At 44.7% G+C, this 72,089-nt stretch overlaps 2 protein-coding genes across 3 annotated transcripts; one reads left to right on the forward strand and one right to left on the reverse strand.

The window, feature by feature from the left end:
- The first annotated feature begins 34,478 nt into the window (after positions 1-34,478).
- Positions 34,479-37,220, forward strand: LOC133147116 (uncharacterized). The gene is made up of 2 exons (XM_061271202.1): positions 34,479-34,614; positions 35,136-37,220. The coding sequence occupies exons 1-2, from the start codon at positions 34,486-34,488 to the stop codon at positions 36,897-36,899; spliced, it is 1,893 nt and encodes a 630-aa protein (XP_061127186.1). The 5' UTR covers positions 34,479-34,485; the 3' UTR covers positions 36,900-37,220.
- On the reverse strand, positions 34,534-39,774 carry LOC133147117 (uncharacterized). 2 transcript variants are annotated; one of them, XM_061271203.1, is made up of 3 exons: positions 39,493-39,767; positions 38,055-38,930; positions 34,534-37,947 (listed from the first exon to the last, which is right to left on the reverse strand). In XM_061271203.1, the coding sequence occupies exons 2-3, from the start codon at positions 38,916-38,918 to the stop codon at positions 37,621-37,623; spliced, it is 1,191 nt and encodes a 396-aa protein (XP_061127187.1). In that variant the 5' UTR covers positions 38,919-38,930; positions 39,493-39,767; the 3' UTR covers positions 34,534-37,620. The 2 variants fall into 2 exon arrangements, with proteins under 2 accessions (XP_061127187.1, XP_061127188.1); XM_061271204.1 differs by having other exon boundaries at positions 38,055-39,774.
- Positions 39,775-72,089: the final 32,315 nt, after the last annotated feature.

Consider the following 72,089-nt stretch of genomic DNA (forward strand, 5'->3'; position numbering starts at 1 on the left):
GCAGAGGGCTGCCGAAGGAGCCCTCAATTGTCCTGGCAGTGTGTTCGAGGAGGTTGAGCTGCAGTTCCCCCATCCTGAATTGGCCCACGAGAATCCAGAAAGCCGCTGTCAGCATGGGTGCCACCTAACCACCTCCCCGGCCGGGGAGGGGGGAGGGAGGGGCTGGAGAGGGAGAGAAAAAAAAACTCCAGCCGAATCGGCCACTACAGGTTAGTTAAAGGCCATGTCATAGAAATGTGTCTTTAAACGTGTCTTAAATGTTGCTACTGAGGTAGCAGTCCTAATATCCATTGATAGGGCATTCCAAAGCTCTGGAGCCCGAATAGAAAATGCTCTAGAGCCTGCAGACATTTTCTTGGCCCTCGGTGTCGCTAAAAGGGTAGCGTTTTGCGAACGAAGGTTACGAGACGGAACATAAGGAACAACTAGGTCGACGAGATATGAAGGCGCTAAGCCATGCAGCGATTTATAGGTTAGTAGAAGAACCTTGAAGTCACATCTTAAATGGACCGGGAGCCAATGTAAGTTGGCTAGTATTATCACCATGACAATTGCGAACACACAGAAAGAAAATAAATAACTGGAACATCACTCAAACACCGGTGATCCCATCGTGAGTCCCACATATGGGATGGTTAACTGAAAGTCCAATTGAGCTGCAATTAGTCACGAGGAGGATTTTCCTTGGGGTGTGGCCCCAGCAGCAAAGCAATTGTGTCAGCACTAATATCCACTATCCATTTTGTTGTTGGCATATTTTTGATAAAATGGCCGGGCGGGCCTCACCTTGCTTCCAGCTCGTCAAAATCAATCTTCAGCTTGGACAACTTCACCTGCAGACGTTCACGCTCTGTGGCCTCTGAGTCCAGAGCCGCACGGGCTTTCGCCAGATCGGATTCTTTCTTCGTGTCCCTGAGATGACAGATATACACATAAACTGAGAATATGGAAAATTTCGGGCAGTCGGAGAAATCAGCGTGAACAAACAAATACATACAGCCGAGTTAAAAAAACACCAGAACAATCACCATGACAATTGCGAACACACAGAAAGAAAATAAATAACTGGAACATCACTCAAACACGGTGATCCCAACATCACCACAACAAATTCAATGTCGGTCACACCCTGAACGTATTTCTTTTCCTGGGCCGCGATGTGACTTTTGACACAAATACCTACGCCGCCACCACGTTTTGTAGCCAAGTCAGGACAGTTTGTGTAAGAATCACTTCGGTTCCTGCAAAACATCGTGTAGCCTTCCAAGCAAGCACGTCCATCGGCCACTGATCCTTGGAGGTGTGTCTCTGTGAAGCACAAAACATCAGCGAAAAGCAGTTCGTGATGAGACACGATATCTTGCACGTGACAAGACAGCCCTTCGGTGTTATGATGGACGACAACCAGGTGATTTGCCCAATCTACCGACGGCATCACGTGAAGGAGGGGCATGACGCTCTCCAAAGAATCCTCTGCCATCTCAGCAAGAGCAGCAGTGATTTGTGGATTTGCATGAAGCCTTCTCTCATCCATATGCAGAATATGCAGACCACTGAGCGAAGTCACTCTACTCAGAGCTACGTACCCCATGCCGTGTTCGAAAACACCTTTCAGCGAAACTGCAGCCTGTGACGTTGTCATGCCTTGTACCTTGTGGATCGTGCAGGCAAAAGCAAGCTTGATGGGAAACTGTCGGCGCGTCACTCCAGCCTTGTTCAGCTTCTCCTCCAGTCTGTCAATGTACACGGGGTTAGCAGCACGCGCTGTGTTACTCACATGATCGAGTTCCAACCCAAGTTTCTGGACACGGGCTTCATTTGGATAGTTCACCAATTTGACAACTTTTGCAAACATCCCGTTGCACAGACCTGATTGAACATCAACGTTCCGTGTGATCATAACACGAGCACCCAAGGCAACTTTGATTGAGTCCGGGAGCTCATTCTTAGCGCCTTGCACAGGGGAAGCTTGCCTTGCCATTCTGCCAGTTCCTTTGTCTTTCTTGTAGTCATCCGCGTCAATCTGCACAATGTCCTTATGAAACAGTTCCAGCATCGCAGAGTTATGGCCATCCACCTGTTTATTGGTGGCAAAAACATGCAGAATATGCTTTGGACACATTTCTGGGGAAGTGTACCTCGTGGCAAGGAGAGCTCTGTCCATTTCCGACAGTTCATCTGACTTTTCTTTGACGCGGAGTCGGTTCAGCAGTTCGGCAAAGGCGACATCGTCTTTCTGCCTCATGATGGCGGTGAGCGTGATCTTTTTGAAGTCGTCACGCCAGTGGTCCAGCCGCGTAGGATCGTACACGCACAGAGGTTTGGACTGTCTCACGGGAGGGAGCTGAAAGAAATCTCCAACAGCAAGAACAGACATGCCACCGAAAGGTAAATTAATTCCTTTGATTTGTTTCAACCTGGCATTCACGTAGGCAAAGAGGTCTTTCGACACCATGGAAATCTCATCGATGATGAGTATTTCGGCGATGGACAGTTTATTGCCCAGCCCGTGGTACGGGGGTTTGAGACTTCTCGGCAGTTTGAGTAGACAATGCAACGTTGCCCCGGAAATGTTGAACGCCGCCGTGCCAGTGAAAGCTGCGAGAACAACCGTTTGCTTGGAAATGTCGGCCTCCTCAGCCAGTCGTGGTAGTCTCTGCAGTATTTTGGTAGCCTCTGCGTGGATACACTTGATTAGATGCGATTTGCCGGTCCCGGCGCCACCGTTGATGTGGTAGAAGAACTGCTCAATGGGCTTTGAGCTACACGCACGTTTTATGCACCAATCTTTGACCTTGTAGAAGACGGACGCTTGCTTTTGGTTCAAGTTACGATACATGTCGCGTAACACTGCGGGATCGATGGCTGCAGCCTCTGTCACGATGGACATTTGCGTTGTTTTGGACCTGACGTTATAGTCCGGGACATTTTCCTCCACGTTGTCGTTCGGTTCATCTCTCGCGTTCATTTCCTCAACGCATTCGAGTCTTTGCAACTCACTCTCGGGAGCCAGGTGGCACCATTCGTTTATGACGAGCCCACTCTCCTCCACCTCTTGGATGGCGTTGTCAATGTCTCGACTGTATTTCTCATACCTTTCTCTGTTCCTTCTGACAATTTGGCACACGCGCTCCACAGAGTCGTTATACGGTAACTGTACACAGGCGTTATCATGAAACAACTGATAGGAAGGACAGCGTTCAGATTTTAATTGGCAATCAGCACGATGAGGCAGGTACAGCTTGAGCAAGGAGCAGTAATATTCCTCCGGATTCTTTTGTTCAGAGTATTTGCAGTATTTGATGACCGCATGTTTTTCTGTTCTTTTCTGGACAAAGCCCATGTCGTTCAGCAGAGGCAAAACATTCTTACCTTTGGCTTGTTTGCCATAAACAATTCTGCACATTGATGCAAAATCAGCCAAGCACATGACTTCAAATTCCTCTGTTTGAGGTCTGGATTTGTATTTTTCCGGCAGGCCAGTCATCCACACTTCATGAGATTCCTGCGTTTTGCCCTCAAGGAGCGAGAGAGGATAACTCATTTTCAGCGCATTGTCACTCGTTTGTACAAATACCACCACCATGCGGGAGGACTGTTTCATATGCAAGCCGCACGCACGTGCGACGCATTCCTGAGCACTCACTTCTCTTTTCTTGGAGTACGCTTGCATAATTTGCTTCATTTCATCGCTCTCGTTGACATTTGCGCAGCGGGAGTTTTCAATGACCGATTTCAGGTATTGGCTCAGACCGTGTTCAGCCTTGCTGATGTAGCTGCAGATGTATGCGATGCAAGAGTAGGCATTCAGGATGTATTGGATGTCCAGGTTTCCATCTCAGGCAAGAAGCAAATGGCGGTTGTAGTTGTTGACCCAGCAGTCTTTCGGTTCTCGCTTAAGCACGACAGAACTCGACGAGGCCGTCATGCGCAAACAGTTCATGTACTCGTCACCCGTGAGCTTACATTTAGCCAGTAGCTGAGGCAAAGTCAGGGATGCCGTTTCAGGCTCATTCAGCAGATTTAGCACGGGAACAAGCTTGGCATTCGACGCCAACCGATCGTCATTGCGTTGATCTCGATTGTCGTCGTCGACGGGCGCAGGTCTGACGATCATTGTTTCATCGCACGGTTGTTTGGGGAATCCAAAGCGGCAATTTGCACCTTGGTGTTTGACGCACGATTTGGAGTGACTTTTGCTGTGCATCTGAACCTCTGTGACCTTTTTGTACAATTCCGGTTCCTTCTGCGGGTCCGGCAGCTCGGCCGAGATGTAGCGAGTCACAAAATGACAGATGGCTCCATCCGTGGCTTCCTCAAATACAGGGGCACCTTGAACCCATATGAGGCAATGAATGTGAGGACTTCCTCTGTGTTGAAACTCCAGTCGGTAAAAGTAGTCGACGACCTCACCAATCGGTTGCGCCGGAGAGAGGATCAAATCTCTGAACAGAGCTTCCACACGCTTGTCAAACATGCGCATCGTCGTCACAGGATTGCTGCGTAGGATGTCACACTTGTTGGTAGCCCAGTCAAGTTGGGCGAAATTCACCACTTCACCTTGTTGCGCTTTGATGGCGGTGATGACCTCTTCCCAACGCATTTCGGCAGGAGAAAATGTGCAAAAGAACGTGGGTGTGCCCAGCTGCCGGATCATAGCAAAAAGATCTTTGGTGGTTTTCTCCCAATAGGCCGGCGTACCTCTCAGCGGTGTCATGAATCGGACAGCATCTTTGCTGCGCACCAGTTTCTCAACTTCACGTTTGTCCTGAAGCATGGCATTGTTTATCCTTCGACCATCCCTGGTAAAAGGCTTACCTTTGCGCAGCTGTATTGTCATGCTGGTAAATTTCAGTCACAAACTGGGCAAAGAACAAGTAGTTGGTATCTCGAGCAAAGCGTTCATCCACGCAACACAGACGGGTTTTGAAATATTTGCTTGGTGTGAGTTTTATTGCTCTCTCTTCATCGAGGGTGTTCTGACCAGTGGGAAACTGCACCGGAAAAGCCATGGCCTCAAGCTTGGGAGTCTTGAAAAAACTTACTGGGTTGTTTCTTTCTGCAGGAGCAACACAATAAATGCCCTCTGTAAAACTCATAATTTCCTCTGCCACATCATTGGGTTGGAGACATGATTCAAGTATCACTCCACCATTTGGTTGATCACCGTCTTCCGAATTTCCTTGTTGCTGTTTGTTACCACTGTTGTCATGTTGAGAGTCACTGTTCATCCCACACAGAGCATCACTTTCAAATCTGTACATCTCCTCAAGAGCTTCCTCATTGTACTCACTGTCGCTCATTTGCGCTTCATCGGAGCTGCTCTCATCGTCAGTGAGGGTTGGGTCGCAAAGGTCCGCATCGTCGCGAATGGTTATGTCTCTGTACTGTGGATGGACTTGTTTCAGTTTCATCAGAGCGCTCATTAGCTTAGACCAAGTGACAGTTTGAAAAAACTGATGGCCTTTGTAGCAAAGCCGTCTCTTCAGTTTCACTCTCAACATCTGTGACTTACTTCTTAGTCTGGGCAAGACATTGACCGTCTCTTGTACTTCCGATGGCACGCACACCACATTTCCACGAATGGCTCGTTGTTGACCTTTGGGAAGAGGTACAATTTTGGCAAATGATATGCATTTGGAAATGAGGTGTCTCTCCAGTATGTTCAATCCACACAGTTCCTTTGGAATATCAGAGAGTGTGAGATTGTTCGCAACAGCAAGAGCAGGCATTTTACCATCTTTGAGGTGACTATAGCAAGTGTGACATATCCACTCCAGTTTTCTTTCAGCTGGTACGCTGCACGAGGCCTGACATTCATCATCACAGATATGGACAAATTGTCCCGTGAGACAACTTGCAACAACATGTCTGTTTTTCTTATAAAATCTACGTTGACAAGCGCGTACTTGGTTCGGAAACAATGCTCTGTGGCAAACAGTGCAGACAAATGTGGGGCCATTCTTAATTTGGGCTTTGAATACCTCAACAGCTTTCATGAGCACACAGTCATTTCGCTCCCTACATAGTCGGTTTATGACTTGGTATTTTTTCAAAAGCGTACTTACTCTGCGCATTGTTTTGGTCTTCAGTGAATCAGATTTTTTTGCCATTATGCGCCTCATGATTTCCTGATGTTTTAATCGGAATTCAGGGTTGTTTAAATAACGGCGTGTCATGTAAGAGCGCTGCCTGTTTCGAAACCCAACATCGTCACGGTAACGTTCTGTGATGTAAGCGCGTCGTCTCATCGTAAAACACTCATCTGTCCTATAACGACGTGAGAAACGGGAAAGGTTTTTCTTCTTAAACTCATGATCCGTCTGACAACGTTGTGTAAAATAGGACTTTTGTTTGGCACAAAAACGCTTGTCCTGTTGATAACGGGTTCTAATATAACCCAATTTCCTTTGTCTTACCTCTGCAATTTGACTGTACTGTTCCCTCTCTTTAGAGTTTTTCATCATTCTCTTTAGTTCCTGTTTTTTACGTCTCACTTCCAATTTTTCTTTTAACTTTTCTTGTGCTTTTATTTGTCGTAGGAACTTTTCTCTACGAGATTTTGGAATTTTTGTCACATTTGCCAGCTGTTTACCTGTAGTGAAAACCACTCCACTGTCGTTATCGGTAAATTCTTGGTGGTGACGTTCACCTGAACACCGTCTAGTGTCGCTCGTCTCAACACATGAGACAATCTCAGCAACAGGTCTGCTTGCGGCAACACTGATTTGCGTCATCCACTGCTTCTGTGTCAGCGTTTTCTCTCGTGTGTCTGTCTGTGCATTAAAACTGAGAGATGAATAGAATTCAAGTCGACGTTGCAATGTGATCAACTGCAATTTTCAAAACCGCAAAGGCTGCAATTTGAAAAAGAAAATGTGCGTATATTTATTTATTGAATGACTACCATTTCAGTCAAACTGTTTTCTAAGTTGTATTTGAGGTAGTGCCCTTTTTTTGTATTGCAGTTAATGTATCGCTTGTGTTTGGTAAATATGTAGAAAGAGAACCTTAAAAAAATGGCAGATTAAGTCAAAAACAACAATGACATATGTATCGTTGGCTGTTTTTGCTTCGTTTCAGTTTACTTTGGGGTTGAAGAAGGATGACGTGCACCTGCATCAACAACCTCCACCCGAAGACCACGACGAGTTGGCCACCCGAAAGTCAATTTGGTCTGAGATATTTATTTGTTATTGTTACTACATTGTCTTGAAGTCTGTTCCATGTTTTTGTCAATAAATGTCTGACAGTAAAGCCCATAAGTGGCCTTACAATATTTCAGTTTTGCAAATATATATATATATATATATATATACGATGTCTTTGAATCTCAGAAAAAGAGATTTCTGTAGTTCAATCTAATAAGTGAAATTCTCAAAAGACACCTGCCAAAGTGTTATAAATCAAGTAGTTCAATTCACAAGTAAGCAAATAGTTTTATTCATGTTTTAAAAATACATTCCGTTTAAAAAATAAATATAATTATCATGCCTTCAAGTATAAAAACAATAATATGTAATAAATATCTTCTTTAAATAATTCATACGACTGTTTGCAATAAATAAGGTCTTAGATTCACAATGGCTTTTTTGAATGAGCAATAAATAGGTTATCTACAGAATAAAAAAATTAAAAAACTCAGTGCGTCATGCAAAAACAAATACATCATCAATCCGTCAGTGGGTTACGACACGTCAGTGCAGATCCAACAACTTAATTCACTTCATGTTTTGCCCAACATTTCCGACGGGCTTCAGTGGCGGACGTGACTACCGCAATAAACTAAACATGGCGAAGACCTTGGCATGTTTTCCCCTTCGCCGTTCTTTGCGCCTCAGCGCCCTCTCGCCGTCAACAATGAAGATGTAGAGCTTCCGCAGGATGTTGTGCGCCGTCATCTTTCTGTGGAAAGCATCGGGGTGGTACAGTGACCTCAATAGGCTCTCTTCCTCATTGCTACTCAGGCCTGTGACCTCTTCTGGTTTTTTCATCTGCCGGACAAGAGTAAGCAACACAATGTCAAAATAGGTATTATAGTAACAGCAAAATTCATTTCCTATCCCTAAATTGTCACACTGGCCAACCTTTTGTTTGATATTGTAGAGCAGGAGTTCAGAGTAGTGTTTGGCCTCAGACAGAATTTTACTGCCGGGATATTCCTTCTCCACGTGCTTGAGAAGAATTATGTAAGTGGACAGACCTTGGGCCAGCCTGTGCAGGCAAGCCTCCTGGAAAAAAGAATATTTAGGTCAGTTAAAAAACAAATATCTATTCAACCTACGCATAAAAGTCAAGCCGATGCTAGCAAACAATTATGGAAAGTGTCAGTGTCTGTATTTTCTCCCACCTCTGGTGGTTTTCCATTTCTGGTTCTTACCTTGCTAAAGTTGGAGCTGGGGCAGTTTGCTGGAAACTGAGGTGCTTTGTAGTGCTCCAGTAAATGAAAGTTGACATTGTTTTGGAATTCATCATCAAACTGATATTGAAATTAGTCACAAGTCAGATATGTTTTACAGCCAGGAGAAGACAATGAAGGTGCTTTCTGAATTTCCACTTACAGCTTTCTGGTGTTCTTTAGCGGTACCCAGAACCGAGTCCCAAACAGGAGCAGAGGTCAGCAGGTCAGAGGGCGCCGTTTCCTCCTCACTTGAGGTGTCGCTTGATGGCAAGACGGTGGTCGCTTCTGTCAACGGAGCGCCATTGGCTCGCAGTACTAGAAAAGCCACCAAGCCCACCGCGAGAATTTGCGTGTCTAATGCGGAAGCAGAAGAAAATCATGAATGAATGGCAAAAGAGGAAGAAAATTCAGGAAACATTCATCACTGACTTACACATGTTGGGCATGTTGCGTCGAGATTACTCTTGCCTTGACCGCCTGCTCTCGTGGAACATGTCTTGACTTCTCATTGCACAGCCGTTATATATTCTACTGACCGCAGGGATTTCCGAATACCTTCCGGTTTCAATTATATACTGATGAAACCGATATTACACTCTTTTCTTTTTTGGTGCATACAGCAGAATGTAATTACACAGAATGAAAAAAGACGAATTCAATCATTTTTAAAGAACAACAATTTTATTTCAATTATTTCAATTAAATTTCACAACAGGTCGGAGCAGATTTTATTTAAAAAAAGCCCATTTAATTGTATTGTTATACAATATTTTTATAATGTGACCATGTCAAAAGTCAAAGTCTGCTTTATTGTCAATCCCTTCATATGTCAAGACACACAAGAAACCGAAATTCCATTTCCTCTATCCCACAGTGGAAGTGGAATTTCCATCATCATCTTCCAAACGTGCGCCAGTGGCTTTGCTCATCCTTATTTCCTGGAAGAAAAACGGACGTCAAAAGAGAAATATTGCTTCTTGTCGCTTGAAAGATGTGTCACCTCTCCGTTGGCGTTGATCAAGGTAAAGTGGACCTGGCCTACGGGTCCCCAGTTGGACTGTGTCTCCCAGACTAGATCAGAGGGAGGATTGTGGTTTCGGCCAGCGTCAGCCGCCCAGATCTGATGCATGTAAAGGTCATTGAAATATTGAGAACCATGTATCTGAGATCTTCCAGATAAGATTGATTACCGTGACACTCTCGTGGGCCTTCAGGATGAATTCTGCGGCAAACTTGAATTGGCCCACGAGAATCCAGATAGCCGCTGTCAGCATGGGTGCCACCTAACCACCTCCCCGGCCGGGGAGGGGGGAGGGAGGGGGTGGAGAGGGAGAGAAAACAAACTCCAGCCGAATCGGCCACTACAGGTTAGTCAAAGGCCATGTCATAGAAATGTGTCTTTAAACGTGTCTTAAATGTTTCTACTGAGGTAGCAGTCCTAATATCCATTGGTAGGGCATTCCAAAGCTCTGGAGCCCGAATAGAAAATGCTCTAGAGCCTGCAGACATTTTCTTGGCCCTCGGTGTCGCTAAAAGGGTAGCGTTTTGCGAACGAAGGTTACGAGACGGAACATAAGGAACAACTAGGTCGACGAGATATGAAGGCGCTAAGCCATGCAGCGATTCATAGGTTAGTAGAAGAACCTTGAAGTCACATCTTAAATGGACCGGGAGCCAATGTAAGTTGGCTAGTATTATCACCATGGCAATTGCGAACACACAGAAAGAAAATAAATAACTGGAACATCACTCAAACACCGGTGATCCCATCGTGAGTCCCACATATGGGATGGTTAACTGAAAGTCCAATTGAGCTGCAATTAGTCACGAGGAGGATTTTCCTTGGGGTGTGGCCCCAGCAGCAAAGCAATTGTGTCAGCACTAATATCCACTATCCATTTTGTTGTTGGCATATTTTTGATAAAATGGCCGGGCGGGCCTCACCTTGCTTCCAGCTCGTCAAAATCAATCTTCAGCTTGGACAACTTCACCTGCAGACGTTCACGCTCTGTGGCCTCTGAGTCCAGAGCCGCACGGGCTTTCGCCAGATCGGATTCTTTCTTCGTGTCCCTGAGATGACAGATATACACATAAACTGAGAATATGGAAAATTTCGGGCAGTCGGAGAAATCAGCGTGAACAAACAAATACATACAGCCGAGTTAAAAAAACACCAGAACAATCACCATGACAATTGCGAACACACAGAAAGAAAATAAATAACTGGAACATCACTCAAACACCGGTGATCCCAACATCACCACAACAAATTCAATGTCGGTCACACCCTGAACGTATTTCTTTTCCTGGGCCGCGATGTGACTTTTGACACAAATACCTACGCCGCCACCACGTTTTGTAACCAAGTCAGGACAGTTTGTGTAAGAATCACTTCGGTTCCTGCAAAACATCGTGTAGCCTTCCAAGCAAGCACGTCCATCGGCCACTGATCCTTGGAGGTGTGTCTCTGTGAAGCACAAAACATCAGCGAAAAGCAGTTCGTGATGAGACACGATATCTTGCACGTGACAAGACAGCCCTTCGGTGTTATGATGGACGACAACCAGGTGATTTGCCCGATCTACCGACGGCATCACGTGAAGGAGGGGCATGACGCTCGTCAAAGAATCCTCTGCCATCTCAGCAAGAGCAGCAGTGATTTGTGGATTTGCATTAAGCCTTCTCTCATCCATATGCAGAATATGCAGACCACTGAGCGAAGTCACTCTACTCAGAGCTACGTACCCAATGCCGTGTTCGAAAACACCTTTCAGCAAAACTGCAGCCTGTGACGTTGTCATGCCTTGTACCTTGTGGATCGTGCAGGCAAAAGCAAGCTTGATGGGAAACTGTCGGCGCGTCACTCCAGCCTTGTTCAGCTTCTCCTCCAGTCTGTCAATGTACACAGGGTTAGCAGCACGCGCTGTGTTACTCACATGATCGAGTTCCAACCCAAGTGTCTGGACACGGGCTTCATTTGGATAGTTCACCAATTTGACAACTTTTGCAAACATCCCGTTGCACAGTCCACCTCATCCAGAGTGACCTGCTGCTCATCCACAGTGACCTGCTGCTCATCCACAGTGACCTGCTGGGCGATTTTAGGACGAGGCACATTGCATCCGCCCGAGCTCAAACCCTCGCTGTCCTTCGGACGTTTCCTCTTTTTGCTGGCCGACATGGTTTGGCGTACCCTGGGGACAAACGTGGAGACATTAATTGCTATGAGAGGAAACGTTGTGGTATGTTCTAAAGCTGTAAAAAGACCTCTCCTCCTTGTTCTGGGTCCGCTCCGTCTCTGTAGACAGAGCCTCCTCCAGATCTTTCACTTTTTGGCCGGCTTCCAACTCCACCATGCGAGACTCGTGCTGGCTTTGGACCATGCGCAAGTCCTACGTGAGACGTGAGAATGACTCAGCTTTATTTTCATTAATTAAATAAGCGATAGTGATGGTAATTACCGACCGCGGAATGCAGCTTCTTTTCAAACTCCAGCTCATCTTTAAGGATTTGAATGTGATGCGACTTCCTGAGCAAAAACAGTATTAAACCCTCGACGCAGTCAAATGCGCTATTTATATTGATGTGCGACTATGGGATGGTTAACTGAAAGTCCAATTGAGCTGCAATTAGTCACGAGGAGGATTTTCCTTGGGGTGTGGCCCCAGCAGCAAAGCAATTATGTCAGCACTAATATCCACTATCCATTTTGTTGTTGGCATATTTTTGATAAAATGGCCGGGCGGGCCTCACCTTGCTTCCATCTCGTCAAAATCAATCTTCAGCTTGGACAACTTCACCTGCAGACGTTCACGCTCTGTGGCCTCTGAGTCCAGAGCCGCACGGGCTTTCGCCAGATTGGATTCTTTCTTCGTGTCCCTGTGATGACAGATATACACATAAACTGAGAATATGGAAAATTTCGGGCAGTCGGAGAAATCAGCGTGAACAAACAAATACATACAGCCGAGTTAAAAAAACACCAGAACAATCAAGTCAAGTCAAGTTTATTTGTATAGCCCTAAATCACAAGCAGTCTCAAAGGGCTTCACATAGACAGAAATTGACAATTATTCTCAAAGCATCCCGTGATCTTAAGCTCCCAAAAGGGCAAGGAAAAACTTAAAAACCCCTACCAGGGGAAAATGAGAAACCTTGAGAAGGGACCACAGATGGAAGGATCCCCCTTTCAGGATCACCAGGTTGAAATGGATGCAGAGAGGGCACAAATGGTACAACATGAAAATCAATTAAATAAAAAGTGGATGTCCATGTCATAGCAGAGGGCTGCCGAAGGAGCCCTCAATTGTCCTGGCAGTGTCTTCGAGGAGGTTGAGCTGCAGTTCCCCCATCCTGAATTGGCCCACGAGAATCCAGATAGCCGCTGTCAGCATGGGTGCCACCTAACCACCTCCCCGGCCGGGGAGGGGGGAGGGAGGGGGTGGAGAGGGAGAGAAAACAAACTCCAGCCGAATCGGCCACTACAGGTTAGTTAAAGGCCATGTCATAGAAATGTGTCTTTAAACGTGTCTTAAATGTTTCTACTGAGGTAGCAGTCCTAATATCCATTGGTAGGGCATTCCAAAGCTCTGGAGCCCGAATAGAAAATGCTCTAGAGCCTGCAGACATTTTCTTGGCCCTCGGTGTCGCTAAAAGGGTAGCGTTTTGCGAACGAAGGTTACGAGACGGAACATAAGGAACAACTAGGTCGACGAGATATGAAGGCGCTAAGCCATGCAGCGATTTATAGGTTAGTAGAAGAACCTTGAAGTCACATCTTAAATGGACCGGGAGCCAATGTAAGTTGGCTAGTATTATCACCATGACAATTGCGAACACACAGAAAGAAAATAAATAACTGGAACATCACTCAAACACCGGTGATCCCATCGTGAGTCCCACATATGGGATGGTTAACTGAAAGTCCAATTGAGCTGCAATTAGTCACGAGGAGGATTTTCCTTGGGGTGTGGCCCCAGCAGCAAAGCAATTGTGTCAGCACTAATATCCACTATCCATTTTGTTGTTGGCATATTTTTGATAAAATGGCCGGGCGGGCCTCACCTTGCTTCCAGCTCGTCAAAATCAATCTTCAGCTTGGACAACTTCACCTGCAGACGTTCACGCTCTGTGGCCTCTGAGTCCAGAGCCGCACGGGCTTTCGCCAGATCGGATTCTTTCTTCGTGTCCCTGAGATGACAGATATACACATAAACTGAGAATATGGAAAATTTCGGGCAGTCGGAGAAATCAGCGTGAACAAACAAATACATACAGCCGAGTTAAAAAAACACCAGAACAATCACCATGACAATTGCGAACACACAGAAAGAAAATAAATAACTGGAACATCACTCAAACACCGGTGATCCCAACATCACCACAACAAATTCAATGTCGGTCACACCCTGAACGTATTTCTTTTCCTGGGCCGCGATGTGACTTTTGACACAAATACCTACGCCGCCACCACGTTTTGTAGCCAAGTCAGGACAGTTTGTGTAAGAATCACTTCGGTTCCTGCAAAACATCGTGTAGCCTTCCAAGCAAGCACGTCCATCGGCCACTGATCCTTGGAGGTGTGTCTCTGTGAAGCACAAAACATCAGCGAAAAGCAGTTCGTGATGAGACACGATATCTTGCACGTGACAAGACAGCCCTTCGGTGTTATGATGGACGACAACCAGGTGATTTGCCCGATCTACCGACGGCATCACGTGAAGGAGGGGCATGACGCTCGTCAAAGAATCCTCTGCCATCTCAGCAAGAGCAGCAGTGATTTGTGGATTTGCATGAAGCCTTCTCTCATCCATATGCAGAATATGCAGACCACTGAACGAAGTCACTCTACTCAGAGCTACGTACCCCATGCCGTGTTCGAAAACACCTTTCAGCGAAACTGCAGCCTGTGACGTTGTCATGCCTTGTACCTTGTGGATCGTGCAGGCAAAAGCAAGCTTGATGGGAAACTGTCGGCGCGTCACTCCAGCCTTGTTCAGCTTCTCCTCCAGTCTGTCAATGTACACGGGGTTAGCAGCACGCGCTGTGTTACTCACATGATCGAGTTCCAAGCCAAGTTTCTGGACACGGGCTTCATTTGGATAGTTCACCAATTTGACAACTTTTGCAAACATCCCGTTGCACAGACCTGATTGAACATCAACGTTCCGTGTGATCATAACACGAGCACCCAAGGCAACTTTGATTGAGTCCGGGAGCTCATTCTTAGCGCCTTGCACAGGGGAAGCTTGCCTTGCCATTCTGCCAGTTCCTTTGTCTTTCTTGTAGTCATCCGCGTCAATCTGCACAATGTCCTTATGAAACAGTTCCAGCATCGCAGAGTTATGGCCATCCACCTGTTTATTGGTGGCAAAAACATGCAGAATATGCTTTGGACACATTTCTGGGGAAGTGTACCTCGTGGCAAGGAGAGCTCTGTCCATTTCCGACAGTTCATCTGACTTTTCTTTGACGCGGAGTCGGTTCAGCAGTTCGGCAAAGGCGACATCGTCTTTCTGCCTCATGATGGCGGTGAGCGTGATCTTTTTGAAGTCGTCACGCCAGTGGTCCAGCCGCGTAGGATCGTACACGCACAGAGGTTTGGACTGTCTCACGGGAGGGAGCTGAAAGAAATCTCCAACAGCAAGAACAGACATGCCACCGAAAGGTAAATTAATTCCTTTGATTTGTTTCAACCTGGCATTCACGTAGGCAAAGAGGTCTTTCGACACCATGGAAATCTCATTGATGATGAGTATTTCGGCGATGGACAGCTCGGCTCTGACTTCGTCCAGTTTATTGCCCAGCCCGTGGTACGGGGGTTTGAGACTTCTCGGCAGTTTGAGTAGACAATGCAACGTTGCCCCGGAAATGTTGAACACCGCCGTGCCAGTGAAAGCTGCGAGAACAACCGTTTGCTTGGAAATGTCGGCCTCCTCAGCCAGTCGTGGTAGTCTCTGCAGTATTTTGGTAGCCTCTGCGTGGATACACTTGATTAGATGCGATTTGCCGGTCCCGGCGCCACCGTTGATGTGGTAGAAGAACTGCTCAATGGGCTTTGAGCTACACACACGTTTTATGCACCAATCTCTGACCTTGTAGAAGACGGACGCTTGCTTTTGGTTCAGGTTACGATACATGTCGCGTAACACTGCGGGATCGATGGCTGCAGCCTCTGTCACGATGGACATTTGCGTTGTTTTGGACCTGACGTTATAGTCCGGGACATTTTCCTCCACGTTGTCGTTCGGTTCATCTCTCGCGTTCATTTCCTCAACGCATTCGAGTCTTTGCAACTCACTCTCGGGAGCCAGGTGGCACCATTCGTTTATGACGAGCCCACTCTCCTCCACCTCTTGGATGGCGTTGTCAATGTCTCGACTGTATTTCTCATACCTTTCTCTGTTCCTTCTGACAATTTGGCACACGCGCTCCACAGAGTCGTTATACGGTAACTGTACACAGGCGTTATCATGAAACAACTGATAGGAAGGACAGCGTTCAGATTTTAATTGGCAATCAGCACGATGAGGCAGGTACAGCTTGAGCAAGGAGCAGTAATATTAGTAATATTAGTACTAGTACCACGGCCCCACGTCAGATTCGGATCCAAAGTATGCAACTCGCAAAGAAGATTTCAAGCTTGCCTCCTGAATTACCGTTTTTTTCCGTGTATAGTGCGCCCCCATGTATAATACGCACCCTAAAAATGGCATGCTGATGCTGAAAAAAAGCCTGTACCCATGTATAATACGCACCCAATTTTTATGATTTTTTTTTATGATTTTTTTTTTTTTTTTAAGTCCCAATGATCGTCACACACGCAGGGAGGCAATGGGTCCCATTTTTATAGTCTTTGGTATGGTCTTAACTAGGCTGGATGTAATCTTTTTTGTTGGCGTTGATTTCTCCGACTGCCCATAAACGCACCACCGCGCTCCGTGCGCGCACGGGAAAGAGGCGTGCGGACGTGAAAAAGGCGGCTCTGTATGGGAGAGACGTTGAAGAGGAATAAAAACACCCTTGGAAACCAAAACTTGGTGATTTCAAGTTTCATTTCGAGGGACATTTGTCACGTCTCCTCCCCAGTTTTGCTATGTGTCTAGGTTGCCATAGTTTCTGTTCGCGTCGCCCCTCTCTTCCTGTGTCACCTCAATCGATGTAACGTGTTTTGTATTTAAGTCCTGTCTGCCCCTCGCTCACCGTCGGATCATTGCATGTGTTACTGTCATGATGTCTGTTTGCTTTCTGTTCCTGTCTTTGGTAATGTCACCCTGTCTTTTTGTTCCACGACTTTGTCGGTCAGTCCTGTTGTTGGTTTGGTTTTCTAAAAAAAAAAAAAAAAAAAAAAAAAAAAAATCAAAAATTTTTTGTACCCATGTATAATGCGCACCCCAGATTTTAGGACAATAAATTCGTTAAATTTTGTGCACTATACACGGGAAAAAACGGTAATATTCAGGAGACAAGGTTCAAATCAGGCAATATATGATCAATAACATTATTGGAATTGTTCTTTTTTTTTTTTTTTTTTTTGCAGATTAAAAAGAATGGCAACATTTTTTATTTTTTCACAAGTGGATTTAAATGGCCAATGAGGGGCATTGAACTCCAACATGTCAAGTGCTGCAATGTTCCAACTGCAGACAGAATAATAGAAAATATGAACTGTTTTTGTCTTTCAGACATTAACCCGCTCAATTATTCTCCAAAGAATAACGTAAAGCTCGAAACTAGCATCAAATAAAGTTGATCAGAGCTTGTCGCGGGTGAGAGGCGCCGCCGTGTGGTCACATAAGCAAACTACATGTTAAGATAAAAATAAAGTACAGTGCCGCACTGCACTATAGTGCAATAAAATTAAGTAAAATAAAACAAATGTAACTTAAAATGTAAAACCTGAACACATGATAAAAGCTAACTAAACCCAAACGTTGAGATTGAGTCTTAAGTTCGAACTGGTACGTCTTCTTGAAATGACCTTAATACCTTTGTTTTGACGTCTTGCAGTAGCCGCAATGTTACACAGTTGCTAAATTCGAAAAATAGGACAAAAATGAATTCAATGATCGCTTGGGTGTAGAAATGAAACATTGCCGAAGCAGGAGTAAAACAACTCTGATAGAAAGCAAGTAAAAGTGTCAAACAGCTTAAAGATATAAAGAAAAGCGTTTGCAAATAGTCTAAACCATATGTGTGTCAAACTCAAGGCCCGCAAGATCATTTTATATTATTGTTACTAATGGCCCGACGATATGAAGCGATGATAACACAATAAACTACAGATCCCGTAATGCAGTGCTTTCGCTGCCTTGCTGAGCGTTTTTCCGCGGCAATCAGGACAAGTGCTTGTTGCTGCAAGTTATTGCGGAGCTAGCCCCTCATGATGCCGAAGAGAAAAGTTGATTCTGAAAACAAAGCCTTTAAAAAGGTTGAGTATATGTTTACTGACATTGCCGGTAAGCCCGTTTGTCTCATGTGTGGCGCTAATGTGGCTGTATTGAAAGATTTTAATCTAAGACGGCACTATGAAACAAAACATCTGGATAACCTGAAAGACCTGAATGCAGAGCAGAATGACAGAAGGTAGAAGAGTTAAAGAAAAGGTAAAGAAGAAGCTGATATTCCAGCAGACGTTTTTCACCCGTTCAAAATCACAAAGTGAAGCTGCTGTGAAAGCGAATTTTATCGTGGCAGAGGAGATCGCCAAAGCAGGTTGTTATTGCTGAAAAGCACAAATTGGTGGAGAAGAAAGATCTCAGCAACCTCGACGATAGGGGTGTAAATCGCGGGTTTTGTCACGATACGATATAATATCGATATAAAGAACTACGATACGATATTTGCCAATATCTTAAAGCCTGCTGCGATTCATTCACGATATATCGCGATATAGTCCTCTACGATCGATGTATACATTTTTTTTAATAAAAACTATAGAACAATATCCTGATTTATAACAATTCATACGCAAAATCAACAAGGTACTGCAAACTCTTTATTTAGGAAATTACAAGAGTATTGTAGTATACAAATTGCTTACTTTAACACTGAACTTTGATGTCGTGTTTTTTCTTTAAATGTGCGGCGAGATTTGTGCTCCCTGAATATTTGATCACCGCATGGCAGGATTTACAAACTGCACGTGTCTTGTTCGTTGAGCCATCTTTTCTTTGGAATCCAAAGTGCTTCCAAACGAATGACTTGAAGCCTAAAGGGGAGCCAATTTCCTCGTCTTTTTGGACACTAGCCATAGCACCAGCCCAGGAGCCGCGTACTAGTTGTCGACTCCCCTTTCACGTGCAGCAACGCCGCGCACTGCTCCAGGGCTCGAAACTAACGATTGCCCGATTGCCCGGGGCAAGTAGCGATGGCAGACGGGCAAGTAGAATTTTTTCCTCACTTGCCCGAACTTGCCCTGCCATAATACCATGTTTTCAAGCTGTAAAAAGACGATTTTGTGCATAATTTCTCGCAACTTCTGCCGCTTCTGGTCCGACATTTTGTTTTCTAGGGAGCGGTTAGTTTCTCGTGTAAGTCTGCAATACATTGATAACGGCAAAGCGCTTCGTAATTAAATGCATGCTCTCTCACCCGTCCCTGGCTCTTCTGCGCCTGCGCACCAGCAGAGCTTGTTTCCGGTTGGCGGATACGAAGGCATATGAAGGCAAAACTTATAGTGTTGTCTTTTTTATTGCAAAAATGTGTCGGGCAAGTAAAAATCCACTCCAAAAAAATTCGGGCAAGTAAAATTTTGTTTCGGGCAAGTAAAATTTTCTCCAACTTGCCCGAGGGCAACTTGGGCAAAAAATAAGCTTCGAGCCCTGTGCTCTCTGCTCCCGGAAAGAGGAAGCAAGCAACAATGAACTGGATTTCAAAATAAAGTCGCGTCTAATGTCCGAGGTCAAACACGGCGATATAAATCGATGTTTACCTTTAGCATCGATGCCAATAAATCGTAGAGCATTATATGGATTAATCGATGTGCATCGATGTATCGTTACACCCCTACTCAACGACCGTCTGCAGCTAGAGGTGAGCAAGCTGAGGGAGGAAACTCCACACAGGTAGGGCCAGAGGTGGAATCGAACCAGCACCCACCTAACTGTGAGGCGGACGTGCTACCCAGTGCCCCACCGAGCCGCCCTTAGGATCCATCCGTTGCATAGTTTCTTTGAACCATTGCAAAGAGTGAGTTGTTTTTTTTTTATGTGTGTTTACAAAGGAACCTTTGTTTGACTTTGAAGAAACCTCTATGCAGTTTCTTTGATAAGTGCAATCAGGCATTGGTGTAATGCATGACACTGAGTCTTTCCTGGATCAGCAGAAGCAAGCTCGAGACGGCGACCCCAGAAAACATTCCTCAAGGTGCAAACAACGCCCTCTCCCAGGAGGTGGAAGATCTCCGCAAGCTCAACGACCTTCTGGGCATTTACGTCGACAACGCCCGTTCCCGGGAAGTGGGGAACGCCGGCTTGCTTTTGCGCATCACTGAATCCAAAACAGAGGTGTCCCGGCAGCTGACGGGCCTGAAGGCCGTTTTCGAGACGGAGCTGGCGGATGCCCGTGCGACTCTGGACTCTGAGGCCAAAGAGCGTGCACGTCTGGAGCTGGAGGTGAGCAAGCTGAGGGAGGAAATCAAGGAGCTGAAAGCAAGGTGAGGCCCGGCCATTTTATCAAAAATATGCCAACAACAAAATGGATGCTGGATATTAGTGCTGACATAATTGCTTTGCTGCTGGGGCCACGCCCCAAGGAAAATCCTCCTCGTGACTAATTGCAGCTCAACATTGGACTTCCAGTTAACCATCCCATAGTCCAGGGGCGGGCAAACTTTTTGACTTGCGGGCCGAATTGGGTTCTAAATTTTGACCGGGGGGCCGAACCAGGAGCAGATGGATGTAGTGTTTGTGTGTAAAGGTCATATAAATGACATGTAAAGGTCATTGCATAAAAGCTTTTTACTTTTAGCATGGATTTTTTGAAAACAAATGCATTTATTAACAGCATTAAAAAAATATTTCACCAAAAAACTACTATCAGTGATTCTTATTAAATACGACATTGTTATGATGTATAACATTTTCCATCACTTCAGCGCCTGCAGGTCAGATTTATGAAATATGTTTATCTAATGAGGCAACATCACATCCAACGGCAAACATTCTGACCAAATACATCATCTTGAAGAATCAGTGAAAGAATACATCTAAATAAAGAAATCAATAGTATTGTTGGTTTCCCTTTTTTGCCAGTGCATCATAGTCTGGAGTAAAATTTGTTGTGGTAATTCTTAGGATAGAGCCGAGGTGTCGGTCCGTTAACCTAGATCTGTGACTGGCTTTGTTGACGTTCATGTGGCTGAACGTCACGTCGCGTACGTCGAGCCAAATTGGCCACTCTCTTTTAAACACTCGGCACTGTGTCCACCTTGCTTTTTCTTGGGCGACTCATTTTAATAGAAGGATTCCAGGGGAAGGTTTGTGGGTGGCTTTAGCGTAAAACTGTATCTGAAAACTCAGCACGCGAATTACGAGAATATTGACGTCACAGCCTACACTCAAAATTCGGCACTGATAGATGAAATGACTACGTACTACTGAGTACGCACATGTACTTGTGAGTGTGCACCGAGCTTTCTGACGGCTCCCGGGAGTAAATGCGCGGGCGGGCGGGCGCTTTCCCATCTACTGGGGAAACATAGTAATTGTAGGGAAAATGACCCCCCCAAACATTTATAATACACTTTATTCAGGTTTGGCGGGCCGGATTAAACGGCCCCGTGGGCCGGATGTGGCCCGCGGGCCGTAGTTTGCCCATGTCTGCCATAGTCGCATATCAACATAAATAGCACATTTGACTGCGTCCATCCATTTTCCATATTCCCAGTTTATTACACGATTATCATCACTATCGCTTATTTTTAATTCATGAGAATAAAGCTGAGTCATTCTCACGTCTCACGTAGGAGTTGCGCAAGGTCAAACGCCGGCACGAGTCTCGCATGGTGGAGTTTGAAAACGCCCCCCAGGAAGATTATGAAAGTAAACTGCCCGAAGCCTTGATGAAGATGCAAAGCCAGCATGAACTTCAAATTAAACTCTACCTTCAAAAAGAGGTAACCATTTATCATTTGGACCTTAGAATCTGTCTCAGCTGCAAAAGTTTAAAAAGTCTGTGTTGACACTAGCTTGCAGCCCGTGATGCAAAAGCGAAAGATCTGGACGAGGCTCTGTCTCCAAAGAGGGGACACCATGCGTAGCCTCCTCGGGGAGAAAGACCGAGAAATGGCCGACATGCGGGAGCGGATGAACCAGCAGCTGGATGAGTATCAGGAGCTAATGGAGTTGGAAAACGCCCTCCAGGAAGATTATGAAAGCAAACTGCCCGACGCCTTGATGAAGATGAGAAGCCAGCATGAACTTCAAATTAAACTCTACCTTCAAAAAGAGATAACCATTTATCATTTGGACCTTAGAATCTGTCTCAGCTGCAAAAGTTTAAAAAGTCTGTTGACACTAGCTTGCAGCCCGTGATGCAAAAGTGAAAGATCTGGAGGAGGCTCTGTCTCCAAAGAGGGGACACCATGCGTAGCCTCCTCGGGGAGAAAGACCGAGAAATGGCCGACATGCGGGAGCGGATGCACCAGCAGCTGGATGAGTATCAGGACCTAATGGAGTTGGAAAAGGCCCCCCAGGAAGATTATGTAAGCAAACGGATGAATTCTGCAGCAAACTTGAATACGATGGGAGCAGAAGATCCAATCTGGAGCTTCACCTGCCAGTTCCCCAAATTCTGATCCTAATAGTTGAAATTGATCTCAACAGGTTAGTCGTTACTGGAAAATGTGCAAATTTCGTAAGATGTTCCCCTGTGACACATCCACTGACCTCATCAACTGTATTGCGGAGTCTGACATATTTGCCGTACGAGTCCACCTCATCCAGAGTGACCTGCTGCTCATCCACAGTGACCTGCTGCTCATCCACAGTGACCTGCTGGGCGATTTTAGGACGAGGCACATTGCATCCGCCCGAGCTCAAACCCTCGCTGTCCTTCGGACGTTTCCTCTTTTTGCTGGCCGACATGGTTTGGCGTACCCTCGGGACAAACGTGGAGACATTATTTGCTATGAGAGGAAACGTTGTGGTATGTTCTAAAGCTGTAAAAAGACCTCTCCTCCTTGTTCTGGGTCCGCTCCCTCTCTGTAGACAGAGCCTCCTCCAGATCTTTCACTTTTTGGCCGGCTTCCAACTCCACCATGCGAGACTCGTGCTGGCTTTGGACCATGCGCAAGTCCTACGTGAGACGTGAGAATGACTCAGCTTTATTTTCATTAATTAAATAAGCGATAGTGATGGTAATTACCGACCGCGGAATGCAGCTTCTTTTCAAACTCCAGCTCATCTTTAAGGATTTGAATGTGATGCGACTTCCTGAGCAAAAACAGTATTAAACCCTCGACGCAGTCAAATGCGCTATTTATATTGATGTGCGACTATGGGATGGTTAACTGAAAGTCCAATTGAGCTGCAATTAGTCACGAGGAGGATTTTCCTTGGGGTGTGGGCCCAGCAGCAAAGCAATTATGTCAGCACTAATATCCACTATCCATTTTGTTGTTGGCATATTTTTGATAAAATGGCCGGGCGGGCCTCACCTTGCTTCCAGCTCGTCAAAATCAATCTTCAGCTTGGACAACTTCACCTGCAGACGTTCACGCTCTGTGGCCTCTGAGTCCAGAGCCGCACGGGCTTTCACCAGATTGGATTCTTTCTTCGTGTCCCTGTGATGACAGATATACACATAAACTGAGAATATGGAAAATTTCGGGCAGTCGGAGAAATCAGCGTGAACAAACAAATACATACAGCCGAGTTAAAAAAACACCAGAACAATCACCATGACAATTGCGAACACACAGAAAGAAAATAAATAACTGGAACATCACTCAAACACCGGTGATCCCAACATCACCACAACAAATCCAATGTCGGTCACACCCTGAACGTATTTCTTTTCCTGGGCCGCGATGTGACTTTTGACACAAATACCTACGCCGCCACCACGTTTTGTAGCCAAGTCAGGACAGTTTGTGTAAGAATCACTTCGGTTCCTGCAAAACATCGTGTAGCCTTCCAAGCAAGCACGTCCATCGGCCACTGATCCTTAGAGGTGTGTCTCTGTGAAGCACAAAACATCAGCGAAAAGCAGTTCGTGATGAGACACGATATCTTGCACGTGACAAGACAGCCCTTCGGTGTTATGATGGACGACAACCAGGTGATTTGCCCGATCTACCGACGGCATCACGTGAAGGAGGGGCATGACGCTCTCCAAAGAATCCTCTGCCATCTCAGCAAGAGCAGCAGTGATTTGTGGATTTGCATGAAGCCTTCTCTCATCCATATGCAGAATATGCAGACCACTGAGCGAAGTCACTCTACTCAGAGCTACGTACCCCATGCCGTGTTCGAAAACACCTTTCAGCGAAACTGCAGCCTGTGACGTTGTCATGCCTTGTACCTTGTGGATCGTGCAGGCAAAAGCAAGCTTGATGGGAAACTGTCGGCGCGTCACTCTAGCCTTGTTCAGCTTCTCCTCCAGTCTGTCAATGTACACGGGGTTAGCAGCACGCGCTGTGTTACTCACATGATCGAGTTCCAACCCAAGTTTCTGGACACGGGCTTCATTTGGATAGTTCACCAATTTGACAACTTTTGCAAACATCCCGTTGCACAGACCTGATTGAACATCAACGTTCCGTGTGATCATAACACGAGCACCCAAGGCAACTTTGATTGAGTCCGGGAGCTCATTCTTAGCGCCTTGCACAGGGGAAGCTTGCCTTGCCATTCTGCCAGTTCCTTTGTCTTTCTTGTAGTCATCCGCGTCAATCTGCACAATGTCCTTATGAAACAGTTCCAGCATCGCAGAGTTATGGCCATCCACCTGTTTATTGGTGGCAAAAACATGCAGAATATGCTTTGGACACATTTCTGGGGAAGTGTACCTCGTGGCAAGGAGAGCTCTGTCCATTTCCGACAGTTCATCTGACTTTTCTTTGACGCGGAGTCGGTTCAGCAGTTCGGCAAAGGCGACATCGTCTTTCTGCCTCATGATGGCGGTGAGCGTGATCTTTTTGAAGTCGTCACGCCAGTGGTCCAGCCGCGTAGGATCGTACACGCACAGAGGTTTGGACTGTCTCACGGGAGGGAGCTGAAAGAAATCTCCAACAGCAAGAACAGACATGCCACCGAAAGGTAAATTAATTCCTTTGATTTGTTTCAACCTGGCATTCACGTAGGCAAAGAGGTCTTTCGACACCATGGAAATCTCATTGATGATGAGTATTTCGGCGATGGACAGCTCGGCTCTGACTTCGTCCAGTTTATTGCCCAGCCCGTGGTACGGGGGTTTGAGACTTCTCGGCAGTTTGAGTAGACAATGCAACGTTGCCCCGGAAATGTTGAACACCGCCGTGCCAGTGAAAGCTGCGAGAACAACCGTTTGCTTGGAAATGTCGGCCTCCTCAGCCAGTCGTGGTAGTCTCTGCAGTATTTTGGTAGCCTCTGCGTGGATACACTTGATTAGATGCGATTTGCCGGTCCCGGCGCCACCGTTGATGTGGTAGAAGAACTGCTCAATGGGCTTTGAGCTACACACACGTTTTATGCACCAATCTCTGACCTTGTAGAAGACGGACGCTTGCTTTTGGTTCAGGTTACGATACATGTCGCGTAACACTGCGGGATCGATGGCTGCAGCCTCTGTCACGATGGACATTTGCGTTGTTTTGGACCTGACGTTATAGTCCGGGACATTTTCCTCCACGTTGTCGTTCGGTTCATCTCTCGCGTTCATTTCCTCAACGCATTCGAGTCTTTGCAACTCACTCTCGGGAGCCAGGTGGCACCATTCGTTTATGACGAGCCCACTCTCCTCCACCTCTTGGATGGCGTTGTCAATGTCTCGACTGTATTTCTCATACCTTTCTCTGTTCCTTCTGACAATTTGGCACACGCGCTCCACAGAGTCGTTATACGGTAACTGTACACAGGCGTTATCATGAAACAACTGATAGGAAGGACAGCGTTCAGATTTTAATTGGCAATCAGCACGATGAGGCAGGTACAGCTTGAGCAAGGAGCAGTAATATTCCTCCGGATTCTTTTGTTCAGAGTATTTGCAGTATTTGATGACCGCATGTTTTTCTGTTCTTTTCTGGACAAAGCCCATGTCGTTCAGCAGAGGCAAAACATTCTTACCTTTGGCTTGTTTGCCATAAACAATTCTGCACATTGATGCAAAATCAGCCAAGCACATGACTTCAAATTCCTCTGTTTGAGGTCTGGATTTGTATTTTTCCGGCAGGCCAGTCATCCACACTTCATGAGATTCCTGCGTTTTGCCCTCAAGGAGCGAGAGAGGATAACTCATTTTCAGCGCATTGTCACTCGTTTGTACAAATACCACCACCATGCGGGAGGACTGTTTCATATGCAAGCCGCACGCACGTGCGACGCATTCCTGAGCACTCACTTCTCTTTTCTTGGAATACGCTTGCATAATTTGCTTCATTTCATCGCTCTCGTTGACATTTGCGCAGCGGGAGTTTTCAATGACCGATTTCAGGTATTGGCTCAGACCGTGTTCAGCCTTGCTGATGTAGCTGCAGATGTATGCGATGCAAGAGTAGGCATTCAGAATGTATTGGATGTCCAGGTTTCCATCCCAGGCAAGAAGCAAATGGCGGTTGTAGTTGTTGACCCAGCAGTCTTTCGGTTCTCGCTTAAGCACGACAGAACTCGACGAGGCCGTCATGCGCAAACAGTTCATGTACTCGTCACCGGTGAGCTTACGTTTAGCCAGTAGCTGAGGCAAAGTCAGGGATGCCGTTTCAGGCTCATTCAGCAGATTTAGCACGGGAACAAGCTTGGCATTCAACGCCAACCGATCGTCATTGCGTTGATCTCGATTGTCGTCGTCGACGGGCGCAGGTCTGACGATCATTGTTTCATCGCACGGTTGTTTGGGGAATCCAAAGCGGCAATTTGCACCTTGGTGTTTGACGCACGATTTGGAGTTACTTTTGCTGTGCATCTGAACCTCTGTGACCTTTTTGTACAATTCCGGTTCCTTCTGCGGGTCCGTTAGCTCGGCCGAGATGTAGCGAGACACAAAATGACGGATGGCTCCATCCGTGGCTTCCTCAAATACAGGGGCACCTCGAACCCATATGAGGCAATGAATGTGAGGACTTCCTCTGTGTTGAAACTCCAGTCGGTAAAAGTAGTCGACGACCTCACCAATCGGTTGCGCCGGAGAGAGGATCAAATCTCTGAACAGAGCTTCCACACGCTTGTCAAACATGCACATCGTCGTCACAGGATTGCTGCGTAGGATCTCACACTTGGTAGCCCAGTCAAGTTGGGCGAAATTCACCACTTCACCTTGTTGCGCTTTGATGGCGGTGATGACCTCTTCCCAACGCATTTCGGCAGCAGAAAATGTGCAAAAGAACGTGGGTGTGCCCAGCTGCCGGATCATAGCAAAAAGATCTTTGGTGGTTTTCTCCCAATAGGCCGGCGTACCTCTCAGCGGTGTCATGAATCGGACAGCATCTTTGCTGCGCACCAGTTTCTCAACTTCACGTTTGTCCTGAAGCATGGCATTGTTTATCCTTCGACCATCCCTGGTAAAAGGCTTACCTTTGCGCAGCTGTATTGTCATGCTCGACGTTGCCTGGTAAATTTCAGTCACAAACTGGGCAAAGAACAAGTAGTTGGTATCTCGAGCAAAGCGTTCATCCACGCAACACAGACGGGTTTTGAAATATTTGCTTGGTGTGAGTTTTATTGCTCTCTCTTCATCGAGGGTGTTCTGACCAGTGGGAAACTGCACCGGAAAAGCCATGGCCTCAAGCTTGGGAGTCTTGAAAAAACTTACTGGGTTGTTTCTTTCTGCAGGAGCAACACAATAAATGCCCTCTGTAAAACTCATAATTTCCTCTGCCACATCATTGGGTTGGAGACATGATTCAAGTATCACTCCACCATTTGGTTGATCACCGTCTTCCGAATTTTCTTGTTGCTGTTTGTTACCACTGTTGTCATGTTGAGAGTCACTGTTCATCCCACACAGAGCATCACTTTCAAATCTGTACATCTCCTCCAGAGCTTCCTCATTGTACTCACTGTCGCTCATTTGCGCTTCATCGGAGCTGCTCTCATCGTCAGTGAGGGTTGGGTCGCAAAGGTCCGCATCGTCGCGAATGGTTATGTCTCTGTACTGTGGATGGACTTGTTTCAGTTTCATCAGAGCGCTCATTAGCTTAGACCAAGTGACAGTTTGAAAAAACTGATGGCCTTTGTAGCAAAGCCGTCTCTTCAGTTTCACTCTCAACATCTGTGACTTACTTCTTAGTCTGGGCAAGACATTGACCGTCTCTTGTACTTCCGATGGCACGCACACCACATTTCCACGAATGGCTCGTTGTTGACCTTTGGGAAGAGGTACAATTTTGGCAAATGATATGCATTTGGAAATGAGGTGTCTCTCCAGTATGTTCAATCCACACAGTTCCTTTGGAATATCAGAGAGTGTGAGATTGTTCGCAACAGCAAGTGCAGGCATTTTACCATCTTTGAGGTGACTATAGCAAGTGTGACATATCCACTCCAGTTTTCTTTCAGCTGGTACGCTGCACGAGGCCTGACATTCATCATCACAGATATGGACAAATTGTCCCGTGAGACAACTTGCAACAACATGTCTGTTTTTCTTATAAAATCTACGTTGACAAGCGCGTACTTGGTTCGGAAACAATGCTCTGTGGCAAACAGTACAGACAAATGTGGGGCCATTCTTAATTTGGGCTTTGAATACCTCAACAGCTTTCATGAGCACACAGTCATTTCGCTCCCTACATAGTCGGTTTATGACTTAGTATTTTTTCAAAAGCGTACTTACTCTGCGCATTGTTTTGGTCTTCAGTGAATCAGATTTTTTTGCCATTATGCGCCTCATGATTTCCTGATGTTTTAATCGGAATTCAGGGTTGTTTAAATAACGGCGTGTCATGTAAGAGCGCTGCCTGTTTCGAAACCCAACATCGTCACGGTAACGTTCTGTGATGTAAGCGCGTCGTCTCATCGTAAAACACTCATCTGTCCTATAACGACGTGAGAAACGGGAAAGGTTTTTCTTCTTAAACTCATGATCCGTCTGACAACGTTGTGTAAAATAGGACTTTTGTTTGGCACAAAAACGCTTGTCCTGTTGATAACGGGTTCTAATATAACCCAATTTCCTTTGTCTTACCTCTGCAATTTGACTGTACTGTTCCCTCTCTTTAGAGTTTTTCATCATTCTCTTTAGTTCCTGTTTTTTACGTCTCACTTCCAATTTTTCTTTTAACTTTTCTTGTGCTTTTATTTGTCGTAGGAACTTTTCTCTACGAGATTTTGGAATTTTTGTCACATTTGCCAGCTGTTTACCTGTAGTGAAAACCACTCCACTGTCGTTATCGGTAAATTCTTGGTGGTGACGTTCACCTGAACACCGTCTAGTGTCGCTCGTCTCAACACATGAGACAATCTCAGCAACAGGTCTGCTTGCGGCAACACTGATTTGCGTCATCCACTGCTTCTGTGTCAGCGTTTTCTCTCGTGTGTCTGTCTGTGCATTAAAACTGAGAGATGAATAGAATTCAAGTCGACGTTGCAATGTGATCAACTGCAATTTTCAAAACCGCAAAGGCTGCAATTTGAAAAAGAAAATGTGCGTATATTTATTTATTGAATGACTACCATTTCAGTCAAACTGTTTTCTAAGTTGTATTTGAGGTAGTGCCCTTTTTTTGTATTGCAGTTAATGTATCGCTTGTGTTTGGTAAATATGTAGAAAGAGAACCTTAAAAAAAATGGCAGATTAAGTCAAAAACAACAATGACATATGTATCGTTGGCTGTTTTTGCTTCGTTTCAGTTTACTTTGGGGTTGAAGAAGGATGGCGTGCACCTGCATCAACAACCTCCACCCGAAGACCACGACGAGTTGGCCACCCGAAAGTCAATTTGGTCTGAGATATTTATTTGTTATTGTTACGACATTGTCTTGAAGTCTGTTCCATGTTTTTGTCAATAAATGTCTGACAGTAAAGCCCATAAGTGGCCTTACGATATTTCAGTTTTGCAAATATATATATATATATATATATATATACGATGTCTTTGAATCTCAGAAAAAGAGATTTCTGTAGTTCAATCTAATAAGTGAAATTCTCAAAAGACACCTGCCAAAGTGTTATAAATCAAGTAGTTCAATTCACAAGTAAGCAAATAGTTTTATTCATGTTTTAAAAATACATTCCGTTTAAAAAATAAATATAATTATCATGCCTTCAAGTATAAAAACAATAATATGTAATAAATATCTTCTTTAAATAATTCATACGACTGTTTGCAATAAATAAGGTCTTAGATTCACAATGGCTTTTTTGAATGAGCAATAAATAGGTTATCTACAGAATAAAAAAATTAAAAAACTCAGTGCGCCATGCAAAAACAAATACATCATCAATCCGTCAGTGGGTTACGACACGTCAGTGCAGATCCAACAACTTAATTCACTTCATGTTTTGCCCAACATTTCCGACGGGCTTCAGTGGCGGACGTGACTACCGCAATAAACTAAACATGGCGAAGACCTTGGCATGTTTTCCCCTTCGCCGTTCTTTGCGCCTCAGCGCCCTCTCGCCGTCAACAATGAAGATGTAGAGCTTCCGCAGGATGTTGTGCGCCGTCATCTTTCTGTGGAAAGCATCGGGGTGGTACAGTGACCTCAATAGGCTCTCTTCCTCATTGCTACTCAGGCCTGTGACCTCTTCTGGTTTTTTCATCTGCCGGACAAGAGTAAGCAACACAATGTCAAAATAGGTATTATAGTAACAGCAAAATTCATTTCCTATCCCTAAATTGTCACACTGGCCAACCTTTTGTTTGATATTGTAGAGCAGGAGTTCAGAGTAGTGTTTGGCCTCAGACAGAATTTTACTGCCGGGATATTCCTTCTCCACGTGCTTGAGAAGAATTATGTAAGTGGACAGACCTTGGGCCAGCCTGTGCAGGCAAGCCTCCTGGAAAAAAGAATATTTAGGTCAGTTAAAAAACAAATATCTATTCAACCTACGCATAAAAGTCAAGCCGATGCTAGCAAACAATTATGGAAAGTGTCAGTGTCTGTATTTTCTCCCACCTCTGGTGGTTTTCCATTTCTGGTTCTTACCTTGCTAAAGTTGGAGCTGGGGCAGTTTGCTGGAAACTGAGGTGCTTTGTAGTGCTCCAGTAAATGAAAGTTGACATTGTTTTGGAATTCATCATCAAACTGATATTGAAATTAGTCACAAGTCAGATATGTTTTACAGCCAGGAGAAGACAATGAAGGTGCTTTCTGAATTTCCACTTACAGCTTTCTGGTGTTCTTTAGCGGTACCCAGAACCGAGTCCCAAACATGAGCAGAGGTCAGCAGGTCAGAGGGCGCCGTTTCCTCCTCACTTGAGGTGTCGCTTGATGGCAAGACGGTGGTCGCTTCTGTCAACGGAGCGCCATTGGCTCGCAGTACTAGAAAAGCCACCAAGCCCACCGCGAGAATTTGCGTGTCTAATGCGCAAGCAGAAGAAAATCATGAATGAATGGCAAAAGAGGAAGAAAATTCAGGAAACATTCATCACTGACTTACACATGTTGGGCATGTTGCGTCGAGATTACTCTTGCCGTGACCGCCTGCTCTCGTGGAACATGTCTTGACTTCTCATTGCACAGCCGTTATATATTCTACTGACCGCAGGGATTTCCGAATACCTTCCGGTTTCAATTATATACTGATGAAACCGATATTACACTCTTTTTTTTTTGGTGCATACAGCAGAATGTAATTACACAGAATGAAAAAAGACGAATTCAATCATTTTTAAAGAACAACAATTTTATTTCAATTATTTCAATTAAATTTCACAACAGGTCGGAGCAGATTTTATTTAAAAAAAGCCCATTTAATTGTATTGTTATACAATATTTTTATAATGTGACCATGTCCAAAGTCAAAGTCTGCTTTATTGTCAATCCCTTCATATGTCAAGACACACAAGAAACCGAAATTCCATTTCCTCTATCCCACGGTGGAAGTGGAATTTCCATCATCATCTTCCAAACGTGCGCCAGTGGCTTTGCTCATCCTTATTTCCTGGAAGAAAAACGGACGTCAAAAGAGAAATATTGCTTCTTGTCGCTTGAAAGATGTGTCACCTCTCCGTTGGCGTTGATCAAGGTAAAGTGGACCTGGCCTACGGGTCCCCAGTTGGACTGTGTCTCCCAGACTAGATCAGAGGGAGGATTGTGGTTTCGGCCAGCGTCAGCCGCCCAGATCTGATGCATGTAAAGGTCATTGAAATATTGAGCACCTTGTATCTGAGATCTTCCAGATAAGATTGATTACCGTGACACTCTCGTGGGCCTTCAGGATGAATTCTGCGGCAAACTTGAATACGATGGGAGCAGAAGATCCAATCTGGAGCTTCACCTGCCAGTTCCCCAAATTCTGATCCTAATAGTTGAAATTGATCTCAACAGGTTAGTCGTTACTGGAAAATGTGCAAATTTCGTAAGATGTTCCCCTGTGACACATCCACTGACCTCATCAACTGTATTGCGGAGTCTGACATATTTGCCGTACGAGTCCACCTCATCCAGAGTGACCTGCTGCTCATCCACAGTGACCTGCTGCTCATCCACAGTGACCTGCTGGGCGATTTTAGGACGAGGCACATTGCATCCGCCCGAGCTCAAACCCTCGCTGTCCTTCGGACGTTTCCTCTTTTTGCTGGCCGTCATGGTTTGGCGTACCCTGGGGACAAACGTGGAGACATTAATTGCTATGAGAGCAAACGTTGTGGTATGTTCTAAAGCTGTAAAAAGACCTCTCCTCCTTGTTCTGGGTCCGCTCCCTCTCTGTAGACAGAGCCTCCTCCAGATCTTTCACTTTTTGGCCGGCTTCCAACTCCACCATGCGAGACTCGTGCTGGCTTTGGACCATGCGCAAGTCCTACGTGAGATGTGAGAATGACTCAGCTTTATTTTCATTAATTAAATAAGCGATAGTGATGGTAATTACCGACCGCGGAATGCAGCTTCTTTTCAAACTCCAGCTCATCTTTAAGGATTTGAATGTGATGCGACTTCCTGAGCAAAAACAGTATTAAACCCTCGACGCAGTCAAATGCGCTATTTATATTGATGTGCGACTATGGGATGGTTAACTGAAAGTCCAATTGAGCTGCAATTAGTCACGAGGAGGATTTTCCTTGGGGTGTGGCCCCAGCAGCAAAGCAATTATGTCAGCACTAATATCCACTATCCATTTTGTTGTTGGCATATTTTTGATAAAATGGCCGGGCGGGCCTCACCTTGCTTCCAGCTCGTCAAAATCAATCTTCAGCTTGGACAACTTCACCTGCAGACGTTCACGCTCTGTGGCCTCTGAGTCCAGAGCCGCACGGGCTTTCGCCAGATTGGATTCTTTCTTCGTGTCCCTGTGATGACAGATATACACATAAACTGAGAATATGGAAAATTTCGGGCAGTCGGAGAAATCAGCGTGAACAAACAAATACATACAGCCGAGTTAAAAAAACACCAGAACAATCAAGTCAAGTCAAGTTTATTTGTATAGCCCTAAATCACAAGCAGTCTCAAAGGGCTTCACATAAACAGAAATTGACAATTATTCTCAAAGCATCCCCTGATCTTAAGCTCCCAAAAGGGCAAGGAAAAACTTAAAAACCCCTACCAGGGGAAAATGAGAAACCTTGAGAAGGGACCACAGATGGAAGGATCCCCCTTTCAGGATCACCAGGTTGAAATGGATGCAGAGAGGGCACAAATGATACAACATGAAAATCAATTAAATAAAAAGTGGATGTCCATGTCATAGCAGAGGGCTGCCGAAGGAGCCCTCAATTGTCCTGGCAGTGTGTTCGAGGAGGTTGAGCTGCAGTTCCCCCATCCTGAATTGGCCCACGAGAATCCAGAAAGCCGCTGTCAGCATGGGTGCCACCTAACCACCTCCCCGGCCGGGGAGGGGGGAGGGAGGGGCTGGAGAGGGAGAGAAAAAAAAACTCCAGCCGAATCGGCCACTACAGGTTAGTTAAAGGCCATGTCATAGAAATGTGTCTTTAAACGTGTCTTAAATGTTTCTACTGAGGTAGCAGTCCTAATATCCATTGATAGGGCATTCCAAAGCTCTGGAGCCCGAATAGAAAATGCTCTAGAGCCTGCAGACATTTTCTTGGCCCTCGGTGTCGCTAAAAGGGTAGCGTTTTGCGAACGAAGGTTACGAGACGGAACATAAGGAACAACTAGGTCGACGAGATATGAAGGCGCTAAGCCATGCAGCGATTTATAGGTTAGTAGAAGAACCTTGAAGTCACATCTTAAATGGACCGGGAGCCAATGTAAGTTGGCTAGTATTATCACCATGACAAGTACGGAAGAGGATTAGGGCCAGTGAAAAAAAAAAAAACGAGGGGTGACAGGATTCTGACTTTTTTCTCAGAATTCTGACTTTAAAGTCAGAATTCTGACTTTATTCTCAGAATTCTGACTTTATTCTCAGAATTCTGACTTTAAAGTCAGAATTCCGACTTTAAAGTCAGAATTCTGAGAATAAAGTCAGAATTCTGACTTTAAAGTCAGAAATTGGGAATTCTGACTTTAAAGTCAGAATTCTGACTTTAAAGTCAGAATTCTGAGAATAAAGTCAGAATTCTGACTTTAAAGTCAGAAATTGCGAATTCTGACTTTAAAGTCAGAATTCTGACTTTATTCTCAGAATTCTGACTTTAAAGTCGGAATTCTGACTTTAAAGTCAGAATTCTGAGAATAAAGTCAGAATTCTGAGAATAAAGTCAGAATTCTGACTTTAAAGTCAGAATTCCGACTTTATTCTCAGAATTCTGAGAATAAAGTCAGAATTCTGAGAATAAAGTCAGAATTCTGAGAATAAAGTCAGAATTCTGACTTTATGGCATGGGGTGGCGGAGGGAAAGTCAGTGTGGTGTGGTTTTGATCAGAGAGGACATTATGTCGTCAACGAGTGAGTTTTTGCGTGCCAGAGGATTGCCGGAGGACATCATTTCACACTTGGAGGAGCAGGGGGTGAGTAAATAAAGCATTGTGTCCCTTTTGGTGACTGTTGCGTATATAACTGGCTCCGTGTAGCATGTAGCTCCGTTGCTAATTGATAGCTCTTGACGGGACGCGCCGCATTTACACGTAAAGAAGCATTATGCGTATTTTTGTTCATTCAGTACTCAGTTTCATTAAACCGATGACGTAATGCACGATTATAAATATATATACACGTCACGGCAACGTCACAAAGCGTCGATAAAACCCCTTATGCCTTGCTGACTCTCCATACCACAATCCAACGCTAGATCATTTTAAGTATTTACACACTCACATTAAGTCAACTGATGATTGAAATAGTGTATAAAATGAAATAAAAAACACATAGACTTCAGGTATAAATGTGGCTTAATAAATTCTTAAAGATTAAACAGTTGCAACATGTTTGTCGAGTGTGGATTTGATTTACAATAAGTATTATATTTGTGCTTCATTCTTTCAAATTAAGTGATTGTGTGTGACAGATTTCTTTTTCTGTCATCGTGCAGATTGACAGTGATGTCATCGCACTGATGGACGATGCCGCTCTTGCCAATTACATCCCTCGCTATGGAGACCGCATTGCACTCTTTAATTTTTGCAAGACGAAACAGCCTACATCCAAAAGAAAAAACGGACTTTTAGAAAAACTACGTGAAAAAATGAAACTCAGGAAAGACAGTGACAAAGAGGACACCACCTCAAAGACACAACCACAAGAGACAAAGAAGCAGAAAACAACAAGAAATATTGCGATCGGATGGATACACAGTGATGGAAAGATGACCAAACAGGTGAGGGAGAAGCAGGGAGGGGGTACCAGAAAACTTCATATGTCCACAGAAGCTGGGTTGAAAGACATTCTCAAGGAAGGAAAAAAACCATTTTTCCCAGATGGAATTTCTCCCAAAGGATCACAATTGGACTTTGAGTTTGAGGTTTGGGATTTCAAACAAAACTGCCTCACTGATGACACCTGCCATTCCATCGGCTATATGTACGAGGCTGCAAAGCTAACATTGTTGCGTTTTTACATTGCAACAAGACCAAAAGAGAACCAAGATGATATCCACACACACGAGGAAGTTACGTCAGACAATGGCAGTGAATACAATGCCGCAGAAAGTGACGAGGTCTCTGTTTATTCAAATGAAGTCTACCAGCTATTCAACATTTCTGTTGATTCAGAAATTACCTTTGGTCCCACATATGACACACAGGAAGATACAGAAGTCACAATGATCTACAATGGTCCTGCTATGCCCCTCAATCCATCTGATCCACAAGATGTGTTGACTATAACTGTCCACTCCACTGACACATTGAATGATATGATAAGAGCATTTTGCAAAGAAGAAATACTGAACAAACCACTCAGTGTGAAACGCATACTCCCAGGTGATAGAGAAGAAGCAGGTGTTGGGTCTGGAGTACTGAGAGATGTTCTCACCTGTTTCTGGCAGGAATTCTATGACCGATGCACCCTTGGTACATCAATTAAGGTGCCATTTATCCGTCATGATTTTTCTGCAGCAAAGTGGAAAGCAGTTGGGAGAATACTTATAAAAGGTTACCAAGAGTGTTGCTATTTCCCAAACAAACTTGCGTTTCCTTTCCTCGAGCAAGTACTTTTCAACTGTGTCTACAGTGATCCAAAGGCCCACTTTCTGCAGTTTGTGAGCAGCCAGGAGCGTGACGTTTTGATGGACGCAATGAAGGACTTTTCAGAAGTGGACCAAGATGATCTTGTGGAAGTTCTTGACAGCTATGGGTGTAGAAAGAGAATAACACCTGAAACCTTTCCCACAATACTGCAGGAAATAGCGCACAAAGAGCTTGTCCAAAAGCCCATGTTTGTTATTGACTGCTGGAGGGAGGTTACTTTTCACCATGACTTCATAAGTCCTGACGCACTTAACAAGTTGTGCTCTGACTTGCAACCTACTTCCAAAAAGGTCTGCCAACTGCTGAAATTTCCAAACGATTTAACCTCAAAGGAGAAGGAAGTGGTAAATCATCTGAAAAGGTTCATCAGAGAGTTGGATGAACTCAAGCTTCAGAAATTTCTCCGGTTTTGCACTGGATCTGATCTTATTGTCACCGACACCATCCTTGTGGAGTTTCAACAAATGACAGAGTTTAGTAGAAGACCAGTGGGGCACACGTGTGGAAAGGTTTTGTACATTGCTGACAGCTATGAAAATTTCCCAAACTTCCGATCAGAATTCAATGCCGTTCTCGAAAGCAATATCTGGGTCATGGATATTGTTTAATTCTGTCAATAACCATAACTCCGTTAATTATCCGTTGTAAGTTGCATCAACACAACATATATTGTTCACTGTTCGTATTGGTCAAATAGAAACAAACTTTGTATTGGTTCCTTCACTGTTTTTAGAGTTTTATAGAAACAGCTTGCATTTGGCATTGTGTTCCAGTTATATAAAAGTTCTAGGGCTTTCTTAAAATGACCCAAGATGTTATGCATAACCATTGGATGGTTGTTTTCAGCAGCTACATAGTATTAAGTGAATGCTTCTGTAATGAAGAGTGGTAATATTTTATTGCATTCAATAAACTCACTCTTCATCCACTATGTGTTTCCAGACTGCACCTGAATGTTGGTATATAAAAATAAAGTATTATGTTGTACAGATGCCTTCTATGAAAAGACACAATTTTTAATATACAAGTAATACATTAATACATATTTAAGCAGTCAAGTTCAGGACATTTCAAGCAAAATGTAACATCTTGGTTTTTGTTAGTCACAAATGGAAAAGAAGAACCATAGATCCGGTAAGCATAGTTAAAAAAAATTCGATTTTGCAATGAATTATTCTGTTTAATTTGGGTCATTAAGGAATATTTAAAGGTCAAGAAGGCATTGTAGGACTAAAAAAACATAGTAACTGAGTATACAGACTACTGATTAAAAAAAAATCTGAAAAAATATTTTCTGAGGAGTTTATATGTATTACATCAATACGCTTGTCAAACAATCTTCAGTAATTCCTCTCTCAACATAAGATACAAGTCACTTGCATGCAATGGATCTGATGGAGCATGCCATTCATTTTCCTCCATTAGGAGACAACACAGTTCAAATACAGTTTCATCGCAAGGAAACTGGCATTTTGGAGTGCACTCTTCCATACACGCAGTGATATCTTGCATTCCAGTTTGTTTCAGTCGATCCTCGGCACTGTGCATGGCAGGGAATGAATACATGACGACTGGCCGGCCTGAAGCTGTATCACCGTTCGACCTTGGTCTTATTTTGTGTGAGTTCCATGTGTTCACAACTTCATCCAGCTCATCCTGCACAAGAGCAGCATAGTTAAGTATTTAAGTACATTGTTATTTTTTATTATTCAATTTATTCATTTCAACTTCAAAAACATGATGGGAGAGACAAAATATTTTACCTGCACAAGATTAAGAAAGCAGAACTGGATAAGACTTTTATCCAGAAAATCTCCTGTGTAGTGACCATCCTCCTGAAGAGTTTGAAATAAATTAATCCAGAACTGTGCGCTCTGTTTGCGAAGGATGGACCACCACCCTTCAATGCGCTGATTGGCAGTACTTCTCCCGTAAAGAAAACTTTTCTCCCCAGCAAAATTGTCAGAGTGGTTTTGTCGCAAAAACACTTGCATCTGTTCAACACAACCATTTTCTGTGCCCCTGTCTGCACGGATCCTCTCTGGACATCCACCAATGCGCGAAACTGTTTTGATAAAATAACTTGCAATCACCTTGGGATCATTGTTTGTGGTATAGGCCTCTGCCCATAACACATACCGGCTAAACCCATCAATACAACCATGGATGCAAATCCCATAGGGTTTTAATTTATCATAGCCATCCATGTGCCAAAGAGCATTTGGGCCTCTGCAGCTGTACTGGCGTCTTCTAAGGCGTCGTGCTCTTCTTAATTCCACGCCGACTGGGTCAACCAATTTTATAATTTGTCTTATTGTATCTTGTGAGACAACAAATCCTTTTTGAATCGCACGTAGCTGAAGCCAGCGATAACCTTGCATCTGGCCACAAGTCAGGATTTCATGCTGGACAAAAGCCAACACATCTCCCAGGTCCGACTGATTCTTTCTTCGGAACAGACCAAGTCTTTTACAAGTTCTCTTCAGAGTCCGAATACTTATAATAGTCTGAGCATTATGTGCTAAAACTGCAAGTATTTCCTTGTTGCTGAATGCAAGTCTAAAGCATAGCTTGATTAAGTCATCCAAATCCAGCTTTTCAGGCACTGGTTGAGTTGCACCCTCCATCAGTCACTTTATCTGCACAACAAAGTAAAAACAATTACAATTTGTCAAACACAACAGTGGGCATTTTGAAAACATGACTTTATGACAGTATGCTTATTGTATGAAGTTGTTTTTAATACTAATACTCCTGGTACGATGTCAGGTGTAACATCACTAAACAAGTCTCATCCAGTGAGTAAATAAAGACGTGCATGATTATCCTTCAAATGATGTAACCTTGAATTGTGGCGGGTAGAATCACCACTCTTAAACAACAGTGTGATCAGTGTATTGAGTTAAATTTAAGGTGCAATGATATTGCAGCCGGTCACAATCAGCAAGGCATGGTTTATGCCGCGAGTCGCGGTGTTTTACCGACGCTTTGTGACGTTTATATATATTTATAATCGTGCATTACGTCATCGGTTTAATGAAACTGAGTACTGAATGAACAAAAATACGCATAATGCTTCTTTACGTGTAAATGCAGCGCGTCCCGTCAAGAGCTATCAATTAGCAACGGAGCTACATGCTACACGGAGCCAGTTATATACGCAACAGTCACCAAAATGAACACAATGCTTTATTTACTCACCCCCGCTCCTCCAAGTGTGAAATGATGTCCTCCGGCAATCCTCTGGCACGCAAAAACTCACTCGTTGACGACATAATGTCCTCTCTGGTCAAAACCACACCACACTGACTTTCCCTCCGCCACCCCATGCCATAAAGTCAGAATTCTGACTTTATTCTCAGAATTCTGACTTTATTCTCAGAATTCTGACTTTATTCTCAGAATTCTGACTTTAAAGTCGGAATTCTGACTTTAAAGTCGGAATTCTGACTTTATTCTCAGAATTCTGACTTTATTCTCAGAATTCTGACTTTAAAGTCAGAATTCCGACTTTAAAGTCAGAATTCTGAGAATAAAGTCAGAATTCTGACTTTAAAGTCAGAATTTGCAATTTCTGACTTTAAAGTCAGAATTCTGACTTTATTCTCAGAATTCTGACTTTAAAGTCAGAATTCTGACTTTAAAGTCAGAAATTGGGAATTCTGACTTTAAAGTCAGAATTCTGACTTTATTCTCAGAATTCTGACTTTAAAGTCGGAATTCTGACTTTAAAGTCAGAATTCTGAGAATAAAGTCAGAATTCTGAGAATAAAGTCAGAATTCTGACTTTAAAGTCAGAATTCTGAGAAAAAAGTCAGAATCCTGTCACCCCTCGTTTTTTTTTCTTCACTGGCCCTAATCCTCTTCCGTACAATTGCGAACACACAGAAAGAAAATAAATAACTGGAACATCACTCAAACACCGGTGATCCCATCGTGAGTCCCACATATGGGATGGTTAACTGAAAGTCCAATTGAGCTGCAATTAGTCACGAGGAGGATTTTCCTTGGGGTGTGGCCCCAGCAGCAAAGCAATTGTGTCAGCACTAATATCCACTATCCATTTTGTTGTTGGCATATTTTTGATAAAATGGCCGGGCGGGCCTCACCTTGCTTCCAGCTCGTCAAAATCAATCTTCAGCTTGGACAACTTCACCTGCAGACGTTCACGCTCTGTGGCCTCTGAGTCCAGAGCCGCACGGGCTTTCGCCAGATCGGATTCTTTCTTCGTGTCCCTGAGATGACAGATATACACATAAACTGAGAATATGGAAAATTTCGGGCAGTCGGAGAAATCAGCGTGAACAAACAAATACATACAGCCGAGTTAAAAAAACACCAGAACAATCACCATGACAATTGCGAACACACAGAAAGAAAATAAATAACTGGAACATCACTCAAACACCGGTGATCCCAACATCACCACAACAAATTCAATGTCGGTCACACCCTGAACGTATTTCTTTTCCTGGGCCGCGATGTGACTTTTGACACAAATACCTACGCCGCCACCACGTTTTGTAGCCAAGTCAGGACAGTTTGTGTAAGAATCACTTCGGTTCCTGCAAAACATCGTGTAGCCTTCCAAGCAAGCACGTCCATCGGCCACTGATCCTTGGAGGTGTGTCTCTGTGAAGCACAAAACATCAGCGAAAAGCAGTTCGTGATGAGACACGATATCTTGCACGTGACAAGACAGCCCTTCGGTGTTATGATGGACGACAACCAGGTGATTTGCCCAATCTACCGACGGCATCACGTGAAGGAGGGGCATGACGCTCTCCAAAGAATCCTCTGCCATCTCAGCAAGAGCAGCAGTGATTTGTGGATTTGCATGAAGCCTTCTCTCATCCATATGCAGAATATGCAGACCACTGAGCGAAGTCACTCTACTCAGAGCTACGTACCCCATGCCGTGTTCGAAAACACCTTTCAGCGAAACTGCAGCCTGTGACGTTGTCATGCCTTGTACCTTGTGGATCGTGCAGGCAAAAGCAAGCTTGATGGGAAACTGTCGGCGCGTCACTCCAGCCTTGTTCAGCTTCTCCTCCAGTCTGTCAATGTACACGGGGTTAGCAGCACGCGCTGTGTTACTCACATGATCGAGTTCCAACCCAAGTTTCTGGACACGGGCTTCATTTGGATAGTTCACCAATTTGACAACTTTTGCAAACATCCCGTTGCACAGACCTGATTGAACATCAACGTTCCGTGTGATCATAACACGAGCACCCAAGGCAACTTTGATTGAGTCCGGGAGCTCATTCTTAGCGCCTTGCACAGGGGAAGCTTGCCTTGCCATTCTGCCAGTTCCTTTGTCTTTCTTGTAGTCATCCGCGTCAATCTGCACAATGTCCTTATGAAACAGTTCCAGCATCGCAGAGTTATGGCCATCCACCTGTTTATTGGTGGCAAAAACATGCAGAATATGCTTTGGACACATTTCTGGGGAAGTGTACCTCGTGGCAAGGAGAGCTCTGTCCATTTCCGACAGTTCATCTGACTTTTCTTTGACGCGGAGTCGGTTCAGCAGTTCGGCAAAGGCGACATCGTCTTTCTGCCTCATGATGGCGGTGAGCGTGATCTTTTTGAAGTCGTCACGCCAGTGGTCCAGCCGCGTAGGATCGTACACGCACAGAGGTTTGGACTGTCTCACGGGAGGGAGCTGAAAGAAATCTCCAACAGCAAGAACAGACATGCCACCGAAAGGTAAATTAATTCCTTTGATTTGTTTCAACCTGGCATTCACGTAGGCAAAGAGGTCTTTCGACACCATGGAAATCTCATCGATGATGAGTATTTCGGCGATGGACAGCTCGGCTCTGACTTCGTCCAGTTTATTGCCCAGCCCGTGGTACGGGGGTTTGAGACTTCTCGGCAGTTTGAGTAGACAATGCAACGTTGCCCCGGAAATGTTGAACGCCGCCGTGCCAGTGAAAGCTGCGAGAACAACCGTTTGCTTGGAAATGTCGGCCTCCTCAGCCAGTCGTGGTAGTCTCTGCAGTATTTTGGTAGCCTCTGCGTGGATACACTTGATTAGATGCGATTTGCCGGTCCCGGCGCCACCGTTGATGTGGTAGAAGAACTGCTCAATGGGCTTTGAGCTACACGCACGTTTTATGCACCAATCTCTGACCTTGTAGAAGACGGACGCTTGCTTTTGGTTCAAGTTACGATACATGTCGCGTAACACTGCGGGATCGATGGCTGCAGCCTCTGTCACGATGGACATTTGCGTTGTTTTGGACCTGACGTTATAGTCCGGGACATTTTCCTCCACGTTGTCGTTCGGTTCATCTCTCGCGTTCATTTCCTCAACGCATTCGAGTCTTTGCAACTCACTCTCGGGAGCCAGGTGGCACCATTCGTTTATGACGAGCCCACTCTCCTCCACCTCTTGGATGGCGTTGTCAATGTCTCGACTGTATTTCTCATACCTTTCTCTGTTCCTTCTGACAATTTGGCACACGCGCTCCACAGAGTCGTTATACGGTAACTGTACACAGGCGTTATCATGAAACAACTGATAGGAAGGACAGCGTTCAGATTTTAATTGGCAATCAGCACGATGAGGCAGGTACAGCTTGAGCAAGGAGCAGTAATATTCCTTTGGATTCTTTTGTTCAGAGTATTTGCAGTATTTGATGACCGCATGTTTTTCTGTTCTTTTCTGGACAAAGCCCATGTCGTTCAGCAGAGGCAAAACATTCTTACCTTTGGCTTGTTTGCCATAAACAATTCTGCACATTGATGCAAAATCAGCCAAGCACATGACTTCAAATTCCTCTGTTTGAGGTCTGGATTTGTATTTTTCCGGCAGGCCAGTCATCCACACTTCATGAGATTCCTGCGTTTTGCCCTCAAGGAGCGAGAGAGGATAACTCATTTTCAGCGCATTGTCACTCGTTTGTACAAATACCACCACCATGCGGGAGGACTGTTTCATATGCAAGCCGCACGCACGTGCGACGCATTCCTGAGCACTCACTTCTCTTTTCTTGGAGTACGCTTGCATAATTTGCTTCATTTCATCGCTCTCGTTGACATTTGCGCAGCGGGAGTTTTCAATGACCGATTTCAGGTATTGGCTCAGACCGTGTTCAGCCTTGCTGATGTAGCTGCAGATGTATGCGATGCAAGAGTAGGCATTCAGGATGTATTGGATGTCCAGGTTTCCATCTCAGGCAAGAAGCAAATGGCGGTTGTAGTTGTTGACCCAGCAGTCTTTCGGTTCTCGCTTAAGCACGACAGAACTCGACGAGGCCGTCATGCGCAAACAGTTCATGTACTCGTCACCCGTGAGCTTACATTTAGCCAGTAGCTGAGGCAAAGTCAGGGATGCCGTTTCAGGCTCATTCAGCAGATTTAGCACGGGAACAAGCTTGGCATTCGACGCCAACCGATCGTCATTGCGTTGATCTCGATTGTCGTCGTCGACGGGCGCAGGTCTGACGATCATTGTTTCATCGCACGGTTGTTTGGGGAATCCAAAGCGGCAATTTGCACCTTGGTGTTTGACGCACGATTTGGAGTGACTTTTGCTGTGCATCTGAACCTCTGTGACCTTTTTGTACAATTCCGGTTCCTTCTGCGGGTCCGGCAACTCGGCCGAGATGTAGCGAGTCACAAAATGACAGATGGCTCCATCCGTGGCTTCCTCAAATACAGGGGCACCTTGAACCCATATGAGGCAATGAATGTGAGGACTTCCTCTGTGTTGAAACTCCAGTCGGTAAAAGTAGTCGACGACCTCACCAATCGGTTGCGCCGGAGAGAGGATCAAATCTCTGAACAGAGCTTCCACACGCTTGTCAAACATGCGCATCGTCGTCACAGGATTGCTGCGTAGGATGTCACACTTGTTGGTAGCCCAGTCAAGTTGGGCGAAATTCACCACTTCACCTTGTTGCGCTTTGATGGCGGTGATGACCTCTTCCCAACGCATTTCGGCAGGAGAAAATGTGCAAAAGAACGTGGGTGTGCCCAGCTGCCGGATCATAGCAAAAAGATCTTTGGTGGTTTTCTCCCAATAGGCCGGCGTACCTCTCAGCGGTGTCATGAATCGGACAGCATCTTTGCTGCGCACCAGTTTCTCAACTTCACGTTTGTCCTGAAGCATGGCATTGTTTATCCTTCGACCATCCCTGGTAAAAGGCTTACCTTTGCGCAGCTGTATTGTCATGCTCGACGTTGCCTGGTAAATTTCAGTCACAAACTGGGCAAAGAACAAGTAGTTGGTATCTCGAGCAAAGCGTTCATCCACGCAACACAGACGGGTTTTGAAATATTTGCTTGGTGTGAGTTTTATTGCTCTCTCTTCATCGAGGGTGTTCTGACCAGTGGGAAACTGCACCGGAAAAGCCATGGCCTCAAGCTTGGGAGTCTTGAAAAAACTTACTGGGTTGTTTCTTTCTGCAGGAGCAACACAATAAATGCCCTCTGTAAAACTCATAATTTCCTCTGCCACATCATTGGGTTGGAGACATGATTCAAGTATCACTCCACCATTTGGTTGATCACCGTCTTCCGAATTTCCTTGTTGCTGTTTGTTACCACTGTTGTCATGTTTAGAGTCACTGTTCATCCCACACAGAGCATCACTTTCAAATCTGTACATCTCCTCAAGAGCTTCCTCATTGTACTCACTGTCGCTCATTTGCGCTTCATCGGAGCTGCTCTCATCGTCAGTGAGGGTTGGGTCGCAAAGGTCCGCATCGTCGCGAATGGTTATGTCTCTGTACTGTGGATGGACTTGTTTCAGTTTCATCAGAGCGCTCATTAGCTTAGACCAAGTGACAGTTTGAAAAAACTGATGGCCTTTGTAGCAAAGCCGTCTCTTCAGTTTCACTCTCAACATCTGTGACTTACTTCTTAGTCTGGGCAAGACATTGACCGTCTCTTGTACTTCCGATGGCACGCACACCACATTTCCACGAATGGCTCGTTGTTGACCTTTGGGAAGAGGTACAATTTTGGCAAATGATATGCATTTGGAAATGAGGTGTCTCTCCAGTATGTTCAATCCACACAGTTCCTTTGGAATATCAGAGAGTGTGAGATTGTTCGCAACAGCAAGAGCAGGCATTTTACCATCTTTGAGGTGACTATAGCAAGTGTGACATATCCACTCCAGTTTTCTTTCAGCTGGTACGCTGCACGAGGCCTGACATTCATCATCACAGATATGGACAAATTGTCCCGTGAGACAACTTGCAACAACATGTCTGTTTTTCTTATAAAATCTACGTTGACAAGCGCGTACTTGGTTCGGAAACAATGCTCTGTGGCAAACAGTGCAGACAAATGTGGGGCCATTCTTAATTTGGGCTTTGAATACCTCAACAGCTTTCATGAGCACACAGTCATTTCGCTCCCTACATAGTCGGTTTATGACTTGGTATTTTTTCAAAAGCGTACTTACTCTGCGCATTGTTTTGGTCTTCAGTGAATCAGATTTTTTTGCCATTATGCGCCTCATGATTTCCTGATGTTTTAATCGGAATTCAGGGTTGTTTAAATAACGGCGTGTCATGTAAGAGCGCTGCCTGTTTCGAAACCCAACATCGTCACGGTAACGTTCTGTGATGTAAGCGCGTCGTCTCATCGTAAAACACTCATCTGTCCTATAACGACGTGAGAAACGGGAAAGGTTTTTCTTCTTAAACTCATGATCCGTCTGACAACGTTGTGTAAAATAGGACTTTTGTTTGGCACAAAAACGCTTGTCCTGTTGATAACGGGTTCTAATATAACCCAATTTCCTTTGTCTTACCTCTGCAATTTGACTGTACTGTTCCCTCTCTTTAGAGTTTTTCATCATTCTCTTTAGTTCCTGTTTTTTACGTCTCACTTCCAATGTTTCTTTTAACTTTTCTTGTGCTTTTATTTGTCGTAGGAACTTTTCTCTACGAGATTTTGGAATTTTTGTCACATTTGCCAGCTGTTTACCTGTAGTGAAAACCACTCCACTGTCGTTATCGGTAAATTCTTGGTGGTGACGTTCACCTGAACACCGTCTAGTGTCGCTCGTCTCAACACATGAGACAATCTCAGCAACAGGTCTGCTTGCGGCAACACTGATTTGCGTCATCCACTGCTTCTGTGTCAGCGTTTTCTCTCGTGTGTCTGTCTGTGCATTAAAACTGAGAGATGAATAGAATTCAAGTCGACGTTGCAATGTGATCAACTGCAATTTTCAAAACTGCAAAGGCTGCAATTTGAAAAAGAAAATGTGCGTATATTTATTTATTGAATGACTACCATTTCAGTCAAACTGTTTTCTAAGTTGTATTTGAGGTAGTGCCCTTTTTTTGTATTGAAGTTAATGTATCGCTTGTGTTTGGTAAATATGTAGAAAGAGAACCTTAAAAAAAATGGCAGATTAAGTCAAAAACAACAATGACATATGTATCGTTGGCTGTTTTTGCTTCGTTTCAGTTTACTTTGGGGTTGAAGAAGGATGACGTGCACCTGCATCAACAACCTCCACCCGAAGACCACGACGAGTTGGCCACCTGAAAGTCAATTTGGTCTGAGATATTTATTTGTTATTGTTACGACATTGTCTTGAAGTCTGTTCCATGTTTTTGTCAATAAATGTCTGACAGTAAAGCCCATAAGTGGCCTTACGATATTTCAGTTTTGCAAATATATATATATATATATATATACGATGTCTTTGAATCTCAGAAAAAGAGATTTCTGTAGTTCAATCTAATAAGTGAAATTCTCAAAAGACACCTGCCAAAGTGTTATAAATCAAGCAGTTCAATTCACAAGTAAACAAATAGTTTTATTCATGTTTTAAAAATACATTCCGTTTAAAAAATAAATATAATTATCATGCCTTCAAGTATAAAAACAATAATATGTAATAAATATCTTCTTTAAATAATTAATACGACTGTTTGCAATAAATAAGGTCTTAGATTCACAATGGCTTTTTTGAATGAGCAATAAATAGGTTATCTACAGAATAAAAAATTTAAAAAACTGTGGGTTACGACATGTCAGTGCAGATCCAACAACTTAATTCACTTCATGTTTTGCCCAACATTTCCGACGGGCTTCAGTGGCGGACGTGACTACCGCAATAAACTAAACATGGCGAAGACCTTGGCATGTTTTCCCCTTCGCCGTTCTTTGCGCCTCAGCGCCCTCTCGCCGTCAACAATGAAGATGTAGAGCTTCCGCAGGATGTTGTGCGCCGTCATCTTTCTGTGGAAAGCATCGGGGTGGTACAGTGACCTCAATAGGCTCTCTTCCTCATTGCTACTCAGGCCTGTGACCTCTTCTGGTTTTTTCATCTGCCGGACAAGAGTAAGCAACACAATGTCAAAATAGGTATTATAGTAATAGCAAAATTCATTTCCTATCCCTAAATTGTCACACTGGCCAACCTTTTGTTTGATATTGTAGAGCAGGAGTTCAGAGTAGTGTTTGGCCTCAGACAGAATTTTACTGCCGGGATATTCCTTCTCCACGTGCTTGAGAAGAATTATGTAAGTGGACAGACCTTGGGCCAGCCTGTGCAGGCAAGCCTCCTGGAAAAAAGAATATTTAGGTCAGTTAAAAAACAAATATGTATTCAACCTACGCATAAAAGTCAAGCCGATGCTAGCAAACAATTATGGAAAGTGTCAGTGTCTGTATTTTCTCCCACCTCTGGTGGTTTTCCATTTCTGGTTCTTACCTTGCTAAAGTTGGAGCTGGGGCAGTTTGCTGGAAACTGAGGTGCTTTGTAGTGCTCCAGTAAATGAAAGTTGACATTGTTTTGGAATTCATCATCAAACTGATATTGAAATTAGTCACAAGTCAGATATGTTTTACAGCCAGGAGAAGACAATGAAGGTGCTTTCTGAATTTCCACTTACAGCTTTCTGGTGTTCTTTAGCGGTACCCAGAACCGAGTCCCAAACATGAGCAGAGGTCAGCAGGTCAGAGGGCGCCGTTTCCTCCTCACTTGAAGTGTCGCTTGATGGCAAGACGGTGGTCGCTTCAACGGAGCGCCATTGGCTCGCAGTACTAGAAAAGCCACCAAGCCCACCGCGAGAATTTGCGTGTCTAATGCGCAAGCAGAAGAAAATCATGAATGAATGGCAAAAGAGGAAGAAAATTCAGGAAACATTCATCACTGACTTACACATGTTGGGCATGTTGCGTCGAGATTACTCTTGCCTTGACCGCCTGCTCTCGTGGAACATGTCTTGACTTCTCATTGCACAGCCGTTATATATTCTACTGACCGCAGGGATTTCCGAATACCTTCCGGTTTCAATTATATACTGATGAAACCGATATTACACTCTTTTTTTTTTGGTGCATACAGCAGAATGTAATTACACAGAATGAAAAAAGACGAATTCAATCATTTTTAAAGAACAACAACTTTATTTCAATTATTTCAATTAAATTTCACAACAGGTCGGAGCAGATTTTATTTAAAAAAAGCCCATTTAATTGTATTGTTATACAATATTTTTATAATGTGACCATGTCCAAAGTCAAAGTCTGCTTTATTGTCAATCCCTTCATATGTCAAGACACACAAGAAACCGAAATTCCATTTCCTCTATCCCACGGTGGAAGTGGAATTTCCATCATCATCTTCCAAACGTGCGCCAGTGGCTTTGCTCATCCTTATTTCCTGGAAGAAAAACGGACGTCAAAAGAGAAATATTGCTTCTTGTCGCTTGAAAGATGTGTCACCTCTCCGTTGGCGTTGATCAAGGTAAAGTGGACCTGGCCTACGGGTCCCCAGTTGGACTGTGTCTCCCAGACTAGATCAGAGGGAGGATTGTGGTTTCGGCCAGCGTCAGCCGCCCAGATCTGATGCATGTAAAGGTCATTGAAATATTGAGCACCTTGTATCTGAGATCTTCCAGATAAGATTGATTACCGTGACACTCTCGTGGGCCTTCAGGATGAATTCTGCGGCAAACTTGAATACGATGGGAGCAGAAGATCCAATCTGGAGCTTCACCTGCCAGTTCCCCAAATTCTGATCCTAATAGTTGAAATTGATCTCAACAGGTTAGTCGTTACTGGAAAATGTGCAAATTTCGTAAGATGTTCCCCTGTGACACATCCACTGACCTCATCAACTGTATTGCGGAGTCTGACATATTTGCCGTACGAGTCCACCTCATCCAGAGTGACCTGCTGCTCATCCACAGTGACCTGCTGCTCATCCACAGTGACCTGCTGGGCGATTTTAGGACGAGGCACATTGCATCCGCCCGAGCTCAAACCCTCGCTGTCCTTCGGACGTTTCCTCTTTTTGCTGGCCGTCATGGTTTGGCGTACCCTGGGGACAAACGTGGAGACATTAATTGCTATGAGAGCAAACGTTGTGGTATGTTCTAAAGCTGTAAAAAGACTTCTCCTCCTTGTTCTGGGTCCGCTCCCTCTCTGTAGACAGAGCCTCCTCCAGATCTTTCACTTTTTGGCCGGCTTCCAACTCCACCATGCGAGACTCGTGCTGGCTTTGGACCATGCGCAAGTCCTACGTGAGACGTGAGAATGACTCAGCTTTATTTTCATTAATTAAATAAGCGATAGTGATGGTAATTACCGACCGCGGAATGCAGCTTCTTTTCAAACTCCAGCTCATCTTTAAGGATTTGAATGTGATGCGACTTCCTGAGCAAAAACAGTATTAAACCCTCGACGCAGTCAAATGCGCTATTTATATTGATGTGCGACTATGGGATGGTTAACTGAAAGTCCAATTGAGCTGCAATTTGTCACGAGGAGGATTTTCCTTGGGGTGTGGCCCCAGCAGCAAAGCAATTATGTCAGCACTAATATCCACTATCCATTTTGTTGTTGGCATATTTTTGATAAAATGGCCGGGCGGGCCTCACCTTGCTTCCAGCTCGTCAAAATCAATCTTCAGCTTGGACAACTTCACCTGCAGACGTTCACGCTCTGTGGCCTCTGAGTCCAGAGCCGCACGGGCTTTCGCCAGATTGGATTCTTTCTTCGTGTCCCTGTGATGACAGATATACACATAAACTGAGAATAGGGAAAATTTCGGGCAGTCGGAGAAATCAGCGTGAACAAACAAATACATACAGCCGAGTTAAAAAAACACCAGAACAATCAAGTCAAGTCAAGTTTATTTGTATAGCCCTAAATCACAAGCAGTCTCAAAGGGCTTCACATAGACAGAAATTGACAATTATTCTCAAAGCATCCCCTGATCTTAAGCTCCCAAAAGGGCAAGGAAAAACTTAAAAACCCCTACCAGGGGAAAATGAGAAACCTTGAGAAGGGACCACAGATGGAAGGATCCCCCTTTCAGGATCACCAGGTTGAAATGGATGCAGAGAGGGCACAAATGATACAACATGAAAATCAATTAAATAAAAAGTGGATGTCCATGTCATAGCAGAGGGCTGCCGAAGGAGCCCTCAATTGTCCTGGCAGTGTGTTCGAGGAGGTTGAGCTGCAGTTCCCCCATCCTGAATTGGCCCACGAGAATCCAGAAAGCCGCTGTCAGCATGGGTGCCACCTAACCACCTCCCCGGCCGGGGAGGGGGGAGGGAGGGGCTGGAGAGGGAGAGAAAACAAACTCCAGCCGAATCGGCCACTACAGGTTAGTTAAAGGCCATGTCATAGAAATGTGTCTTTAAACGTGTCTTAAATGTTTCTACTGAGGTAGCAGTCCTAATATCCATTGGTAGGGCATTCCAAAGCTCTGGAGCCCGAATAGAAAATGCTCTAGAGCCTGCAGACATTTTCTTGGCCCTCGGTGTCGCTAAAAGGGTAGCGTTTTGCGAACGAAGGTTACGAGACGGAACATAAGGAACAACTAGGTCGACGAGATATGAAGGCGCTAAGCCATGCAGCGATTTATAGGTTAGTAGAAGAACCTTGAAGTCACATCTTAAATGGACCGGGAGCCAATGTAAGTTGGCTAGTATTATCACCATGACAATTGCGAACACACAGAAAGAAAATAAATAACTGGAACATCACTCAAACACCGGTGATCCCATCGTGAGTCCCACATATGGGATGGTTAACTGAAAGTCCAATTGAGCTGCAATTAGTCACGAGGAGGATTTTCCTTGGGGTGTGGCCCCAGCAGCAAAGCAATTGTGTCAGCGCTAATATCCACTATCCATTTTGTTGTTGGCATATTTTTGATAAAATGGCCGGGCGGGCCTCACCTTGCTTCCAGCTCGTCAAAATCAATCTTCAGCTTGGACAACTTCACCTGCAGACGTTCACGCTCTGTGGCCTCTGAGTCCAGAGCCGCACGGGCTTTCGCCAGATCGGATTCTTTCTTCGTGTCCCTGAGATGACAGATATACACATAAACTGAGAATATGGAAAATTTCGGGCAGTCGGAGAAATCAGCGTGAACAAACAAATACATACAGCCGAGTTAAAAAAACACCAGAACAATCACCATGACAATTGCGAACACACAGAAAGAAAATAAATAACTGGAACATCACTCAAACACCGGTGATCCCAACATCACCACAACAAATTCAATGTCGGTCACACCCTGAACGTATTTCTTTTCCTGGGCCGCGATGTGACTTTTGACACAAATACCTACGCCGCCACCACGTTTTGTAGCCAAGTCAGGACAGTTTGTGTAAGAATCACTTCGGTTCCTGCAAAACATCGTGTAGCCTTCCAAGCAAGCACGTCCATCGGCCACTGATCCTTGGAGGTGTGTCTCTGTGAAGCACAAAACATCAGCGAAAAGCAGTTCGTGATGAGACACGATATCTTGCACGTGACAAGACAGCCCTTCGGTGTTATGATGGACGACAACCAGGTGATTTGCCCTATCTACCGACGGCATCACGTGAAGGAGGGGCATGACGCTCTCCAAAGAATCCTCTGCGATCTCAGCAAGAGCAGCAGTGATTTGTGGATTTGCATGAAGCCTTCTCTCATCCATATGCAGAATATGCAGACCACTGAGCGAAGTCACTCTACTCAGAGCTACGTACCCCATGCCTGTGACGTTGTCATGCCTTGTACCTTGTGGATCGTGCAGGCAAAAGCAAGCTTGATGGGAAACTGTCGGCGCGTCACTCCAGCCTTGTTCAGCTTCTCCTCCAGTCTGTCAATGTACACGGGGTTAGCAGCACGCGCTGTGTTACTCACATGATCGAGTTCCAACCCAAGTTTCTGGACACGGGCTTCATTTGGATAGTTCACCAATTTGACAACTTTTGCAAACATCCCGTTGCACAGACCTGATTGAACATCAACGTTCCGTGTGATCATAACACGAGCACCCAAGGCAACTTTGATTGAGTCCGGGAGCTCATTCTTAGCGCCTTGCACAGGGGAAGCTTGCCTTGCCATTCTGCCAGTTCCTTTGTCTTTCTTGTAGTCATCCGCGTCAATCTGCACAATGTCCTTATGAAACAGTTCCAGCATCGCAGAGTTATGGCCATCCACCTGTTTATTGGTGGCAAAAACATGCAGAATATGCTTTGGACACATTTCTGGGGAAGTGTGCCTCGTGGCAAGGAGAGCTCTGTCCATTTCCGACAGTTCATCTGACTTTTCTTTGACGCGGAGTCGGTTCAGCAGTTCGGCAAAGGCGACATCGTCTTTCTGCCTCATGATGGCGGTGAGCGTGATCTTTTTGAAGTCGTCACGCCAGTGGTCCAGCCGCGTAGGATCGTACACGCACAGAGGTTTGGACTGTCTCACGGGAGGGAGCTGAAAGAAATCTCCAACAGCAAGAACAGACATGCCACCGAAAGGTAAATTAATTCCTTTGATTTGTTTCAACCTGGCATTCACGTAGGCAAAGAGGTCTTTCGACACCATGGAAATCTCATCGATGATGAGTATTTCGGCGATGGACAGCTCGGCTCTGACTTCGTCCAGTTTATTGCCCAGCCCGTGGTACGGGGGTTTGAGACTTCTCGGCAGTTTGAGTAGACAATGCAACGTTGCCCCGGAAATGTTGAACGCCGCCGTGCCAGTGAAAGCTGCGAGAACAACCGTTTGCTTGGAAATGTCGGCCTCCTCAGCCAGTCGTGGTAGTCTCTGCAGTATTTTGGTAGCCTCTGCGTGGATACACTTGATTAGATGCGATTTGCCGGTCCCGGCGCCACCGTTGATGTGGTAGAAGAACTGCTCAATGGGCTTTGAGCTACACGCACGTTTTATGCACCAATCTCTGACCTTGTAGAAGACGGACGCTTGCTTTTGGTTCAGGTTACGATACATGTCGCGTAACACTGCGGGATCGATGGCTGCAGCCTCTGTCACGATGGACATTTGCGTTGTTTTGGACCTGACGTTATAGTCCGGGACATTTTCCTCCACGTTGTCGTTCGGTTCATCTCTCGCGTTCATTTCCTCAACGCATTCGAGTCTTTGCAACTCACTCTCGGGAGCCAGGTGGCACCATTCGTTTATGACGAGCCCACTCTCCTCCACCTCTTGGATGGCGTTGTCAATGTCTCGACTGTATTTCTCATACCTTTCTCTGTTCCTTCTGACAATTTGGCACACGCGCTCCACAGAGTCGTTATACGGTAACTGTACACAGGCGTTATCATGAAACAACTGATAGGAAGGACAGCGTTCAGATTTTAATTGGCAATCAGCACGATGAGGCAGGTACAGCTTGAGCAAGGAGCAGTAATATTCCTCCGGATTCTTTTGTTCAGAGTATTTGCAGTATTTGATGACCGCATGTTTTTCTGTTCTTTTCTGGACAAAGCCCATGTCGTTCAGCAGAGGCAAAACATTCTTACCTTTGGCTTGTTTGCCATAAACAATTCTGCACATTGATGCAAAATCAGCCAAGCACATGACTTCAAATTCCTCTGTTTGAGGTCTGGATTTGTATTTTTCCGGCAGGCCAGTCATCCACACTTCATGAGATTCCTGCGTTTTGCCCTCAAGGAGCGAGAGAGGATAACTCATTTTCAGCGCATTGTCACTCGTTTGTACAAATACCACCACCATGCGGGAGGACTGTTTCATATGCAAGCCGCACGCACGTGCGACGCATTCCTGAGCACTCACTTCTCTTTTCTTGGAGTACGCTTGCATAATTTGCTTCATTTCATCGCTCTCGTTGACATTTGCGCAGCGGGAGTTTTCAATGACCGATTTCAGGTATTGGCTCAGACCGTGTTCAGCCTTGCTGATGTAGCTGCAGATGTATGCGATGCAAGAGTAGGCATTCAGGATGTATTGGATGTCCAGGTTTCCATCCCAGGCAAGAAGCAAATGGCGGTTGTAGTTGTTGACCCAGCAGTCTTTCGGTTCTCGCTTAAGCACGACAGAACTCGACGAGGCCGTCATGCGCAAACAGTTCATGTACTCGTCACCCGTGAGCTTACGTTTAGCCAGTAGCTGAGGCAAAGTCAGGGATGCCGTTTCAGGCTCATTCAGCAGATTTAGCACGGGAACAAGCTTGGCATTCGACGCCAACCGATCGTCATTGCGTTGATCTCGATTGTCGTCGTCGACGGGCGCAGGTCTGACGATCATTGTTTCATCGCACGGATGTTTGGGGAATCCAAAGCGGCAATTTGCACCTTGGTGTTTGACGCACGATTTGGAGTGACTTTTGCTGTGCATCTGAACCTCTGTGACCTTTTTGTACAATTCCGGTTCCTTCTGCGGGTCCGGCAGCTCGGCCGAGATGTAGCGAGACACAAAATGACAGATGGCTCCATCCGTGGCTTCCTCAAATACAGGGGCACCTTGAACCCATATGAGGCAATGAATGTGAGGACTTCCTCTGTGTTGAAACTCCAGTCGGTAAAAGTAGTCGACGACCTCACCAATCGGTTGCGCCGGAGAGAGGATCAAATCTCTGAACAGAGCTTCCACACGCTTGTCAAACATGCGCATCGTCGTCACAGGATTGCTGCGTAGGATGTCACACTTGTTGGTAGCCCAGTCAAGTTGGGCGAAATTCACCACTTCACCTTGTTGCGCTTTGATGGCGGTGATGACCTCTTCCCAACGCATTTCGGCAGCAGAAAATGTGCAAAAGAACGTGGGTGTGCCCAGCTGCCGGATCATAGCAAAAAGATCTTTGGTGGTTTTCTCCCAATAGGCCGGCGTACCTCTCAGCGGTGTCATGAATCGGACAGCATCTTTGCTGCGCACCAGTTTCTCAACTTCACGTTTGTCCTGAAGCATGGCATTGTTTATCCTTCGACCATCCCTGGTAAAAGGCTTACCTTTGCGCAGCTGTATTGTCATGCTCGACGTTGCCTGGTAAATTTCAGTCACAAACTGGGCAAAGAACAAGTAGTTGGTATCTCGAGCAAAGCGTTCATCCATGCAACACAGACGGGTTTTGAAATATTTGCTTGGTGTGAGTTTTATTGCTCTCTCTTCATCGAGGGTGTTCTGACCAGTGGGAAACTGCACCGGAAAAGCCATGGCCTCAAGCTTGGGAGTCTTGAAAAAACTTACTGGGTTGTTTCTTTCTGCAGGAGCAACACAATAAATGCCCTCTGTAAAACTCATAATTTCCTCTGCCACATCATTGGGTTGGAGACATGATTCAAGTATCACTCCACCATTTGGTTGATCACCGTCTTCCGAATTTCCTTGTTGCTGTTTGTTACCACTGTTGTCATGTTGAGAGTCACTGTTCATCCCACACAGAGCATCACTTTCAAATCTGTACATCTCCTCCAGAGCTTCCTCATTGTACTCACTGTCGCTCATTTGCGCTTCATCGGAGCTGCTCTCATCGTCAGTGAGGGTTGGGTCGCAAAGGTCCGCATCGTCGCGAATGGTTATGTCTCTGTACTGTGGATGGACTTGTTTCAGTTTCATCAGAGCGCTCATTAGCTTAGACCAAGTGACAGTTTGAAAAAACTGATGGCCTTTGTAGCAAAGCCGTCTCTTCAGTTTCACTCTCAACATCTGTGACTTACTTCTTAGTCTGGGCAAGACATTGACCGTCTCTTGTACTTCCGATGGCACGCACACCACATTTCCACGAATGGCTCGTTGTTGACCTTTGGGAAGAGGTACAATTTCGGCAAATGATATGCATTTGGAAATGAGGTGTCTCTCCAGTATGTTCAATCCACACAGTTCCTTTGGAATATCAGAGAGTGTGAGATTGTTCGCAACAGCAAGTGCAGGCATTTTACCATCTTTGAGGTGACTATAGCAAGTGTGACATATCCACTCCAGTTTTCTTTCAGCTGGTACGCTGCACGAGGCCTGACATTCATCATCACAGATATGGACAAATTGTCCCGTGAGACAACTTGCAACAACATGTCTGTTTTTCTTATAAAATCTACGTTGACAAGCGCGTACTTGGTTCGGAAACAATGCTCTGTGGCAAACAGTGCAGACAAATGTGGGGCCATTCTTAATTTGGGCTTTGAATACCTCAACAGCTTTCATGAGCACACAGTCATTTCGCTCCCTACATAGTCGGTTTATGACTTAGTATTTTTTCAAAAGCGTACTTACTCTGCGCATTGTTTTGGTCTTCAGTGAATCAGATTTTTTTGCCATTATGCGCCTCATGATTTCCTGATGTTTTAATCGGAATTCAGGGTTGTTTAAATAACGGCGTGTCATGTAAGAGCGCTGCCTGTTTCGAAACCCAACATCGTCACGGTAACGTTCTGTGATGTAAGCGCGTCGTCTCATCGTAAAACACTCATCTGTCCTATAACGACGTGAGAAACGGGAAAGGTTTTTCTTCTTAAACTCATGATCCGTCTGACAACGTTGTGTAAAATAGGACTTTTGTTTGGCACAAAAACGCTTGTCCTGTTGATAACGGGTTCTAATATAACCCAATTTCCTTTGTCTTACCTCTGCAATTTGACTGTACTGTTCCCTCTCTTTAGAGTTTTTCATCATTCTCTTTAGTTCCTGTTTTTTACGTCTCACTTCCAATTTTTCTTTTAACTTTTCTTGTGCTTTTATTTGTCGTAGGAACTTTTCTCTACGAGATTTTGGAATTTTTGTCACATTTGCCAGCTGTTTACCTGTAGTGAAAACCACTCCACTGTCGTTATCGGTAAATTCTTGGTGGTGACGTTCACCTGAACACCGTCTAGTGTCGCTCGTCTCAACACATGAGACAATCTCAGCAACAGGTCTGCTTGCGGCAACACTGATTTGCGTCATCCACTGCTTCTGTGTCAGCGTTTTCTCTCGTGTGTCTGTCTGTGCATTAAAACTGAGAGATGAATAGAATTCAAGTCGACGTTGCAATGTGATCAACTGCAATTTTCAAAACCGCAAAGGCTGCAATTTGAAAAAGAAAATGTGCGTATATTTATTTATTGAATGACTACCATTTCAGTCAAACTGTTTTCTAAGTTGTATTTGAGGTAGTGCCCTTTTTTTGTATTGCAGTTAATGTATCGCTTGTGTTTGGTAAATATGTAGAAAGAGAACCTTAAAAAAAATTGCAGATTAAGTCAAAAACAACAATGACATATGTATCGTTGGCTGTTTTTGCTTCGTTTCAGTTTACTTTGGGGTTGAAGAAGGATGACGTGCACCTGCATCAACAACCTCCACCCGAAGACCACGACGAGTTGGCCACCCGAAAGTCAATTTGGTCTGAGATATTTATTTGTTATTGTTACTACATTGTCTTGAAGTCTGTTCCATGTTTTTGTCAATAAATGTCTGACAGTAAAGCCCATAAGTGGCCTTACGATATTTCAGTTTTGCAAATATATATATATATATATATATACGATGTCTTTGAATCTCAGAAAAAGAGATTTCTGTAGTTCAATCTAATAAGTGAAATTCTCAAAAGACACCTGCCAAAGTGTTATAAATCAAGTAGTTCAATTCACAAGTAAGCAAATAGTTTTATTCATGTTTTAAAAATACATTCCGTTTAAAAAATAAATATAATTATCATGCCTTCAAGTATAAAAACAATAATATGTAATAAATATCTTCTTTAAATAATTCATACGACTGTTTGCAATAAATAAGGTCTTAGATTCACAATGGCTTTTTTGAATGAGCAATAAATAGGTTATCTACAGAATAAAAAAATTAAAAAACTCAGTGCGTCATGCAAAAACAAATACATCATCAATCCGTCAGTGGGTTACGACACGTCAGTGCAGATCCAACAACTTAATTCACTTCATGTTTTGCCCAACATTTCCGACGGGCTTCAGTGGCGGACGTGACTACCGCAATAAACTAAACATGGCGAAGACCTTGGCATGTTTTCCCCTTCGCCGTTCTTTGCGCCTCAGCGCCCTCTCGCCGTCAACAATGAAGATGTAGAGCTTCCGCAGGATGTTGTGCGCCGTCATCTTTCTGTGGAAAGCATCGGGGTGGTACAGTGACCTCAATAGGCTCTCTTCCTCATTGCTACTCAGGCCTGTGACCTCTTCTGGTTTTTTCATCTGCCGGACAAGAGTAAGCAACACAATGTCAAAATAGGTATTATAGTAACAGCAAAATTCATTTCCTATCCCTAAATTGTCACACTGGCCAACCTTTTGTTTGATATTGTAGAGCAGGAGTTCAGAGTAGTGTGTGGCCTCAGACAGAATTTTACTGCCGGGATATTCCTTCTCCACGTGCTTGAGAAGAATTATGTAAGTGGACAGACCTTGGGCCAGCCTGTGCAGGCAAGCCTCCTGGAAAAAAGAATATTTAGGTCAGTTAAAAAACAAATATCTATTCAACCTACGCATAAAAGTCAAGCCGATGCTAGCAAACAATTATGGAAAGTGTCAGTGTCTGTATTTTCTCCCACCTCTGGTGGTTTTCCATTTCTGGTTCTTACCTTGCTAAAGTTGGAGCTGGGGCAGTTTGCTGGAAACTGAGGTGCTTTGTAGTGCTCCAGTAAATGAAAGTTGACATTGTTTTGGAATTCATCATCAAACTGATATTGAAATTAGTCACAAGTCAGATATGTTTTACAGCCAGGAGAAGACAATGAAGGTGCTTTCTGAATTTCCACTTACAGCTTTCTGGTGTTCTTTAGCGGTACCCAGAACCGAGTCCCAAACATGAGCAGAGGTCAGCAGGTCAGAGGGCGCCGTTTCCTCCTCACTTGAGGTGTCACTTGATGGCAAGACGGTGGTCGCTTCTGTCAACGGAGCGCCATTGGCTCGCAGTACTAGAAAAGCCACCAAGCCCACCGCGAGAATTTGCGTGTCTAATGCGGAAGCAGAAGAAAATCATGAATGAATGGCAAAAGAGGAAGAAAATTCAGGAAACATTCATCACTGACTTACACATGTTGGGCATGTTGCGTCGAGATTACTCTTGCCTTGACCGCCTGCTCTCGTGGAACATGTCTTGACTTCTCATTGCACAGCCGTTATATATTCTACTGACCGCAGGGATTTCCGAATACCTTCCGGTTTCAATTATATACTGATGAAACCGATATTACACTCTTTTCTTTTTTGGTGCATACAGCAGAATGTAATTACACAGAATGAAAAAAGACGAATTCAATCATTTTTAAAGAACAACAATTTTATTTCAATTATTTCAATTAAATTTCACAACAGGTCGGAGCAGATTTTATTTAAAAAAAGCCCATTTAATTGTATTGTTATACAATATTTTTATAATGTGACCATGTCAAAAGTCAAAGTCTGCTTTATTGTCAATCCCTTCATATGTCAAGACACACAAGAAACCGAAATTCCATTTCCTCTATCCCACGGTGGAAGTGGAATTTCCATCATCATCTTCCAAACGTGCGCCAGTGGTTTTGCTCATCCTTATTTCCTGGAAGAAAAACGGACGTCAAAAGAGAAATATTGCTTCTTGTCGCTTGAAAGATGTGTCACCTCTCCGTTGGCGTTGATCAAGGTAAAGTGGACCTGGCCTACGGGTCCCCAGTTGGACTGTGTCTCCCAGACTAGATCAGAGGGAGGATTGTGGTTTCGGCCAGCGTCAGCCGCCCAGATCTGATGCATGTAAAGGTCATTGAAATATTGAGCACCATGTATCTGAGATCTTCCAGATAAGATTGATTACCGTGACACTCTCGTGGGCCTTCAGGATGAATTCTGCGGCAAACTTGAATTGGCCCACGAGAATCCAGATAGCCGCTGTCAGCATGGGTGCCACCTAACCACCTCCCCGGCCGGGGAGGGGGGAGGGAGGGGGTGGAGAGGGAGAGAAAACAAACTCCAGCCGAATCGGCCACTACAGGTTAGTTAAAGGCCATGTCATAGAAATGTGTCTTTAAACGTGTCTTAAATGTTTCTACTGAGGTAGCAGTCCTAATATCCATTGGTAGGGCATTCCAAAGCTCTGGAGCCCGAATAGAAAATGCTCTAGAGCCTGCAGACATTTTCTTGGCCCTCGGTGTCGCTAAAAGGGTAGCGTTTTGCGAACGAAGGTTACGAGACGGAACATAAGGAACAACTAGGTCGACGAGATATGAAGGCGCTAAGCCATGCAGCGATTTATAGGTTAGTAGAAGAACCTTGAAGTCACATCTTAAATGGACCGGGAGCCAATGTAAGTTGGCTAGTATTATCACCATGACAATTGCGAACACACAGAAAGAAAATAAATAACTGGAACATCACTCAAACACCGGTGATCGCATCGTGAGTCCCACATATGGGATGGTTAACTGAAAGTCCAATTGAGCTGCAATTAGTCACGAGGAGGATTTTCCTTGGGGTGTGGCCCCAGCAGCAAAGCAATTGTGTCAGCACTAATATCCACTATCCATTTTGTTGTTGGCATATTTTTGATAAAATGGCCGGGCGGGCCTCACCTTGCTTCCAGCTCGTCAAAATCAATCTTCAGCTTGGACAACTTCACCTGCAGACGTTCACGCTCTGTGGCCTCTGAGTCCAGAGCCGCACGGGCTTTCGCCAGATCGGATTCTTTCTTCGTGCAGGGCTCGAAACTAACGATTGCCCGATTGCCCGGGGCAAGTAGCGATGGCAGACGGGCAAGTAGAATTTTTTCCTCACTTGCCCGAACTTGCCCTGCCATAATACCATGTTTTCAAGCTGTAAAAAGACGATTTTGTGCATAATTTCTCGCAACTTCTGCCGCTTCTGGTCCGACATTTTGTTTTCTAGGGAGCGGTTAGTTTCTCGTGTAAGTCTGCAATACATTGATAACGGCAAAGCGCTTCGTAATTAAATGCATGCTCTCTCACCCGTCCCTGGCTCTTCTGCGCCTGCGCACCAGCAGAGCTTGTTTCCGGTTGGCGGATACGAAGGCATATGAAGGCAAAACTTATAGTGTTGTCTTTTTTATTGCAAAAATGTGTCGGGCAAGTAAAAATCCACTCCAAAAAAATTCGGGCAAGTAAAATTTTGTTTCGGGCAAGTAAAATTTTCTCCAACTTGCCCGAGGGCAACTTGGGCAAAAAATAAGCTTCGAGCCCTGTGCTCCCTGCTCCCGGAAAGAGGAAGCAAGCAACAATGAACTGGATTTCAAAATAAAGTCGCGTCTAATGTCCGAGGTCAAACACGGCGATATAAATCGATGTTTACCTTTAGCATCGATGCCAATAAATCGTAGAGCATTATATGGATTAATCGATGTGTATCGATGTATCGTTACACCCCTACTCAACGACCGTCTGCAGCTGGAGGTGAGCAAGCTGAGGGAGGAAACTCCACACAGGTAGGGCCAGAGGTGGAATCGAACCAGCACCCACCTAACTGTGAGGCGGACGTGCTACCCAGTGCCCCACCGAGCCGCCCTTAGGATCCATCCGTTGCATAGTTTCTTTGAACCATTGCAAAGAGTGAGTTGTTTTTTTTTATGTGTATTTACAAAGGAACCTTTGTTTGACTTTGAAGAAACCTCTATGCAGTTTCTTTGATAAGTGCAATCAGGCATTGGTGTAATGCATGACACTGAGTCTTTCCTGGATCAGCAGAAGCAAGCTCGAGATGGCGACCCCAGAAAACATTCCTCAAGGTGCAAACAACGCCCTCTCCCAGGAGGTGGAAGATCTCCGCAAGCTCAACGACCTTCTGGGCATTTACGTCGACAACGCCCGTTCCCGGGAAGTGGGGAACGCCGGCTTGCTTTTGCGCATCACTGAATCCGAAACAGAGGTGTCCCGGCAGCTGACGGGCCTGAAGGCCGTTTTCGAGACGGAGCTGGCCGATGCCCGTGCGACTCTGGACTCTGAGGCCAAAGAGCGTGCACGTCTGGAGCTGGAGGTGAGCAAGCTGAGGGAGGAAATCAAGGAGCTGAAAGCAAGGTGAGGCCCGGCCATTTTATCAAAAATATGCCAACAACAAAATGGATGCTGGATATTAGTGCTGACATAATTGCTTTGCTGCTGGGGCCACACCCCAAGGAAAATCCTCCTCGTGACTAATTGCAGCTCAACATTGGACTTCCAGTTAACCATCCCATAGTCCAGGGGCGGGCAAACTTTTTGACTTGCGGGCCGAATTGGGTTCTAAATTTTGACCGGGGGGCCGAACCAGGAGCAGATGGATGTAGTGTTTGTGTGTAAAGGTCATATAAATGACATGTAAAGGTCATTGCATAAAAGCTTTTTACTTTTAGCATGGATTTTTTGAAAACAAATGCATTTATTAACAGCATTAAAAAAATATTTCACCAAAAAACTACTATCAGTGATTCTTATTAAATACGACATTGTTATGATGTATAACATTTTCCATCACTTCAGCGCCTGCAGGTCAGATTTATGAAATATGTTTATCTAATGAGGCAACATCACATCCAACGGCAAACATTCTGACCAAATACATCATCTTGAAGAATCAGTGAAAGAATACATCTAAATAAAGAAATCAATAGTATTGTTGGTTTCCCTTTTTTGCCAGTGCATCATAGTCTGGAGTAAAATTTGTTGTGGTAATTCTTAGGATAGAGCCGAGGTGTCGGTCCGTTAACCTAGATCTGTGACTGGCTTTGTTGACGTTCATGTGGCTGAACGTCACGTCGCGTACGTCGAGCCAAATTGGCCACTCTCTTTTAAACACTCGGCACTGTGTCCACCTTGCTTTTTCTTGGGCGACTCATTTTAATAGAAGGATTCCAGGGGAAGGTTCGTGGGTGGCTTTAGCGTAAAACTGTATCTGAAAACAGCACGCGAATTACGAGAATATTGACGTCACAGCCTACACTCAAAATTCGGCACTGATAGATGGAATGACTACGTACTACTGAGTACGCACATGTACTTGAGAGTGTGCACCGAGCTTTCTGACGGCTCCCGGGAGTAAATGCGCGGGCGGGCGGGCGCTTTCCCATCTACTGGGGAAACATAGTAATTGTAGGGAAAATGACCCCCCCAAACATTTATAATACACTTTATTCAGGTTTGGCGGGCCGGATTAAATGGCCCCGTGGGCCGGATGTGGCCCGCGGGCCGTAGTTTGCCCATGTCTGCCATAGTCGCATATCAACATAAATAGCACATTTGACTGCGTCCATCCATTTTCCATATTCCCAGTTTATTACACGATTATCATCACTATCGCTTATTTTTAATTCATGAGAATAAAGCTGAGTCATTCTCACGTCTCACGTAGGAGTTGCGCAAGGTCAAACGCCGGCACGAGTCTCGCATGGTGGAGTTGGAGAACGCCCCCCAGGAAGATTATGAAAGCAAACTGCCCGACGCCTTGATAAAGATGGGAAGCCGGCATGAACTTCAAATTAAACTCTACATTCAAAAAGAGGTAACCATTTATCATTTGGACCTTAGAATCTGTCTCATCTGCAAAAGTCTAAAAAGTCTGTGTTGACACTAGCTTGCAGCCCGTGATGCAAAAGTGAAAGATCTGGAGGAGGCTCTGTCTCCAAAGAGGGGACACCATGTGTAGCCTCCTCGGGGAGAAAGACCGAGAAATGGCCGACATGCGGGAGCGGATGCACCAGCAGCTGGATGAGTATCAGGAGCTAATGGAGTTGGAAAACGCCCTCTAGTACAATTATGAAAGCAAACTGCCCGACGCCTTGACGAAGATGCGAAGCCAGCATGAACTTCAAATTAAACTCTACATTCAAAAAGAGGTAACCATTTATCATTTGGACCTTAGAATCTGTCTCAGCTGCAAAAGTCTAAAAATCTGTGTTGACACTAGCTTGCAGCCCGTGATGCAAAAGTGAAAGATCCGGAGGAGGCTCTGTCTCCAAAGAGGGTACACCATGCGTAGCCTCCTCGGGGAGAAAGACCGAGAAATGGCCGACATGCGGGAGCGGATGAACCAGCAGCTGGATGAGTATCAGGGGCTAATGGAGTTAGAAAACGCCCCCCAGGACGATTATGAAAGCAAACTGCCCGACGCCTTGATGAAGATGCGAAGCCAGCATGAACTTCAAATTAAACTCTACCTTCAAAAAGAGATAACCATTTATCATTTGGACCATAGAATCTGTCTCAGCTGCAAAAGTCTAAAAAGTCTGTGTTGACACTAGCTTGCAGCCCGTGATGCAAAAGTGAAAGATCTGGAGGAGGCTCTGTCTCCAAAGAGGGGACACCATGCGTGGCCTCCTCGGGGAGAAAGACCAAGAAATGGCCGACATGCGGGAGCGGATGCACCAGCAGCTGGATGAGTATCAGGACCTAATGGAGTTGGAAAACGCCCCCCAGGAAGATTATGAAAGCAAACTGCCCGACGCCTTGATGAAGATGCGAAGCCAGCATGAACTTCAAATTAAACTCTACCTTCAAAAAGAGATAACCATTTATCATTTGGACCATAGAATCTGTCTCAGCTGCAAAAGTCTAAAAAGTCTGTGTTGACACTAGCTTGCAGCCCGTGATGCAAAAGTGAAAGATCTGGAGGAGGCTCTGTCTCCAAAGAGGGGACACCATGTGTAGCCTCCTCTGGGAGAAAGACCGAGAAATGGCCAACATGCGGGAGTGGATGCACCAGCAGCTGGATGAGTATCAGGAGCTCATGGAGTTAGAAAACGCCCCCCAGGACGATTATGAAAGCAAACTGCCCGACGCCTTGATGAAGATGCGAAGCCAGCATGAACTTCAAATTAAACTCTACCTTCAAAAAGAGATAACCATTTATCATTTGGACCTTAGAATCTGTCCAGGGCTCGAAGCTTATTTTTTGCCCAAGTTGCCCTCGGGCAAGTTGGAGAAAATTTTACTTGCCCGAAACAAAATTTTACTTGCCCGAATTTTTTTGGAGTGGATTTTTACTTGCCCGACACATTTTTGCAATAAAAAAGACAACACTATAAGTTTTGCCTTCATATGCCTTCGTATCCGCCAACCGGAAACAAGCTCTGCTGGTGCGCAGGCGCAGAAGAGCCAGGGACGGGTGAGAGAGCATGCATTTAATTACGAAGCGCTTTGCCGTTATCAATGTATTGCAGACTTACACGAGAAACTAACCGCTCCCTAGAAAACAAAATGTCGGACCAGAAGCGGCAGAAGTTGCGAGAAATTATGCACAAAATCGTCTTTTTACAGCTTGAAAACATGGTATTATGGCAGGGCAAGTTCGGGCAAGTGAGGAAAAAATTCTACTTGCCCGTCTGCCATCGCTACTTGCCCCGGGCAATCGGGCAATCGTTAGTTTCGAGCCCTGCACGAAGAAAGAATCCGATCTGGCGAAAGCCCGTGCGGCTCTGGACTCAGAGGCCACAGAGCGTGAACGTCTGCAGGTGAAGTTGTCCAAGCTGAAGATTGATTTTGACGAGCTGGAAGCAAGGTGAGGCCCGCCCGGCCATTTTATCAAAAATATGCCAACAACAAAATGGATAGTGGATATTAGTGCTGACACAATTGCTTTGCTGCTGGGGCCACACCCCAAGGAAAATCCTCCTCGTGACTATTTGCAGCTCAATTGGACTTTCAGTTAACCATCCCATATGTGGGACTCACGATGGGATCACCGGTGTTTGAGTGATGTTCCAGTTATTTATTTTCTTTCTGTGTGTTCGCATTTGTCATGGTGATAATACTAGCCAACTTACATTGGCTCCCGGTCCATTTAAGATGTGACTTCAAGGTTCTTCTACTAACCTATAAATCGCTGCATGGCTTAGCGCCTTCATATCTCGTCGACCTAGTTGTTCCTTATGTTCCGTCTCGTAACCTTTGTTCGCAAAACGCTACCCTTTTAGCGACACCGAGGGCCAAGAAAATGTCTGCAGGCTCTAGAGCATTTTCTATTCGGGCTCCAGAGCTTTGGAATGCCCTACCAATGGATATTAGGACTGCTACCTCAGTAGAAACATTTAAGACACGTTTAAAGACACATTTCTATGACATGGCCTTTAACTAACCTGTAGTGGCCGATTCGGCTGGAGTTTGTTTTCTCTCCCTCTCCACCCCCTCCCTCCCCCCTCCCCGGCCGGGGAGGTGGTTAGGTGGCACCCATGCTGACAGCGGCTATCTGGATTCTCGTGGGCCAATTCAGGATGGGGGAACTGCAGCTCAACCTCCTCGAAGACACTGCCAGGACAATTGAGGGCTCCTTCGGCAGCCCTCTGCTATGACATGGACATCCACTTTTTATTTAATTGATTTTCATGTTGTACCATTTGTGCCCTCTCTGCATCCATTTCAACCTGGTGATCCTGAAAGGGGGATCCTTCCATCTGTGGTCCCTTCTCAAGGTTTCTCATTTTCCCCTGGTAGGGGTTTTTAAGTTTTTCCTTGCCCTTTTGGGAGCTTAAGATCAGGGGATGCTTTGAGAATAATTGTCAATTTCTGTCTATGTGAAGCCCTTTGAGACTGCTTGTGATTTAGGGCTATACAAATAAACTTGACTTGACTTGATTGTTCTGGTGTTTTTTTTACTCGGCTGTATGTATTTGTTTGTTCACGCTGATTTCTCCGACTGCCCGAAATTTTCCATATTCTCAGTTTATGTGTATATCTGTCATCACAGGGACACGAAGAAAGAATCCAATCTGGCGAAAGCCCGTGCGGCTCTGGACTCAGAGGCCACAGAGCGTGAACGTCTGCAGGTGAAGTTGTCCAAGCTGAAGATTGATTTTGACGAGCTGGAAGCAAGGTGAGGCCCGCCCGGCCATTTTATCAAAAATATGCCAACAACAAAATGGATAGTGGATATTAGTGCTGACATAATTGCTTTGCTGCTGGGGCCACACCCCAAGGAAAATCCTCCTCGTGACTAATTGCAGCTCAATTGGACTTTCAGTTAACCATCCCATAGTCGCACATCAATATAAATAGCGCATTTGACTGCGTCGAGGGTTTAATACTGTTTTTGCTCAGGAAGTCGCATCACATTCAAATCCTTAAAGATGAGCTGGAGTTTGAAAAGAAGCTGCATTCCGCGGTCGGTAATTACCATCACTATCGCTTATTTAATTAATGAAAATAAAGCTGAGTCATTCTCACGTCTCACGTAGGACTTGCGCATGGTCCAAAGCCAGCACGAGTCTCGCATGGTGGAGTTGGAAGCCGGCCAAAAAGTGAAAGATCTGGAGGAGGCTCTGTCTACAGAGAGGGAGCGGACCCAGAACAAGGAGGAGAGGTCTTTTTACAGCTTTAGAACATACCACAACGTTTGCTCTCATAGCAATTAATGTCTCCACGTTTGTCCCCAGGGTACGCCAAACCATGTCGGCCAGCAAAAAGAGGAAACGTCCGAAGGACAGCGAGGGTTTGAGCTCGGGCGGATGCAATGTGCCTCGTCCTAAAATCGCCCAGCAGGTCACTGTGGATGAGCAGCAGGTCACTGTGGATGAGCAGCAGGTCACTCTGGATGAGGTGGACTCGTACGGCAAATATGTCAGACTCCGCAATACAGTTGATGAGGTCAGTGGATGTGTCACAGGGGAACATCTTACGAAATTTGCACATTTTCCAGTAACGACTAACCTGTTGAGATCAATTTCAACTATTAGGATCAGAATTTGGGGAACTGGCAGGTGAAGCTCCAGATTGGATCTTCTGCTCCCATCGTATTCAAGTTTGCCGCAGAATTCATCCTGAAGGCCCACGAGAGTGTCACGGTAATCAATCTTATCTGGAAGATCTCAGATACAAGGTGCTCAATATTTCAATGACCTTTACATGCATCAGATCTGGGCGGCTGACGGTGGCCGAAACCACAATCCTCCCTCTGATCTAGTCTGGGAGACACAGTCCAACTGGGGACCCGTAGGCCAGGTCCACTTTACCTTGATCAACGCCAACGGAGAGGTGACACATCTTTCAAGCGACAAGAAGCAATATTTCTCTTTTGACGTCCGTTTTTCTTCCAGGAAATAAGGATGAGCAAAGCCACTGGCGCACGTTTGGAAGATGATGATGGAAATTCCACTTCCACCGTGGGATAGAGGAAATGGAATTTCGGTTTCTTGTGTGTCTTGACATATGAAGGGATTGACAATAAAGCAGACTTTGACTTTTGACATGGTCACATTATAAAAATATTGTATAACAATACAATTAAATGGGCTTTTTTTTAATAAAATCTGCTCCGACCTGTTGTGAAATTTAATTGAAATAATTGAAATAAAATTGTTCTTCAAAAATGATTGAATTCGTCTTTTTTCATTCTGTGTAATTACATTCTGCTGTATGCACAAAAAAAGAAAAGAGTGTAATATCGGTTTCATCAGTATATAATTGAAACCGGAAGGTATTCGGAAATCCCTGCGGTCAGTAGAATATATAACGGCTGTGCAATGAGAAGTCAAGACATGTTCCACGAGAGCAGGCGGTCAAGGCAAGAGTAATCTCGACGCAACATGCCCAACATGTGTAAGTCAGTGATGAATGTTTCCTGAATTTTCTTCCTCTTTTGCCATTCATTCATGATTTTCTTCTGCTTCCGCATTAGACACGCAAATTCTCGCGGTGGGCTTGGTGGCTTTTCTAGTACTGCGAGCCAATGGCGCTCCGTTGACAGAAGCGACCACCGTCTTGCCATCAAGCGACACCTCAAGTGAGGAGGAAACGGCGCCCTCTGACCTGCTGACCTCTGCTCATGTTTGGGACTCGGTTCTGGGTACCGCTAAAGAACACCAGAAAGCTGTAAGTGGAAATTCAGAAAGCACCTTCATTGTCTTCTCCTGGCTGTAAAACATATCTGACTTGTGACTAATTTCAATATCAATTTGATGATGAATTCCAAAACAATGTCAACTTTCATTTACTGGAGCACTACAAAGCACCTCAGTTTCCAGCAAACTGCCCCAGCTCCAACTTTAGCAAGGTAAGAACCAGAAATGGAAAACCACCAGAGGTGGGAGAAAATACAGACACTGACACTTTCCATAATTGTTTGCTAGCATCGGCTTGACTTTTATGCGTAGGTTGAATAGATATTTGTTTTTTAACTGACCTAAATATTCTTTTTTCCAGGAGGCTTGCCTGCACAGGCTGGCCCAAGGTCTGTCCACTTACATAATTCTTCTCAAGCACGTGGAGAAGGAATATCCCGGCAGTAAAATTCTGTCTGAAGCCAAACACTACTCTGAACTCCTGCTCTACAATATCAAACAAAAGGTTGGCCAGTGTGACAATTTAAGGATAGGAAATGAATTTTGCTGTTACTATAATACCTATTTTGACATTGTGTTGCTTACTCTTGTCCGGCAGATGAAAAAACCAGAAGAGGTCACAGGCCTGAGTAGCAATGAGGAAGAGAGCCTATTGAGGTCACTGTACCACCCCGATGCTTTCCACAGAAAGATGACGGCGCACAACATCCTGCGGAAGCTCTACATCTTCATTGTTGACGGCGAGAGGGCGCTGAGGCGCAAAGAACGGCGAAGGGGAAAACATGCCAAGGTCTTCGCCATGTTTAGTTTATTGCGGTAGTCACGTCCGCCACTGAAGCCCGTCGGAAATGTTGGGCAAAACATGAAGTGAATTAAGTTGTTGGATCTGCACTGACGTGTCGTAACCCACTGACGGATTGATGATGTATTTGTTTTTGCATGACGCACTGAGTTTTTTAAATTTTTTATTCTGTAGATAACTTATTTATTGCTCATTCAAAAAAGCCATTGTGAATCTAAGACCTTATTTATTGCAAACAGTCGTATGAATTATTTAAAGAAGATATTTATTACCGTTTTTTTCCGTGTATAGTGCGCCCCCATGTATAGTACGCACCCCTAAAAATGGCATGCTGATGCTGGAAAAAAGCTTGTACCCATGTATAATACGCACCCAATTTTTATGAATTTTTTTAAAAAAAAAATTTATTTATTTTTTATTTTTTTTATTTTAAGTCCCAATGATCGTCCCACACGCAGGGAGGCAATGGGTCCCATTTTTATAGTCTTTGGTATGGTCTTAACTAGGCTGGATGTAATTTTTTTTGTTGGCGTTGATTTCTCCGACTGCGCGTAAACGCACCACCGCGCTCCGTGCGCATGGAGCGTGTTTGAAGTGAACAGCAGAGAAGAAAGGAACAAGGCAAAGTGTTGTGAAATAAAATATTACCTGTAATACGGATTTAGGTAGAGAACTGAACTCTCGCTCTTTATATAGCTGACGTGTCTTGCTCATCCGTTCTGCGCATCTGTAATGGCGGCCTCCGTATGATATCCGGTTTGCGTGTGTGCGAGAGCGAGAGAGAGCGAGAGAGAGAGCGTGCGAGAGAACGCTCAACAGTAGCGCGCCGCCGACCGCCCAACTGCACCGGGCTGGTCGATTATTGTGACAGAGCCGTCGCTGAAATTTAGAAGATATTTTTAAAGTCCTGATGTACTTTCTAAAATTTAAGTGGACCTCAGTGCGCACTGCGCAGGGAGCTTAATTTGGTGCAGCGCGCCGGGCGCTCACTGTCGCATTGCTTAAAGAGCGCCTTTGTGTTTTAGGATGAACAGCAGAGACCAAAGGAACAAGGCAAAGTGTTGTGAAATAAAATATTACCTGTAATACGCATTTTGTTATTTGCTGATTGAAACTGCTAATTAAACTGTGAATTGAAACTAATAGGAAGAAAACAACTCTCGCTCTTTATATAGCTGACGTGTCTTGCGCATCCGTTCTGTGCATTTTATTTCACAACACTTTGCCTTTCTTCTCTGCTGTTCACTTCAAACACGCTCCATGCGACCGCAATGCTCTCGTATCAGACGCTTGCTCGATCACCTGCTCGTTTGCTGTCCCGTGCGCGCACGAAGCGCGGTGGTGCGTTTACGGGCAGTCGGAGAAATCAACGCCAACAAAAAAATTACATCCAGCCTAGTTAAGACCATACCAAAGACTATAAAAATGGGACCCATTGCCTCCCTGCGTGTGTGACGATCATTGGGACTTAAAAAAAAAAAAAAATTTTTTTTTTTTTTTTTTGTACCCATGTATAATGCGCACCCCGGATTTTAGGACAATAAATTAGTAAAATTTTGCGCACTATACACGGAAAAAAACGGTACATATTATTGTTTTTATACTTGAAGGCATGATAATTATATTTATTTTTTAAACGGAATGTATTTTTAAAACATGAATAAAACTATTTGCTTACTTGTGAATTGAACTGCTTGATTTATAACACTTTGGCAGGTGTCTTTTGAGAATTTCACTTATTAGATTGAACTACAGAAATCTCTTTTTCTGAGATTCAAAGACATCGTATATATATATATATATATATTTGCAAAACTGAAATATCGTAAGGCCACTTATGGGCTTTACTGTCAGACATTTATTGACAAAAACATGGAACAGACTTCAAGACAATGTCGTAACAATAACAAATAAATATCTCAGACCAAATTGACTTTCAGGTGGCCAACTCGTCGTGGTCTTCGGGTGGAGGTTGTTGATGCAGGTGCACGTCATCCTTCTTCAACCCCAAAGTAAACTGAAACGAAGCAAAAACAGCCAACGATACATATGTCATTGTTGTTTTTGACTTAATCTG

Source organism: Syngnathus typhle, unplaced genomic scaffold (assembly GCF_033458585.1).
Source record: "Syngnathus typhle isolate RoL2023-S1 ecotype Sweden unplaced genomic scaffold, RoL_Styp_1.0 HiC_scaffold_30, whole genome shotgun sequence".
Taxonomy (NCBI): Eukaryota; Metazoa; Chordata; class Actinopteri; order Syngnathiformes; family Syngnathidae; genus Syngnathus; species Syngnathus typhle.

What these genes read in the sequence shown, in the direction of transcription:
- LOC133147116 (XM_061271202.1), top strand. Translation starts at nt 34,486, where the DNA reads ATGGGGTGGCGGAGGGAAAGTCAGTGTGGTGTGGTTTTGATCAGAGAG. An exon ending in CACACTTGGAGGAGCAGGGG is followed by an intron (nt 34,615 to 35,135) that starts GTGAGTAAATAA and finishes GTCATCGTGCAG; the next exon opens with ATTGACAGTGATGTCATCGC.
- LOC133147117 (XM_061271204.1), bottom strand. Translation starts at nt 38,918, where the DNA reads ATGGAGGGTGCAACTCAACCAGTGCCTGAAAAGCTGGATTTGGATGAC. An exon ending in GCTTTCTTAATCTTGTGCAG is followed by an intron (nt 37,948 to 38,054) that starts GTAAAATATTTT and finishes GCTCTTGTGCAG; the next exon opens with GATGAGCTGGATGAAGTTGT.